This window comes from Octodon degus, unplaced genomic scaffold (genome assembly GCF_000260255.1).
Source record: "Octodon degus isolate 3935 unplaced genomic scaffold, OctDeg1.0 scaffold00115, whole genome shotgun sequence".
NCBI classification, from domain to species: domain Eukaryota; kingdom Metazoa; phylum Chordata; class Mammalia; order Rodentia; family Octodontidae; genus Octodon; species Octodon degus.
Window position 1 is genome coordinate 2,887,138 of NW_004524691.1, and position 59,363 is coordinate 2,946,500.

Below are 59,363 nucleotides of genomic sequence, written 5' to 3' on the forward strand. Positions count from 1 at the left end.
GAAAAGCCTCATACCTATAAAAAGAAACTCAATTCCTAATGTCTATTTTTAAAAACTGGAAGTCCTAATCCAACAGTGTTGGATCTTATCAAATGCATAAAGAAAAACTAATGTCAGTTCCACACAAATGTCTTCATAAAATAGAGGGGGCATATTTACTGTGACAGGTAATCTTGACTGTTACCTTGATTGATTTGACAGACTCTCAGACTAGTAGAACACTTTGGGTACGTCAAGTGGGGCGTGAAGGCGTGACCTCGGGACTGAATCTGGTGCCCAGTACCTTCCTCACTAAGTCTTCATCTGTAGAGCAGCTTTTTTCTTCTATATGCCTCATCAAGATGCTTCTGCCCAGCAGGCAACAAATCATGGATGGAAGCCTCTAAAACTGTGCTCCAGTGAACCTCACTCATGTAAGTTGCAAGTATTAGGTATGTTGTCCCAGCAGTGAGAAAGCTGACCAACACATGTCCTGAGGCATTTTGTGATGTTAGCACTATTCTGATATTAAATTTTAATGAAGACATTACAAGAAAAGAAAAATACTAATACACCTGATGAATACCTCATGATATAAATACATTTCATGATATACCTTATCATGCAAAGATCCTTAGCAAATACTACCAAATATGATTCAGTGGTACCTAAAAGTTTGCTATGTGAGGTTTATTTCAGGAAAATAAAATTTAGTTCAAATTCAAATATTGATCAATGCAATCCACCATACTAACACAAGAAAGGACAATGACATAGTCATCTTGGGAGATATAGAAAAAGCATTTGATAAATGCTTTAATCATGATAGTTTCAGAAAATCAGGAATAGAAGGGTACTACTTCAACATGATTTTAAAAACAGCTACAAATTTCTGCAGCTAACATACATAAGCATAAAAGACTGGATTAAAAAAACAGGAAATAAAACTAAATAAGGGATAATTTATTTGAACAGATATTCTATAAAAGAAGATATATAATTGCTCAATAAACATAAAAAGATACCTAATGTCATTATTCTTCAAAGAAGTATAAATTAAAACTTTAGGTCACCACTTTTATCAACATAAAAAATTGAAGCTTAAGCGAGAGACATCCATTACTGGGGAAGACATGGAGCAAGTTGAATACTCATACTTGGCCAGTGGAAACATCTAACGAGTATTTTTTCATTAGAAAGTTCATATGTTAAATTAATATGTATCAAGTACCCACCATCTATGTAATCCCATGCTAGAGACTAGAAATGAATAATCTAAAATGAGGAAGAGTGAACAGAGGAGGGAAGAATGGGATTAACAGTGAAGAGAGTGGCCCACTTTCAAGTACTTGTACCTAGTAGTAAAGTTTCTGTTTGGGATGATGGAAAGTTTTAGAAATAGCTGGGATGGCTGTATGATGTTGTGAATGCTATTAATGCCATTGAGTTGTATACTTACCATGGTTAAAATCACATGAATAAAAGTTTGTACATAAAGAATTGGGGGGAAGTCCTACAGCTTTCTGCACCAACTTCACAGATTATATGGCCTCAGAAAAGTCAGTTTAGTTGTTTCATCTTGTCTGCTGCTAAAACATGGAGAAAAATAATGTTCCTTTGTACAGTATTTAAGGTCTTAATATGGGGGTGTTGTGAACATCCTGACCGGAAAAAAAGTGAAATTTAGCTCCATCTTGAGTTGTATTACGTACAGAGCTTGATCCATCAAGCATTTGTCTAGTAAAGATAAAATTGCCACCAACTCCACTACAGCTTGCTGCCCACACAAAAGCTACAAAAATAGAAGATTCTGCACCTGTTAGGAAAATTATGAATTGAAATATCTTGAGTTTCCATGTTAAGTTGCTCAATAACTATAATATTAACATTCCCTTTCTTTAGAACTTATATAACATTATCTCCTTGCGTATCTTGTATAACTGAATAGAAACACTGACTGTTGATAATGTCTTGAGGAAATGATCTGAAAGTTACAGAGATAAAAATATTATTTGATTATTTCAGAAACTTTTAAAGCATATGGATGAGTGTTCATTCTATATACATAAAATATTTACAGATTCATCCTTCCCTTGACAGAAATTACTTCTTGAGAACATACGGCGTCTAAAGTGATTAAAATTATGCAACAAGCACAAGGAAAAAAGAGTAAGTTTTGACTAGTGTGTGGCATTAATGGCTATCTTTTTTTTTTCTTCTATATTTTAAAGAAGGGTCTACATGGTGTTCAGGGTCACACTACTAGATTGGACTCATAGTGATTCTCCTGTTTACAGCCTCCCAAGTGCTGGAATTACAGGTGCGCGCCACCACACCCAGTCTCAATCGCTCAGTTTCAGTGAGCCCTGGAGATGGTGCTGATACAGCATGCCCTGGGATCAAACCACTGCGCCTGCTTGCAGGTACTTTAATCTGCTGAGCTATTTGGCTGGCCATCATTAATGGTTAACATAAAGGAAGGAGAAAGGGATGCCCAATAGTTCTATTTAAAAAAAGTTTTGTTCATTTCTTGTTCTCTTTCTCTCTCTCTCTCTCTCATTTTTTTCGGAACTGGGGACTGAACTCTGGCCCTTGTGCTTGCCAGGCAAGCACTTATTCTACTGAGCTATCTCCACGGCCCCTTCTCTCTCTTTTTAACATATTTAGTACAGGATCTACAGGGTCTCAATACACAGCTTAGAATCATAGAGATCCTCCTGTTCTCAGCCTCCCAAGCGCTGGGATTATAGGTGAGCCACTACTCCCAGTCTCATTTGCCCTCTCAGCGCTCCCCAGGGGCGGGGCTGGCATGGCTTACAGAGGATCGAACCTGGTCCCTGTGTCCGCCTAAGCAGGCACTTTAATCTGCTGAGCTATCTTGCCGACCTTTCTATTCTCTTTCTATTGCTGCATGACAACCCCTCAAGGACGGAGGAATGTGTGAGATTCCGTAGCAGCACCTGTCATGACATAGAGCAGTCTGCTATGTCTTTTGGCTCTGGTAAGACTATCAAAACCCTGATTACCTTATTTTCAAAATATCACTGTGATAAAATAGTTCCTCCTCCAACCAAACCCACTTATTTGCCCTTACTAACATGCAAAAGCCATGGAAAGAATTTCAAGAAGAAAAAAGAGAAATAAACCCTGCATATTATTTTCTTTTCAAAATACATAGGATAGGGGCCGGGGAGATGACTCAGTAGAATAAGTGCTTGCCTGGCTAAGCACAAGGGCCTGAGTTCAATCCCTGGTTCTGAAAACAAAACAAAACAAAACAAAACAAAAAAAACATAGGGTAAATTTTGAAGAGGCTGCCCATTAGCTCAGCTGTTTAAGTGATTGCTTAAATAAAGCAGTCAGGCTCTGGATGCTGTGGTTTGATCCCCAGATCCTCAAGCCTTGCCAGACTTGCCCTGAAGGCATCCTGAGCCAACCCCCCTCCCCCCCAAAAAAAATCCTGAACGGACTATCGAGTAGGGGTTGACAAAATATTTTAAATATATCAAAGGGTCAGTGAAAATACTGTTGCTACTTAAATAAAATTGGCTCTACGTTTGGCTTTTTTTTTTTTTTTATAATATTTTAGTTAAATGCCCTGAGCAGTGGTTATATTTATCAAATTAAGGCTTATATATGATTTAAATGGTGAAAAAGTTAATTGCCCATCGTAAGCACAATTTGTTTGATAGACAAATGTTCTGGAAAAATATGAGGTCTTGGTGAGAAAATTATAATGAAACTAATACTTAGAGATAACAAAGTCGGGAATCATGAGTATATGTAATTTGACAAGTCATTATCTTTGGTACAGTTGTTATGTGTTTATTAATAATTTATATCTCTCTTTCTGAAATCTTTAAATTGTCTCATGCTACCTAAGTATTTTCTTTTGTTTTTGTGTTTATGTGCTCAATGAAGTGATAACATCTTTAAGGTAAAAAAAAAAAAAAAAGAAACACAAATCAGGTAATACACTTCATTCTTGTTTTTTTGGGTTTTTTAAATCTTTATCTTTTTTTTTCTTTTTTTGAAATAGGGTCTTGCTACACAGCCTAGGTTGGCCTCAAACTCACTATGTAACCCAGGCTGGCCTTGAATTCGTGGTGATCCTCCTGCCTCAGCATTCAGAGTGCTGGGATCTATTATAGGCTTGGGCCACACACCTGTGCTCATTTTGTATTTCTAACAGATTTCCTGCATGGTACAGTGACTGGTTCTCTTCTCAATGTCCAGTAGGTTAATGGTAGAATTCTTCAATCAGTTCTATTTATTTGCATGTACTTCACAAATATTTACTGAGAACCTACTATGTGTCAATCACTGTACCAAATGTCAAGTATAATCAGGAAAAAGAGACTGTACATAAAAGGGTGAGGCACAGAGTGTTCAAGGAAAAGGGAACTGTTTATGCAAAGCCCTGGGGTGGGAAGGAGCCGTGCTCCTCCCAGAAACTGAAAGGACAGTAGGTTTAAGCTTTGTGGGCAAAGAAGAGAACAGCATGAGATGAGCTTAGAGAGAGTAGCAAAAGCCAAATCATGCACAACTTCATGGGGCACAGGGAGTTCTTAAAAGGTTTATTCTTGTCTATTCTAGGTAGCAACATTGAGGCAGGGTTTGGGATAAGAGTAGCAAGAAGTGTATCAGAGATATCAGTTTATAGGGCACTGGCAGAATCTAAGGGTTGGCTTAAACCAAAGGGGTAGAAAGAAAATAAAAGAGAATCAGACCCAATTGAGATGTGCTATAGAAAACCATTGGGCTTACATGTGGTTCATATGTGAGAGATGAGGGAAAGGAAGAGATTTCTGACTTGAATAAACTGTACTATTTACTGAGTTAGAAAAACTCGAGAATCACAGTTTAAGATTTGAAGCTTTGAAGGGAATCAAGAATTTGAAGACATCTTATGTTTTGAGAGATGTCTGAAAGAGGTGTCTTACTTTTCTCATTTTTCAGACTAAATCCCTAACACCCTAAGTTAGAAGAGGCAAGGTTTATTTGGCTCACAGTTCTTAGAGGTTCCAGCCCACAGTCATCTGGCTGCAGGCCAGGTTGGCACTGAAGAGGAGAAACAGTGGGTGTGGGGGATGGCAAAGCAAGCAAGAGTGAAGACAAGCTTCTTTCTTCCCTTATGTTGTATCCAGGCTACTGGGATTAGGGTGCTGCCAAGACAAACAGTGGACTGACGTTGTCATCACTGACCCTTAATCCCAGCATCACACAGTCTAGATCCAGCCACATCTGATAAAGTCCCACTTATGACTACGTGAGACATTGGTGAGACATCTAGACTCAAAGCATAAGAGCAGGCAAGAGAGGTGAAGTTAATAATCCCATTTACAATTCTAGATTTTAGTAGAGATACAGTTTATGGGTATATATTGATAGCATTTAAAGAAATATCAGAGGGAGGCTGGTGAGATAGCTCAGTGGACAAAAGCACCTGCTTAGGCAAGCTAAGGCAAGCGCAGGGATCGGGGATCAGTCCCTGGCACCACACGCCATGTGGGCTGAGCCAGCTAGAGGTTGGGCATAGTGGCACACGCCTATAATCCCAGTGCTGGGGAGGCTGAAAGCAGGAGGATCACCATGAGTCTAAGCTGCATAGTGAGACCCTGCAACAACAAAATTCATTTTAAAAAGAAGAAAAGAAACATCAGAGAAAGAGAGGAGACTATAAAAAATTAAAAAACACAGGGTACAGATAAAGAAACAGAAGGTAAGATAGGATGTGTAATGGACCAGAGGTCAAAAGAAAACAGTTAGCTGAGAAGTATTAAGTTTGCATGAAAAAAAAAAAGTTTGCATGCTGTTGAGAAATAAGCATGAGGACAACCAAAGAGATTATTATATTAGATCTCCTGAGTTACTAGAGACCTTAAAACCAGGCACTTTCAGGAGAGCAAAGGATACTAGACACAAAATAAAAACATGGAAGAAGGGACCATTCTGAGGCAACACAAACAGACCATCTCTTTAGGAGTTCAATAGAGCACATAAAAATGAAATGCAACAAAAGGAGACAGACATAGAGGAAAAATGGGACCAAGGGAATGAGTTAAATTTTTAGGTGCGGTGTGCTTCAGGTAGCTGAAAAGCACCTGAGGGAAAATATTACTGAAGGTTGGACTATAACTAGAGACAGACTTTTAGAATTGTGTAAATGCAACCAAATCTAGGACAAGAATTCCCAGCTCAGATGCCCTTTCACCATACCATTTCCTGCCACAGTCCAAGCTCAGAACCCTGATATTTAACAGGAGGCTTAGTACTTATCCTTCTTCCAGACATGAGTCCTAGACTACGCAACTAAGATAGCACCCACTAATCTACCCTCTCTCCAGAATGGAATCCTTTATTTAGACCTTTGAGGGATTTCATCTGCAATCTAAATTTCTAGTAGTGGTAATTTTGGATGAAAAAGTATTTCTTGACTGGGCATGTCAGAGGCAGCCAGGAAGCATTTGAAAGAAGACTTTAGGTTGGAGAAGGTTAAGTGAGATACACTGTGTCTCTGTTCCTGCTCTAAATGGCACCTCACTTCTTCTCAGTTTCTGTAGACTTTTCCAAGGGTCAGTTAATACAGTCTCTGGGGCCATTCTGCAGCCTAACACTTTCCTTCAACATTGGGAAAAAAGAGAAAAGTCATGAAAGTCAGAGAAAGTTGGAGGACTTTAGGAGAGCAAAACTTATTATGTGTGACTATAGAGACATTTTATGAAAGACTTTTAATATTCTTCATGGGAAGTGCTTTCTTGTGAGAGTAGCATGCAAGTATATTTTACAGGCTTCTTTTTCTTTTTTCAAAATAACTAATATACAACTATTCCAATAAGCTACCTGTATCACATGAACCAACTCATTTATATGTAATAAGTGCAGACAGCAACATGGGGACTGAACACCCCATCAAGAAAGCATAGAGAGAATTGTTTCCCTCTTAAGCATGTTGGAAAGCAAAAAAACCTTCTTTTTCTGTTGTGCTAATGACATCCTTTGACTTTCACAAGGTTTCTCTGTCCTGAGAGAGACTGGCAACCCAGTATAAAGGGAACAAGGACACAACTCATAGCATATAGGACAGATGATTTATAGTATACTAAAAAAGAACTCTTTCAGCTTCATATTAATTTCCTAGACTGCTTCAGCAAAGTACCACAAGCATGGGTGACCTAAAGCAACACAAAGGCACAGTGTCACACTCAATAAGGCCATGAGTCTTCTGAAGCCTCCAGGGGAATCCTTCCCTTCTCCCTTCCTAGCTTCTGGTGGACCCTCTTCCAGACATTAGTCCCAGTTTGCCTTAGCTTGTGGTTGCGGGACACTAATCAAACACTAATCTACATGTAGCATTTTCTCTGAGTACATCTGAGTCTTTTAATAATGACACCAATTATATTGGATTAGGGGTCCACCTTTATTCCCATATGTACTCATTTTAACTAATTACATGTATTACCAAACTTATGTGACCCTATTTCCAAATAAATTCACATTTAGGGGTACTGGAGATTAGAGCTTTTAACGTATCTTTTGGAGGAGACACAGTCCTATTTACACCACCAATTTTCACAAAAGGAAAAGTAATAGTTATGAACAAGGGGTTGGAAATCTAGCTGACCCCTAACTGTACTGTTTCAACACTAGTACTTTCTTACCTGTTGAAAAAAAAAAATGCTTTCCTAGTGTTCTCACTATTTGGCTAAACTGTTCTCTCTTCTTTCATTATGGTAGATGCTGTTACACACTGACTGATTAGTTCTCTCCACTGGGAGAATGGTTCTCTAATATTTTATATTTCAGATCATTTTTGAATGTATTAAAAAATATGCAGAAGCCCAGGTCCTATCCTACGTTATAAACTCAGGCCTCTCTAACTTCTAGGGGCTCATTAGCTCTTTGACAAGTTGGAGAATCACTGAGCTTGGGTACATGGCTTACAGGTCATTCTAACCTCACTTTTGATACCACCATAGAAGATGACTCAACCATCAGTGAGTCCTCCTATGCCTTGACCTCTTTGACATTGATGGCCTTCTAATCCACTCCATCAGAGCTGGGCACTCCCATAGACACACTCCAAACTTGGGCAGCACTACTTCAGTAATTTCTCTCTCTCTCTCTCTCTCTCTCTCTCTCTCTCTCTCTCTCTCTCTCTCTTTGCGGTGCCTGGGATTGAACTCAGGACCCTGCGCTTGCCAGACAAGCACTCACTAATGTCATGTAACCAGTATTATAGTGAATGAGTTATATTCTATAGGGGAGGTTTTTTTGTTTTTTTGTTTTTTTTTTTTTAGATAGAGTCTCACTATGCAGTGTAGGCTGGCCTTGAACTCACTATGTAGCCAGCCAGGCTGGCCTCAAACTCATGTTCCTTTGTTTCAACTTTTCGAGTGCTGAGATTGTAGGTGTGCTCTACCACTCTTGCTTGGGGGAAAATTGTAACACAAGTTTGTTGGTTTGTTTCCTCCCAGTTGCCCTTCTCAACCTCTGTAGGCTACTTTTCTGTTGTTTGTTTTTTCCTTATCCCCAAGGAAGACCACTAACTTTTCTGGCTACTTTCAAGTCATAAATTTTTTCCTAGTAACTCTCACTCATAAGAATAGGCTTTGATCAGTAATAAAATGTTCAATAAAATTTGACCACACTCATCATAAAATTTGGAAACTCCCTCTCTCATCTTGTTACTGTAGCAGACCAGAAACCCAGTGTGGGGAAGCGAATACAGATGCTGCTTCTTTTTCCTCTCTGTCCTACTTATCCCACACCCATCTCTGACTATCTCTGCATCCTCCAGCACTGGATTACGAAGAAAAGGGTTGAGATGTCATCCGGGAAGGTCTCATTTGGCTGGCGCTCACACAGCCCTTTGTGTCTCTCTTTTATCGCAGAATCCTATCACTAATGCTTTCTTTCACTGAGCATTTTCTCCTTTGAATACTCAACTCCCCCCGATAGAGGTGATGCTTCTCTTTAATGCTGGCCAAGACCTCCTTCCTCAATCCCTAGCCATCTGATGCCACTCCTTTCCCTGTGGTCACATTCTCCCTTTAGCCACTTTTGGAATCTGAGATGACTCAGAACTGGCCTCTCTGCTGCTGGGTGTGCAGTTTGCTCTCCACACCCCTCTTCTCTGCTACCATGTACTCTAAAGTACTCCTACCACTCCTTAATGTTCTTCAAGATTTAGGGGGAAAGGAGAAAAAAGTCAAGGCATTCCAACAATTCCAAAAAATAAAAACCAAAAACAATACAAGCAGAAACCCTTGTTCTATCAAGTTTTCAACTCCAGCACTTGTATACATATTATTAAAGATCACAAAACCAGTTCAACCCCACGTTTTCCTCATTTTTTACCTGATCTTTTCTTCTTAGGCTGTAGAGAGCAACTCAACCAAAATTAAAATGGAAAGGGCTCCATCTGAACATCCTTTTTATACAGAATGTTGCTCTCCAATGGGCGCTTGCTTATTAAATTTCTCTCACAAGGGTCATCATGTTGACCTCAGAGAAACTTGCCTCCATTCATGGTCCCCTTTACTTTCTCTGTCATCCCTAGCCTTCTCCTGATTTTAAAAATTCCCTCCCAAGTACATACTGTAGTAATAACCTTTAACTCCCTCCCTTTCCATTTCAGTAATTAATTTCATAGTTCATATTTTCAGTAATATCCTTGCTAAAACTACAAATTTAATTGTCTCTATCTTTTCCATGGTCACATCATTTTGGAAAAAAATCGTAATCCTAGATGGACTCAATAGCCCATGTTCTCTACCCTTATACCAAGACAGCTGAGCACCACAAACAAGAAGATGCAAAAGGACTGGTTCTAAGACTATAATTTTAAAAAGTATTATCACTTATCACTAACTAGGCCCTCAATACTCCTAATAATCCTGTGATATTTCATTGGCCAACTGATTTTCTCACTTTCTGCAAGGGTCATTGCAATTCTTTTATGCTTTTCTCAGACTTGAATGTGCTACTGTGATACTCTTAGAAAACAACTTACTTCAAATGAGAAAATAACTTACCTCATTTATTATTTCCTGCAGAACATTGAAGGCACTCCCTTTCTCCATAGCCAACTTACTACCCAACACGCACTTGTACCCATCCTATTCTCTTCCTCTCCTGCTAAAATAGAGATGCTTTTTCTTTAGTGCAAAATCAACTCCTCTGTTTCTTCTTTGGATCCCATCCCCTCCAATTTTTATTATAAACCATTAATTATCCCTTCTCTGTTCAACTTCTTTCTTTCAGAGTCTTGTATCTAAAGATACTAAAATATCTATTATCTGAACAACCGTGCAGAAGCTTACATTTATAAATTACATACTACTATTGTTCAAAGTGATTCATATTTGCAACTTATTTAACGACCTATATTATCCTTCTAGGTAGGTAGTACTTTTCTGCTATTTTTTAAAAGGAAAGAGATTCAGACAGATTACATAAATTGCTCAAGATCATAGGGCTGGTGTTTACTCACCTTACTGTAATCTTCAAACCTAGACAGTCTGATTCCACATCCTTTCCTAGTTTCTGAATTCTCAGTCCATTTTTATTTCTTATTTCCTCTAAATTTTTCTGTTGCATTGTCTTATATCCTCACAATTTATTTTCTCCACAATTTTTGTTACAACTCTAAAATTTATAGATAATCTGCAAGAATAATACATTAGGTACCTATATGTCCTTTATCAAAATTCACACACACACATCTGGGTAATATACACACACACACATAGGCAGTTACTCAGCAGCAAGATTCCAGTCTCACTTATCATGCTATACTAACTGTAACTGTATAAAGTATAAAGTTCACTGCCAGAATTTCAGTCTGCAAATCAATATAGAATTAATGGATGCACATTATGATTAGTGACAGTGACCAGTAATTCCTTTTAAACTTGTCAGTGATTGGTCACTGCATATCTGTTGTTCAGTTCATGCACAGATGACAAAGCATACAGTTGTCTCAATAAAAAACACATGTCACATGACACTTTGTAAACAGGGATAGTTGAAAATTTGTCAGAAAGGACAGAAGTGCAGGAAAGAAACAAGAAGTGGTAAAATTGGAAGTGAAATTCAAATCAAACATAAATGAAATTATGGAGAATGTTGATGTTTCCATCATTAGAAAGACTCCAAATATGCAGCCACAGGAACTTAGTGAAAACGAATCTATCAACAGTAATGAAGGAAGTGGTTGCGACAAAAAGGATGAAGGTATCCTAGAGGAAGTGACGTCAACAGGAAATCTGATATAAATGTGGATAGATTGATAGAATTAGAAAATCTCTTTAAAGAGATTTCACAACATTGAGAGTGCAAAGGATAAAATAATACAAGTTAGTCCAAACTTAGAAGGGAATGTGACAACTTGTAAAGGCATAGAAAAGATACTTGTACCATATGCTAAGTTTTATGATCCAAAGAACCAGCACTCTTCAAACTACTCACTGGAAGTGTTTTGCAAAGAAATAGATAATGTATTTCTCTGTTTTTCCAATGTATGTTAGTATACTAAATAAAAATTTGTTTTACTATTGTTTTATTATTTCTATTCTTTTTGTATTTAGGGCAGAGTGTACAGGGTCTCGCTGCATAGATCGGACTCATAGTGATCCTTCTGTTTACAGCCTCCCAAGAGCTGGGGTTACAGGTGGGCACCACATGCCCAGTCTCAATCACCAGCTCAGTGTGCCCCGGGAGGGCGAGCCTGCTATGGCAGGCCAGGGGATCCAATTCCAGGCCTCTGAGTCTGCCTAAGCAGGCACTTTAATCTGCTGAGCTATTTGGCAGGCCTTTGTTTTATTATTTTTTAACTTTCCTATATTTATACTGACATAAGATAGTAAATGTTTAGGCAATTTTTTAAAGATCACAGAACAGGGCCAGCCAAATAGCTCAGTGGTTTAAAGCACCTGTGGTGGCACACACCTGTAATCCCAACACTTGGAAAAACAAGAGGATCACTATGGGTCGGATCTATGCCGTGAAACTCTGTGCACCCTGTCCTAAATACAAAAAAATAAAAATAAAGATCACAGAACAATCATAACTTGCTCACCAGATATTAAAATTACTTTGTATAGTTTCACTTTGCAATGATCATTTTTATGGTTCTACATTCAGGAACAGTTTTACAGTCATGCAAATTGAGGACTATCTCCAAACACATGTGTATGCATACATATATGCACATATATCTACGGTCTACAAAATATACATGAATCACTTGAACATACTTTACATATAAAATGATGTTTTATTTCTTAAATATTTCAACATGTACCTCTATTTTTAAGGACAAAGGCATTCTCCCACATATTCATAGTACCTCTCTTATCAAGCTCAAGAAATTTAGCATTCATATCATAATCTAACATTCATTACATTGCAAATTTATCCAATTGTCTGAATAATGTCCATTGTAGTATCTAAATATAAAGATCAGACATGGCCTTCAGTTTGTAATCTAGTTCAGTGCCACAACCTTTTTATTTTTCATACCCTATATGGATTTTTTAAAAAATGTAGTTGGTACAGGGTCTCACTACACGGTTCTGACTTGTAGTTGTTCTCCTGTTTTCAGCCACCCCAGCACTGGGATTACAGGTGTGTGCCACCACGCTGGGTCTCTGTGACCAGTTCAGTGAACCAGAGGGCTGAGCCAGAGCAGCTACTGGTTCTGGGGATCTAATCCCAGTCCCTACGTTTGCTTAAACAGGTGCTTAGTCCACTGAGTTATCTCACCTGCCTACCACATGGATATTTTTTAAAGAGCTTTGTAGAATATTTCACTATCTAGACTGCTTGATCTTTCATGCTTTGGCTTAAACAAAAACTTTTTGGCAACAATTCTATTTAGATGATGATTTGTCCTCTGTTCATCAATGTCAGAAGGTACATAATTTCTTTTAGTCACATTAGAAGTCATTTTAAGCTCAGTCACTTAGTTGGTGTGTGTCAGATTTCACCACTATTGGTTATTTTTTGTTGTTGTGAGCAAATGTATAAGAATATACTTGGATATTATATGAGTATTTTTTAATTTTTCACCATATGGCATTAGCATCCACTGATAATTCTTTCCTTATCAATTTTTATGTTGTTGCAAATGATTTTCTAATTTTGTCAATCTATATTTATTACTTGGCATTGTTTTATAAGGAGGATCTTTTCTCTTGTCACATTCCCCCTTCCTAAGTATTTTTGTAGATTCATGGATTTCCTTTTAATTCAATACTTTGTAATAAAATTGTCATTTTATCCTTCAAGTTGCCCTATTTGTCCCATCATAGGGCGTTCAATTTGGATTCTCTGCCCTCTGACTTATCCCATTAGTTTGTGAATGTTTACCTGGTTATTTTTCACTGAATGCCTGATATGCATTTGGATAATTATAGAAATAGCATTGCTAAAAAGCATAGCTATTCCTAGTTTAAAGACCTGTTTAGTGCTGGCCCTGCCCGTGGGTGCTCCAAGCCAGCCACCAAGACTTGGCATGGTGGCACATCCCTGTAATCCTAGTACTGGGGAGGCTGAAAACAGATGGATCACCATGAGTCTGAGTTGCATAGTGAGACCCTACAACAGCCAAAACATTAAAAAAAAAAGACCTGTTTAATAATTGTTCGGACTTGTGACTCACTGCTCAGGCTTTTGACCTATTTTTTTAACAGTTCTGTACATTTTGTTTATAGATCTTCCATGTCTTTTCTGTACAGTATACCTTGCTATATAATACTTTAATTTTTGTACTTATTGTACTGTACTATGGTTTTATACTTCACAGTACTGCATATAAGCGTTATGTAAATAAAAGCAAAGTCATCAAGCTGCAGTTTTCTTTGATGATTTCTTTGTTCTGAATATTGTAATTGTACATACTATATAGAGTTCCTCATTTAGTGATCAATTCAATTAATGACCTAGTTGCACTAACAGAGTTTTAGGATACATCTGTTGGTGGAAATAAATGGGCTAGTTTATAGATAAGTGACCCAGAAAAGGGAACTTTAAGTTCCCTTGTTGAGTAAGAGAACTTGTGTTCATTCCTCTCTTTTGTTGAATGCCTGCTATAAGTAGGTGCTGGGCATGCAATGTTTGAACAAAACAGACAGGATGTAACATGTGGAAGAGGACATATCTCTGGGTTGTTAAACGAGGAATATCTGTATTGACATTTGCTTTTGGAAGAGGTTAAATCGAGTGCCAATCCTAAAGCACCTTAATGCAACCCAACTGGAAGATATGAGAGGATTTAAACAGGGAGGACCCAGTTATTTGGGAGAGTTGGTCAATTTATGGTTCAGTTCTACTCTCAGTACAGCACAGCTTTTATTTCCAAACCTAAGCCCTGCCATCACTGTCTTTGACCAACTTCAAATTTCAGTGCTGTACCTTTATCCCTGCTAGTCTGTTCAAAGTTCTGAAAAACTTCCCAGCTACTTTTTTGGGGAAAGTGGCTTTCAGTTTTCCACTCACATCTATTGAATTTCCTTCTCCCAGATCTTGTTCCCTTGATTCATCATTGTCATATAACCTCTCTGAGTGGTTTTTTAAAAAAAAAAACCCTTTGTTCAATTTTTGTGTTTTTTCTTGGTAAGAATGCACTTGCCTTGAAGCTGAAGCAATCCTGCTACCCCCTGAATGGTCTACAGACATGCACCACCATGCCCTTCCCAAATCTATTATTAAAAGTAAAAAAATGCCTCTTTTACATAGATATGTAAAACTAAAAATATGATCACATCATTTTATTGAAACACTTTAATAACTTCCATTTCTGTTCAGAATTCATCTTGAATACCTATATGTCCAAATCATCATTAACCACTTTCTTTCTCACTTCCTGTTTTCGGTTGTATGCTACACCTTCACAATGCTGGCTTTGCATTTGGTGTTCTTGCCCCCCTGACTGCTATGAACTGTTTTTACCCATCTCCCTGGGATCTAGTTACTGCTTCCTTCATCATCAGAGTTCAGTCAAATATTTCTTCACTAAGAAAACCGTCTGTAGCCTCCCCCCAGTTTAGGTCAAGTCTTAAACTTGTACTTTTTCAAAGCAATCATTAAATTTATAATTACAGACTGACTTGAGTGATTATTTGAGTAATATGTCCTCTTTAACATTTTACATGAAGGCAGGAATCCTGTCTGTTTTGTTCAAACATTGCAAGCCCAGCAATGATTTATAGCAGGCATTCAACAAAAGAGGGGCAGGAGTACAAATTCTGTTAATCAACAAGTTCTCTTCTGGGTCCCTTATCTATGTACCTAGCCCATTTATTTCCACTCACAAGTCTGTGCTAGGACTCTGTTAATGTAAATAACATTTCCTGGCTTTTAACTTTAAGTTAAAAAAAATAGTTTCAGTTTCCATCTCTCTCTTGGTCACACTGATTGCATTTCAATATAGAGTTATTTTTAACCAAAGAAACATTATTTTTTGGTAACTACAAAACTTCCAAACAAAGATGTTACCTTAGTTGTTGTGTAAACACACTCACTTATCATAAGGAAGAGGCCATTTAGATCCTTAAGTTCCAATTTAACTAACTGCTCAGAAAATGAAAAAAACACAGTCTCAGGCAATGATGAGGTCAGAATAATGCATAGCATAAATAATGTGGCAAATGCTTTTTTTTTCCTTAATACAAACTTCCCTGATGCAGTAAATTTCCATCCACTTTACATTTGAAAGTGAGAGACAGCTGCTACTTTAAGTCCATAGTCAAGAAGCCAATAAATGAGAACTCTAATTAGTACTATGACTTTTTATTTTAAAGCCAGACTTAGCTTACATTGCTAGAAACTTGCATAAGTCTGTACCAATTTTTATTTTCATATTTTAATATGTTTACCTGGCTATTTTTCTTTCTTAAAGAGCATATGAATGGCAACGTTAGCCTCCAAGTCATTTCTTACTCATTTGGCTTCCCTGAACAGGAGTTCCAGGTCACAGCTGGGTAATGGGAATTTTAAATTAGCTCATGTTTATAAGGATTACCATTTGTCTCTAGTGGAGAAATATGAAATTCTCAGCTGCTAAGCAATTAGTTTTGGGGAGATACTGAGGATTGAACTGAGCTTTTTATTTTTAATTTTGAGACAGAGCCTTGCTAAGTCACTAAATTGCCTAGTCTGGACTCAAACTTGGGACCTTCCTATCTCAGCTGCCCAGAGTGCTAGAATTTAGGCATGGCCCACCATGCATGGCTCTGTGTTTCCTTTCCAGCATGATTACAATGATCTTTCTTACATGAATTTCCCTAACAAAAGCCCCCTTGTTTTGTTTACTCATAAAGACACTGCTGTGGGGATTATCCTCAGTGGGGATTATCTTGATGCAAGAAATTCATCTCTCTTCACTCTTTTGTATCCTGGTTATGTTACTGACTTTGTATTCACCAAGAAGCATTCAGTAGACACTCACCATTGCATTCAGTAACAAAATGAGAGGGTATACCATTAGCAACAACACCTAATTTACAGGCTTTATGAGAATAAATCTCTCTCTCCTACAAATATGGAAGACAACCCACTACTCCTTTTAAAATGCATACATTTAAGACCTTGTAACTGAACTACATGTCAAATGTAGGAACTGAAGTGCTTGCTGTGCAGGGTTAGAAATGGGGCTATGTTAAGCTGCAGTAGCAAGCTGTTTTAAGACTTTCCTAAATTCTGGACTTCATTATCTAATTCTTTTAAATTCTTCACTTGCTCCCAAAAGCCTGTTCTTCCTGTCTTTATCATCTCAATAAATGATAACTCCATTCTTCTGCTCAAGCTAAACCCTGAAGAGTGTTACCTGATTCTGCCGTTTCTCTCATACCCCATATTTAGTCAACAGCAAATGCCCTCAGGTTTTCAGTATGTGTCCACAATCTAACCACCTTATATCACTACCACAGTTACCACAGTGGTCCAAGCCACCTTAATCTCTTTTTATTTATTTTCTTTTTGTTACGGAAAATTAGAGTCATGATATTTAGCTTGTCACACAGCCCCGTGCTGCTGAGCTGTACCCTGGGCCTACACTGTAATCTCTCGCTAGACTATTAATCTCTCTGTTCTCACTCTTTTTATCCTTAAAGGCTCTTCTTCACATAGCAGACAAAGTAGTTCTTTCAAAATTTACATTACATCAGTTTTAACTTTTGTCTTAAAGTAATCTCCAAAGTTCCTAACATAGTTTAAGTTATCTTATGGGCTCTGTTCTCTGGCCACCTCTTTGACCCCATTAATAGCACTCTTTATTCATTCCACTCCAACCAAACTTGCTCTGTGAGTTCCCTCTGTCGAGCTCTCCCCTGCCTCAGAGCCTTGCATAAGCTGGTCCATCTACTTCCCCTAATGTTCTGTGGCTTTCTCATTCTTTTTCCTCAGTCTTCTGCTTATGTGTATTCTTTACAAGGAGGCATTCTCTGAATAGCACATCTTCATCTTTTAAGAAAGTACCTCATTCCCTCTCCCACATCACATTCTATCACCTTTTGCAGGCTTACCATGCATCTTAGTTTATCTAGGACAAGTCTAGTTTCATCTGTATTATGCTGACCTAATTATGAATAATTCTCAGTGTGTTCTTATTTGATAAAGTATGTGGTTGTTCCATCCTTACCATGTTTAGTTTAGACAACTTTCATTTCCATATAATAATCACCTATTTCCCCATACTAGAATGTTGGTAAGAGTTGCTCATTTGTTTTATTCTGTTCCATCTAGGATTTAGAAATGCCTACAATATAGGTTCAGTCCCCAGCACAAAGAGAGAGAGAGAGAGAGAGAGAGAGAGAGAGAGAGAGAGAGAGAGAGAGGCCTAGAACACAAGCCTTCAACAAATACTTGTTAAATAAGTATGTAAATGGGACTGTTGACTACTTGACGTGTGTCAAATGTCCTGCTAGGAGCTGGGGAAAACAAGATAAATAAGACAGTTCCTTATCCACATACAAGTCTCATCTAGAAATTCTGATTTAATTGGTCTTGTATAATGATTAGAAACAAATGTACAAGTACACACACACACACACACACACACACACACACTTTTGAAGTGGCTCAAGTGATTCTCATGTACAGGCCAGGTTGAAGCTTATGGGATAAGCCAGGCAAGTTCAATCTGTAGCTATGGCTCACACGCAGCCCTAAACTGCTAGAAATGCAGTACCACAAGATCACAACTTTTAACTTTATTATGTGATTTTTCGTGATATTTCTCATGACGCAATTGCATGGTGCTCAGATGCAAACTGTGTAGGTGACAACCTGTCTAGAGGAACATGGTACCGTGCTAACTCTGCTGCCTGTGCCCACCACACAGAATAAGTGGAATTAAAACCTTTGTGTATCAGACATTATGCTATTTTGTGTGTCTTAGCCAGCAAAAAGCAATGATTACCAATGTTAATGCTTCAACTTACTTGCAAATGTGTGTGTGCCTACGAAGACAGGTGTTTACTGCTAGTAAGCAGACATGTGAGATTCATTTAATTGGGCTTATTGTGTAATTTTGCAAAATAATTTAATGCATTAAAATGTAAAAATAAAGGAAATTTTGCTACTTACATATATTAAGTATATTATTGATTTATATGTGGCCCAAGACCATTCTTCTTCACTCAGTGCAGCTCAGGCAGGCCAAAGATTATACACTCTACGCACTATCTCCTGACTGGAAGAATCAGAGATGAAAGGCAGATGGCCATCAGAATGATCTCTCCAACCTGCCAGAATCACCATATTGAGGTTGGACATCTTCACGAAAAGTAAGCTATGTAAATGAGCTTGCATCATGCAACTGGCAGTGCTACCAACAAATTCAATTCCTAAATTCTGTTACTGTGCTGGAAAAAAGTCTTTATTGCAAAAAAGAGCATTGACTTTTTAGAGACAACTGTTTAGGGTCCAGAGTGTCTCATAGTAGTATAAGAAGCAAGGAAGGAAATGCTTTCCCACAGACAACTGGTTTTAGGACTGGATGAAAATGACTACAGACCCAATTTATTTGCTTTGTAACCATACCTATACACATATCTGTAATTATATCCTTAGCACAAACTCATACAAATAAAAGTGCTATTAACTCAGATGCTTTCCATGAACAATTATCAAAGTTGAGGGTGTCTTGGTTTTTTTGTTTCTATTAGATTTTAGATGTGTTCCAAGTAGAAAAACTAGATTTCTTACTTCTAGATACTTTAAGAAGTCTGTTACTGGTAATCTTTTCTGACAATAAACTTAGGCTTAATTTCCCATCTGTATGCTTAGCACCATCCTTATATATCTCTATGTTCTGTCTTTTTGAGGTAAGATCTTACTATGCAGATTAGGCTGGTCTTGATCTCACAGAATCTTCCTGTCTCAGCTTCGTCAGTTCCAGGATTATAGGTATGTGCCACCACTCCTGGCTTTATATCTCTACTATGTTATTTACTACAGTATACTTGTTTTCCTATTTAGCCACACCTCCTTCTACCCTCAAGTATTTTGAAAGACCAAGATATTCTAAGCAACAGCACCTAAGGAATTTCAAGTACAGAATCCCTTACCCTATCTGGAGGAGATTCTGATTTGGAGATCTAGAGTGGGGCTAGGTAGTCTGTAGCGCACTTTCCCTATGATTTGTGGTGGGAAATTTACAAACTTCACTGTAATAAATCAAGAGAGTGGAGACTGCCTTAGTCACCACTGCGTAATTAGTGTATTAGATCAATTAAATGAAGATCAGAAAAACATTTGAGGACTTCTCTAAGGGAATTATCTCATTTAGACCCAAAACCAGTTATATCAGACAGCACTTTCAGTATGTGTGGTAAGACTTACTCAACAGGTCTAAAACTGGAGGAAACTAAAGAGCATACTTGACTTTCTCAATACTATGAAAAGAAGCAGTTCAGCAGATAATTAGGCAATTTACAAATGTAAATTCAGATAACCAGACTATTTTGTGAACTTGCTGATGCATTTTATAACTTATTATATTCATATTTTATGGCTCATTTTCTTCTAGGCCTTTTTCAGGCAGAGGTAATTTGCAGTCTCACAAGAGACAGATAACAGATGAGTTTTAGGAGAGGAATATAAGAGGAATATAACTGAGAAGGAGTTTTAGAATTTGGAAGTGGTCTGCAAAGTGGATATCCCATAACCTTATGGAAAAAAATTTTAATTTACAGTTATCATGTTTAAGAGAGTCTATCAGCCAGCCTACCTCTGAGCATTTAAATTAATTCACCCTTAGTTCATGCTTTTTAAATTTCTTATCTTTAGTTATTCTGACATTCATAGGTAGCATTTTCCAATCTTTGTCTGCCAACATCTTGAGGTAAATGAATTTCAGCCAAAATCTTGTGTTACTCTAGGATCCCAGGAGTACAGAACTCCCTCTTGGGAAAATAAGAAATCTTCCTTCAGGTAAATTCTAGGAATTGGCCCATTATTAACAATTGCAAGAGAAAATTTTCAATACTGGAATTTTAAAACAACTATAATTTAGTTGCTGAGAGAATAACAATTTGATTTTTTTTTTACTTTGGATAAATTAGCTACCTGCATACATAAACTGTGTTGAAGTGTGTGCCCTTATACAAAGTCAAAGAAACCATTTTGTTCAAAGTAAGCACTTGTGGACAAGGAGTTGTTAGTCTACCATTTATGCAAGTTATTGCATTCTCTGTGTGATTTCGGTATAGCCATACTAAAAGACAAGCTTCTGTTTTCAAATCTCAGGTCTTTCATTGTGCTGTCTTAGTCATGACAGTCACTGTTTCCTTTTCGGTGTGGTAACCAAAAGTAATTATCTTTCCCAGCAGAACAATGTTGGGAAATTAACTATTACATACTAATAATCATGAAAACAGAAAGCAACATATACTGACATTCAGAATTGATAACAATATGAATAAAAATAAAAACAAGAGGCCTTGGGTCACTTGAAATTTTGGGAAAGAAGTCTTTGGTTTACATTAGTAAATCACTCGTTGGTAATATTTGAATGTACTGATCAGTTATACTAAGGTAGCAGGCAGCAGACAAGGATAACAGAAATTAGCAAAGAAAAGAGTACTTGAAAATTAAAACATTTTGATTCTAAAGCATATTTAAGGAAAATTAAATGACTTATAAAAAAGTATATATACACATATGTCATTTAGTTTCATGGTTATGTGTCTTGCAGTTTTATTAAATATGGGTATTTTTGGTACCGGGGATTGAACTCATGACCTTGTGCTTGCCAGGCAGGTGCTTATTTGACTGAGCTACATTCACAGCCCATGTCTTGCAGTTTTAAAGAACACTTAGGGAGTAGCCACATTTTATTTATCTTATTTTTTGTGTACTTAAAATATTTAATCCCGTGACTTGAATGTAGTAGATACATAGTGAATACTATTTAAAGGACAGAGAGAGAGAGAGAGAGAGAGAGAGAGAGAGAGAGTGAGAGTTGAACCTAGCATGATGATACATACTCTAATTCCAGGACTTTGGAAGGCTGAGGCAAGAGGACCTTAAATTCAAGCCCAGTCTGGGCAACTTGGCAAGGTTCCATCTCAAAATAAAAAATTGTGAAGGGCAGAGGATGTAGCATTATGTAAAGGCCCTGGGTTCAGTCATCAGCATCAGAAATAAACAATAGTGAACTGACAAGTTAAATGAAACATGAAACACGTTGTAGTTACTTGGACTATTAAACAGCTACTTGCTTAAAAGATTATATTAACATGGGAAGCTGTTTATGATACGGTAGGCAAAATAATATATACTGTTATGTTATAATAGAAGAAAAAAAAGACTGTGTCAGGCAAACCTAATTATCAACTTACCATATTATGAGACTCATGGAAAAGTGACTGGTCATGAAGGTACTCTACTCATTAGTGGATCAATCCACTCATGTTCATAGCTGAACTTACTGATTTGAAGTACGGCCCATTTGGAAGAGGCCACTCATTAGGGTAGTGTCATTGGTGCACATATTTCTCACTGTCATGCTTCCTCTGTGCTCTGCCTACTAGTGGCCATAAACTAAGCGGCTTTGCTCTGCTTCACCTTTCTACCATGTTTCTGCCTGGGACTCAGCCAATCATGGACCAAAACATCCGAAACTGCGAACTAAACCTCTCTTCCTTTAAGTTGTAGGTGTCAGGTATTTTGTCCAGCAATGGGAAAGCTGACTAATACAAAGATAGAGGTAATAATATCAAAAGATTAAAATGAGACCTTAAAAGATTTAACTGTGAGCTTTAAAAAATCTTTTACATGCTTTTAATTTTCTTTTTTATCATTCTATTAAATAAAATGGTTTAAAAACATTAAAATTATTTTAAAAATAGGAATTTGACAATAGCTGTTGTATTGCATAATGTTATGTTCAAATTAACTATGAGTTTTTGTTATTTCTTTTACTTCCTTTTTTTCTTAAGTGTTTCTTCATCTTATAATTTGTTTTTCTGTGTAATTAGCTGAAATTTTCCTATAAGAGTTGATGCATTGCTTTGTGACAGCTCTTGTATATCTGAAATATTAAATCATGCTACTATCTAACTTATAAAGCCTACAAGCAAGAAGCCTAGTTAGAAGATCACGTGATAGTTTCTGTATTAGCCAAGACTATGTTCAGGAACATAGTGAAAAACAGTATGTTCACGTAGGTATTTATTTTTGACATTTAAGTCTACATGTAGTCATTCTAGGACTTCTGCAGCAGCTTCAGGAAGTCATGAATGAACCAACTGTCTTCTGTCTTTCTGCCTCAGCTTATGACTTCCATCTTTATGTTTTCCATATCACATTCACCCTCTATTTTTGTCATGACATTCTATCTCCATCCCCATGTCAACATTTCAGAAGAGAGAAAGAAAAGAAGAAATGGTAGGGGTGGCTCTGTATGTTTTCTAGAATTTCTGAGCATATATCTAGAACTGTATCTCATGGTCGCTACTAACTGCATGGGATCTAGAGAAATGAAAGTTTCGGCTAGGTACATTGCCATTTCTCTTCCAAATTGGGGAAGAATGTTAGGATCTTTCTCATAAGAAAGAAAAGGGAAACAAGCAATATTCACCCTAGCCAATACTTCTTCTCAGTCAATGAATATACCTTTCTCTACCTTAGGGAATCCCAAAGTCTCATCCAGTTGCTACAGTGAACTCAGAGTCCAGGGCTCAGGACTCCTGACAGTGTTAGTAAGTAGTTCCCATCAAGAATGTAGACTGCCATGTACCAATATTTGAAGAAAAGTTACCTGACTCAGTACTATTAAATACTGTTTAGTGGACAAGGAATAGTATATTGGTAAAATGCCTGTAAAGAAAAAGTGGAAAACACACAAAGGTCACTGGCCCATAAAACATACTAAATTCTGTTGGCTATCATAGCAATGATTCTAACCCCTTGGTCAATGAACCCGTTAGTTTCTGGCTTTGTAAGATTATCCTCTTCCATTATCTTCAATGGATTGTACCTGAGGTAGACATTGCAGAGGTTATCTTGGCTGAGACACCCAAAATTCTAACAGTCTGGGGAGCCTACATCCAACAACAATGTTTGGTGCATAACTTGGTGAGACAACTGACTTTTAAAAAGTATAGTAGTAGTACAGAGATTGAGAAATGAACTAGAGTTTTCAGTTGCCTCAGGGGTTATGGGTAAGGGGTAAAAGTTTAAGTTCAGGGCCTGAGGGAGATGGAGTCTTGCATTGTTGATTAGGCCTTAGGCTGGTCTGCAAAACCTGAGCTCAAGCCTCTTGTCTCACCTCCCAAGCAGTTAGACTATATATAGTCAGTGCCACTGCACTTGACTCTGTAAATGACTTAATTATTATTAATCCCTAGTTGGATAAAGGCAACGCACCCCCTAATCTAAGTGATCCCCAATGAACCACAATTCGATTTCCACAGGCTTTTGCAGAGCCCTCCTAGATTGAGCTTGGCCATATGATTTGCTTTGGCCAATAACACATTAGTAAGCATGGTGGAAGTAAAGAAATATCCTCCTGGAATGCTGCCCTTGCAATCCTAAAATTAGCATTCCATGAGGAAAGTTGAATCAGCCACAAGGAGAAAACCAAGGAATGAAGCCAACAGCCTCCTTTCTGCTCCAGCAGCCCTAGTTTCTATCTTCATATTTTCCACACCATGATCATCTTAGTTTTGACATGCAACTCCAACTCCATCCTGATGTCTCATGACATATGGCCCTATTTAAGTCATCCTAGTCAGGACCCAAAGATCCTGGAACAGAGATGAGACACCTGTACTATGCCCTGACTGAATTCCTGGGCCAGAAAACCTGGAATCACGAGTAAATAATTATTGTTTTAGGTCATTTTATTCTAGAATGATTTGTATGTAACAGTAACTTAAACACTACTAAAAGTATAAAGAATGTATAACAAACCTGACAGAAGAAAATGGAAGTAGTCCAAAAGAAGTCATTAAAGAAACCAAAAGGAATACGTAACAGATGTGACAAAAGCTAAATCCAAATCCAATTATTTACTTCTACACAATTCTATGAGTAGACATGGTCCAAAATCTTGTCTCAGTATGTCTTATACCTACAAATCCTTGCTTTACAAATATTGGCCTGAATTTCACCTGTATCATTTCCACCTTAGTTTAACAGTTGTGCCTTGACGTGATTTGAAATGATAAACCTGCTGGAAAGATACCGCTTTTAATCAGGCCTAGAGGAATGTAGCAATGGCTCATAACAAAAAATCTATTGCTAGTTCTATTTTTCTATGCATCCATGTTAGGAATTACTAGGATCTTTTCATTCTTTCGTTTGTAGGGATTATATGAATTTCATGTGCTGTTTCCTCGCAACTGAAAATCTATTCTATTGAATAGATGCAAAACTCACAGCACTACACGTGCATGTATCTTAGAGGTTAATACAGGCACTCTGCAAACTCCATGCAGATAGGGATGGTTCTGCAGTGACCGTCTGTCCCTAGTAGAGAGCAAGCGCTATTTCTCACATCAACTAAATCACTGCGACTTTTGTGGACTTTAAAATACGCAATCGCAATTCTGTCGTCCAAGTCCTAACGCCAGGTATTCCCTCTGAGGACCGCGGGGTCAGGTCGCGGGGATCATCCACTGGCCCTTGGGGGCGCCCACCCTTCCCGCCTATCCGGCGCGGGTCAGGCGACCCCGTCTGGCGGCCTCGGTGGTGGCAGCCGTTTGCCTCCTCTCTCGGCCAGGCGGTGTCAGGGACTGGGAGGCGTTTAGTGAAGAGGCATATAAACAAAGCCAACCGCACCTAAACGGGTCGTTCCGTTTCACGGCCTCCTTCACACCGGGTGCCTGGTCTCGGTGGAACAAGGTGACCCTTCACCTGTCCGCAGCCACGAGGCGCCCACCCCACACAGCGCGCGCTTTCCGCCCCCACAGCCGCGCGCGCCACGCCGCAGAGGAGCAGACCCTCAGAGACCCCAGCAGCCCGGAACGGACACGCCCCCTCGCGGGCGCTCGGCCGCCGCGGGCACGCTTCGCGCGCCTGCAGGAGCGCGAGCGAGCGAGCGAACGCGCACGCGCGCGCGGGGGCCGGGCCTCTTTCCCGGCACCCACTGAGCGCCCGGCCCCCTCACCCCACCCCACCCCCCGTCTCCAAGGCTCCGCCTCCGCGACGGGGCCGCCGGGAGGAGGCGACCGGAAGCCACTTAAACCAGAGCTCGAGGTGACAGGCGAGCGAGCCGGATCGAGCGCGTCCGCGGCTTTCTGTGCTCTTGTCGGCGGAATGGCCAGCGCAAGGCTTGTCGCGGCGCCGGCTCGCGGCCCCTAGACGCCGGGCTGTCCCGAAGCCTGTGCCGAACGCTGCCACGGACGCTGCCTGCGACGTGGCTTCTGTCTCCGTTCTCTCAGCCTCCTGCTGAGGTAAAGGGCTCGGGGTGGTCACTGGGGGCTGAGGAACCCGAGTCCCGCCAGCAGAGTGCGGGCTCTCTGGAGTCGGGGCCCCTGACTCCTCAAGCCCTGTGCTGCGGAATTCAGCGGGGACCCTGTCAGCAGCGGCCGCGTCGCTCGCACCTCTCGGGCACTTCGGACTCTGGCAGGTGGAAGAGTGGGAGCGCGGCGGGGTCGCGGGCGTCCGCGCTCGGCGCGTCGGTGCCGGCGGAGCCGGGGCCGGAGGACGGCTGCGGGAGCCTCCGGGCACCCCGTGTTCCGGGCTGCAGCCGAGAAGTTTACGGGCTGCTTGCCCATTAACTTTGCGGGCGCGCGAGCTCTCGCCGTCCTGCCCGCCGCCCGCTGAGCGCCCGCCGCTTCTCCCCGATGCTGCGCTGCTGGTGTCTGCGAGCCCCGACCCCCGCGGGACGGTGCTCGGGAGGTGGGCGGAGAAGCTCAGTAGAAACCCAACGCTGACCGCGCCTCGGGCGGCCCCGGAGCACCGGGAAGCCGCGGAGGTGGATGGCGGCTCGGGGTATCCTGGGCCCCCGCGGAGGGCAGGGCGGGGGCGGGGATGCTCTGAACGCTCTGTCCAGCGGGCGGCGGGCGCTGCAGCCCGACTGCCTGTGTAGCTGTGGCTGCGCCGCCGCCAACCGCCGCGGCCGGCAGGAGGCGTCGCTCCGACCCGGGCTGGACGCCGGGAAGTCGCGAGGCGACGGCTGGCGAGTGGAGTTTGGGGCAGGCGGTTTCCATGGAAGGTGTGATCCGTGAGGAGTGCCAGACTAGCCGGGCGTCACGAGGTGTGAATGGTGGCGCGGTTGTGTCTCTTGCTGCAGACGACCGGAGGAAGTGCCCTTCCAATCTTTATTTTTCCGCTGTACGAAGTAATTGAGGAACTAGGTTTTAGTAGGCTCCCCGCTCCATTTCTCCGTGGCTTCTCCCTAGTTTTGTTTCCGAGTTTGACGAAGGGCACTGATAGGAAACGGTCTGTGCGCGCGTGCGTGCGTGTGTGTGCGTGTGTGTGCGTGTGTGCGTGTGTGTGTGTAGACACGTATAAGTTAAATTGGTTCAGTGTCTGTTTTGCCTTGATACAGGGTGTGATAGGAGTGGTTAATGTGTGTGCGTGGGGGAAGGCACAGGCCGGTTTGGTGTGGTGAGCAAGGGAATACCACAGTCTGTGCCAATTGTGCCTTGAGGCAAGAGCACAGAATGATGAATAATAGCGCCTGGCTTGGCTGCTTTCCAGTTGATTTATGTCTCATGTCAGATCTCTCCTTCGGGAAGCTTTCCCTAACAATGCCAGCTCACACTGAACTCTTCTTTTTCTACTTCTTTCTTTTGTACTTGGACTCTTTCTTATATGCCATGCTTATTTGTTTTCCTGAGTTTGATTATTATAAATTAATGAATCTCTACAACTAAATTTTCAACACATTTTTCTGAGACTGGATCTTTTTGTTTCTCTTTTACCCATAACCAACCAGAAGCTAGGCATTTAAAGTATGCTTTCTCTAGAGTAATTCAGCCAGCAAAATATTTATGGAATAGCCACTGTGTGCATTGTGCCAGGCACTGTACTGCTATACACTATATATACTTAATTCAATCATAGGCCCCTGCAGCAAAGATCCCTGTTAGTCTGTTGGACAAAAGATTAATTGCTCATCACCATCCTTTCTCACCTGACACACTTTTAGTAAATATTTTCAATTTTCATTTTTAAAAGGGTCTCCAAGGAGGCAACTTTTTTTGTTTCTTTTAGTAGCTCATTCAGAATTAGAAATCTTGATGTGTGATTTTTCAATTAAGATGGCTTCATTTGCTTTTTAAAATGAACATACGTGGCTTTTCTGTAGAGAAGAGCCAGGAGGGCCTTTCAGTGTTACAGAATTGTGTTTGATTTTAGCACAGTGTACAATGGTTTTTGCTAAAAAGTGGCAGTGATCTTGGCGATTACAGAATCGCCAAGTCCGTAACATTCTTGGGAGAACATACTGGAACTAACTGAATACACAAATATTTAACAGTCCTCTGGCTTGTCTCCCATTTATAACATTTCAGTTGAGAGCCCCTGATTACTATATCTACCTTTACACTCCAGATTTGTTCACTAACTTTGAAGTTTGTCCTTCATTTGATAAATATCTTTTCCCTATTAAGAAATTAAATTTTGGTCAACTCATTATACAAATAATAGGTAAACTACTGTGAAGAGAACCAGAAAGCTGAGTTGGCGATATTTTTTTTTCTTGCTGTTATCATCTGGACACAATTATTTGTACTACCCTGTTCCAGCCCTACACTGAGAATTCATGATCAGCTGAATTACAAATTGTTGTATATTGTCTACAAATAATGCCAAAGATATGTTGAAAGTTACACTGTCTCATCTTCCTTTATTTGGTACAAGCTTTTGATAGCTCTATAACTGCTTTGGAGCCTTCATTTCACAGTAGTTAAAATTGAACTGTAAAGACTATAGTTCAAGAAGAATGATTTCAGGGACTTCATAACACATGGGCACAAAACATTTGTTTTCTTTTTTTTTTAAATTTAAACAAAAACAATTTCAAAACAAGATTATAGGAGGGTAACAATGATTAATACATTGTGTATTATCTTTTAGTTAGCGAACAAGATACAGGCATTTAATTGTACAAACAATATTAGCACAAACCTTTCTTTTCAATGAACTAAGAGAAATTAGTATAACTATCTTAAGTATCTTGTATACAAATATATGTAAGTATGGAATATATGTGTGTGTGTATATATATACATATGTGTATATATATATATATATATATGCTTTTCCACTTTTCCTCGTCTTTTCTCCTTTACCTCATCCCACTTTCCTCTTTCTTTTTGAACAATTTCTTCCCATTTTACAATATCTGCTATACATTTTGAATCTTATTTACTCTTTCAGTTTCTTACAATAAGGAGACAATATAATGTTTGCAAATGTGTGTCTGGTTTATTTCACTTATGAGTATGGTCTCAAATTGCATCCAGTTACCTGTAAAATTCTCCAGTTTATCCCTTTTCTTAGCTGAGTAATATTCCATTGTATAAAAAGACCACATTTTAAAAAATCTATTCTTTGGTTGATGGGCATTTGGGTTGTTTCCAAGGTCTAGCTATTATAAATAGTACAAAGTATTTTAATGAATGAATGGGATTCAGGGATTCAATTTGTAAATGATTGTCTCTCTTCCTTTCCTGGTAGGATTTTTAGACTCTGAGGTACAATTGGAGCTAACCCACATCATGGAAATGGAAACCACTGAACCTGAGCCAGACTGTGTAGTGCAGCCTCCCTCTCCTGATGATTTTTCATGCCAAATGAGACTCTCAGAGAAGATCAGTCCATTGAAGAATTGTTTTAAGAAAAAGCAGGATCAAAAGAGATTGGGAACTGGAACCCTAAGATCTTTGAGGCCAATATTAAACACTTTGCTAGAGTCTGGCTCACTTGATGAGGTTTTTAGATCTAGAGACCAGAATGCAGACGAGAGCAGCTTACATGAACCTATGGTGAAAAAACCCCTGGAAATCAATCCATCATGCCCACCCACAGAAAACAGTATGTCTGTTCTGATTCCTGATGGGACAGATGTTGGGGGCCAAATACCAGAAGCCCATCCTTCCACTGATGCTCCAGAACAAGTGGTTCCAATCCAGGATCACAGCTTTCCACCAGAAACCATCAGTGGAACAGTGGCAGACTCTACAACAGGGCACTTCCAGACTGACCTTTTGCACCCAGTTTCAAGTGATGTTCCTACTAGTCCAGATTGCATAGACAAAGTCATGGATTATGTTCCAGGGGTTTTCCAAGACAACAGTTTTACAATCCAGTACATTTTGGACACCAGTGATAAACTGAATACTGAGCTCTTCCAGGATAAAAGTGAGGAGGCTTCCCTTGACCTCGTGTTTGAGCTGGTAAACCAGCTACAGTACCATACTCATCAAGAGAACGGAATTGAAATTTGCATGGACTTTCTCCAGGGCACTTGTATTTATGGCAGGGATTGTTTGAAGCATCACACGGTCTTGCCATATCATTGGCAGATAAAGAGGACAACTACTCAAAAGTGGCAGAGTGTCTCCAATGATTCTCAGGAGCACTTGGAAAGATTTTATTGTAACCCAGAAAATGATAGAATGAGAGTGAAGCATGGGTATGTATTAAAAGAGTTTATAAGACTGTTAAATGCTCTAGAGAAGGAAAAGAAGCTAAAAGCTTAGTACAGTGCTTTTTTTCAGTAGAAACAGGTTTTATTCTGTTTTGTCTGTCATTCTTTTGGCTTTATGCTATCCTGATTTTTCATGGTGGTTGAGTACAGGCTGTTAACCTAACCAAACAATGAAGGTTTTATGATTTGAACAATTCATTTATCATTCTATTCAATATACATGTGAGTGAGAAGTTGCACATATATTGACTGTTGTAAATCAATAATATTTTCATCACACAGGAGAACTTGCTTTTGAAGAAAAGCCCATGGTGAATCTTATAATGTAATGAATACGTGATTTAAGTTTATATTTTTGCATGTTGAATACCTGTTTTTTAAAGGAAAATAATATTTAGAGATTTTTGTGATATAAACATGATGAATGATTTAGAAATTCTTCCTTATCATACCAAAATGCATTAACTCTCTTGTTAGTTTCCTTAAAGTTTTTATCATTGATTTTATAAATTTTTCCACAATTCAGAGTAATTTTATTTTAAGTTCTGAAAGAATCTTAATGATGAGTGAAAGGAAGACAAGCTAGCAACTTTCTTTGAACTTTGGTTTGAAAGATATATAGAAATATAGATATATAGATATTCATATATGTACATACACACATAAAGTTCTCAGCATAAATGTCTAAGCAGGATGCATTGACAGACAACTAACATTTCTACATCTCAGGTTTTCTTCATTTGAACATTACGTAAAATGAAAATCATAGTTGCCACAAAATGAAAGTTGCTAGTAGAAAAATGGTTGTATAGAAAACTTTATAATTCTAAGTTGCTTCTCTGGTGAAAACGTGTCAATTTAAAAGTTATTTATGCATGGCTAAGAATACAGAATTGAAATTATAAAGGATTTCCATTTGACAACTGTGAGGGCAATCTGGTAGCATCAAATAATGAAAAAACTATGTAGGATAGACTGTAGTACTGAGAAGCATGACATGGGGAGTGGGCGAGGGGAGAGCATCCAAAATATCCTAACCCAAATACCAGGAGAAAAATTTCCTTAAGAGTCTTTTTTGTTTACAAATAAATACTCAAGTGTCTAGAGAGTCAGCAAATGGTGTCAGCTTTGTTGTTATTAAAAAAAATCTGATCCTTTTTTTTTTCTTATTCACATTTAATATTGGATGAGGGGCTTTTCTAAGTATTTCTGTATTTCACTCACATAATACCCAGGTCTGTGTGCCCTGGCAATTTATCATGAAACTAGAAGTTTTGTTCTGTTTTGTTTTGTTTTTTTAGCTTTTTAAAGTGTAAACAAGGAATAACAAAACAATGTGAGGCACAAGTTCAAAGGAATATAGAAAACCCCTTGAGAAAATAAGGTCAAATTAAGAATATAGTTTTTCAGAGTATAAGCATATTGTCATAACATGTATTATGATTTTGCTTTGTTAGGTTTGCAAAAATCTTAACGATAAGAGCTTAGTTCTTTTATCGTTTTGCCCAAAATTTCTGTTACCCTAAGCTGGCAATTCTAATTTTTAAGTTAAAAGGAATTAATATTATATACTCTTAAAGCCAGTTTGATCCTTCCATTTCCAGCTTGTAAAACTCTGCAGAACAGTAGTCTCCCATTTTATTCTCATTTTATTACTGGAAAGTATATTTCTAGTCTGCTGAGTATTGAGCATCTTAGTACATTAAGTTTCTGTTTGAATTGGTCAGGAAGCAACTAGCAGGATTATTGTCTAATACATTATATTCTGTTATCATGAGCAAGACAGAATAGTTATTTTGATCCTGAGAAGACCCAGGTATTCTTAGATCACCAACATATTGTGTATATTTATCTTTACATAGATAGGGGCCCATAACATACATTGTTGGATCAATTATAAGTGGGTGCTTAATTTCCAAATCAGTTTCAATGAAGTAAACTAGTATTTGTTTGACACTTAGGGAAAGTATGAGTGAGTTACTGTTACTGCAATTAATACTATTGCTACTGTATTGTAGTGGGTCTCTTCTGGTAAAATAGTGTGAACTGTTAATTAGTAGCAAGTGAAATTGTTAGTGAGCTGCAAGAAATGTAAGATTGTAAATAACAAAGTGTCAAAAATTAGGCTTTGGGGAAGTTGACCTGTGGTCATTGCAACCTGGTTTTCCTTGTATTCCCAAGCGATGTTGTGTTTCCTGGCAACAAGATGCAGATAACGGCATGTTGAGCCTTGCTGAGAGATTCACAAACAAGCTGGAGCAGCCCAGGTTCACATGGTTACCACATTATTTGGCTAAAGCTATTAATCTCTGTGGTCAGGCCTGTAAAGCTGGTCTATCTGTGCAGATTGCACATACCAGGAAGTGTGTGCTCAGCTGTGTGTATGTCCAAGTTGGCTCCAATATTCTTTAGATTCAAGATCAGTGAATAATGAATGGCATTTGGGTTTATTTTGCTTATTTTCAGTCATTTACATGACTTAATAAATCATTATATACTATATCCATCATATTTTTATTGTGTGGAACTTTGAGAAAGTTAACAGGTTCTGGGACTAGCAGAGGGAAAAGTTCATAGTTTCAAATTATGCAGATAAAATCCTTGATTTTTGATTTACAAATGTGAGGATTTAACATCTGAGTTTAAATTAGATAGGTAGTATTTATTTTGTTCTTAGGAATAAAGGAAATTTAATGGGATAAGTTTAGTTCCCTCCCAATGCTTTGGTCAGGATGCTTAGATACTGAAAGTACATTTTAAATGTATTTTAATAATATATGCTTATTATTATAGTATATAATACATACTATATGCATCAACTGGAGACTAGTAGTATGTATGAGCTGCCCAGACTTGATGTTGAGGCTTCTTTTGTAGAAGTGATGAATTTGAAGAAATTTCAAAATTCTATATGTACAGTTGAGAAAACAACACTGAATATTTGACTTTTTTTAAATTAAGAAAACACAGTTTTTAACAGATTATGCTTTTATCCATAGAAGATGATGATGTTGAATGGCAGAACTAACCAATAAAGAGCCTTGGCAACTGGAATGCTACATGGATAATTGAAATTGTGGAGACAGTGCAAATCTCTCTTTAGCAACTAAGATCATCATTAGATTCTTGTTACATTGATGTTGAAGAGTGTGCCAGGACTGACTTCTAGTTACTGCCATCTAACAAAAAAGAAGGGGTGGGGGCACACTGCAACATATTTTAGAGGTTACCTGCTAATGATACGACCAGTGATTATTTATGATTCTGAATTTGTTGTAGAAGATAGGAATGAAGAAAAAAAATTACCCCAAATACCTTTTTTTTCTGAGAGTACAGAATTTGTTTTGAAATAAGTGTTTATTTATTTAAAAAAAGAGAGAATTTTGCTTAAGACCTAAGCCTAGAGTACTGCCATAGCCTGAATTACTGAGTGATTTTAATTGCTAATTGCTTTAGAAGCTTTTTTAAAAAATCTGTCCAAGAAAAAATATCATTAGATGACTTCACAGAAACTGTATGAGGATGCAGAGAAATGCATATTAATGATAACAGAAAGCCTATATTGTTGTCTGTATGACTTACAGCGTAAATTATCTAAACTAGAGCAAGCTCTTGACTGCACTATACTAGAATAGTTAAATTAGCCAAGTGAGTGTGGGCCTGCACAGCTGTGATGTAGGAACTAATTCATTATGTGTTATTGATAACACTGGAGAGAGGACAGCAGCTGAAACTTACTATGCCTTGTGGCTTTTTGGTATTTCTTGAATATACACAGCTGTATGAGTTTGAGTTTATTTTAAAAATTCCTGCCTAAGACAGAGCTCCATAAGCAAGAACTGTGTTTGAAGTGACTTTCAAAATGTGTGCCTTGTGCTTTAGAGATAAAGCAGTCCAATGAATTATTTTTTGTACCTCTTTATACTGCTATTTACATATGAAATAAAACTAATTGCCTTCTATCTATACTAATCTAGGGAAGTTACTGGGTCTCTGTAGAGCTATCATGGGAATCAATAGCAATCATTCATTTATTTCGCTTCTGGCTTTTCATCAATAAGCAGAATGGACTTTTTGAAGCAGCTGTCACCTGGCTTCAGGTTGGGGTCAGTCATTTCCTGATGTATTTATGTTTGTGAAAATCAACTTTCTAAAAACCAAAGATTTACGACTTTCAAATCAGACATTTGGAAGAAATAGCCTGTAACATTATCTGGCGGTGCCTAAAAATAATTGCATAATACATTATTTATTTTATTATTGAGTCCAAATCTTGTAGTTTTTGTTGTAAACAAAAAGAGGATAGTATGACTGTGTTCGACATTTTAAAAACTTCATTATGAACATAGTGGATTTGCAAAAAGTGCTGATTTTGACTAACCGTGCTATGTGCCCTTGTAAATCTTATTTCTTGTTGCACTAGAATTTCTAGATTCTAGATTTATATTCTACCGTAAAGCAAAGGTAAATGCATAAAATCTGTAAGTTTCTCATCATGGTCTGTGATCTTTAATAATTTGTTGCAAGGTTGGAGGTTCTTTCTAAAATGTGAAGCAGTAAGTAGTACATAAAAGCCTCAACTACTCCAGGAATGCTACTCAAATCCAGCCATTTGAGACTGATTATTTTCCTGTGGCCTCTTTTATTTCTTAGCCTCTGATCTGAGCCCATTAGATTCTGCATTATTTGATGATTCTGGATTTCATTTAAATTAAGACATCAGGTCTTCTTAACCTAGATCAGCCTCCTTTAATAATTACCAGTCTCTTTTCTGAGTCATGGAAAGAAAACTAAGTACATGTAGTTTCGAGTTATGTGATGATTATGCAGCTTTCTGAAAGGGTGCTTCAACTTGGGCACTGATAAATTTTGAAAGAAAAGATTTGGGTTTTGTTTTTTGTGTATGTTTTGTTTCTTTTTGAGATGGGGTCTTGCTGTGTGCTTAGGTTGACTTAACTCATCATGTAGCCCAGGCTAGCCTTGAACCAAGTAGCAGTCCTCCTGCCTCAGTCTTCTGAACATTGGGATTACAGATGTGTACCAACACACCTAGTGAGAAACTTGGCTTAGCAAAAGTAGTTTCCTTCAAGCCTGGGAGTCCTAATATAAAGTGAATATAAGAGATTTTGTGTCTTTGAAAGATAACAAAATGTTGAAGATTGAGCTATTTTCTATTTCATTCTAGGTTTGAAATTGTTAGGTAATAGTGTAATCTTGAGTTAAATTGTACTTTGCAAAACTATAAACAGACTGCACAAAGGAATAAAATACATCTAAAACACACCACTTTTAGGAACAAACTGTGTTTTATTTATTTATTTAGGGTATTTTTTTCCAAGACAGGGTCTCACTATGTAGTTCAGGCTGGCTTTGAACTCCCTATATAGCCAGCCTGGCCTCTTAACTCATGATGATCTCCTGCTTCATTCACCCAAGTGCTGGGATTACAGGTATGCACCACCATGCCAGCACAAACTGAAGGAGTTTCTTAAACTAAATTCTGCTTTAATATATACCTATTTTTATATTTATTTATGGCTGTGCTTTCCAGGGACCAGGAATTACACTATATACAGACTCAACCTTAAAGTATTAAACCCAGTGCAACCCAACCTCTGAGACATTAAGACCTTATCTAATATTTTTAGTCTTAATTAATAATGGAATTTGAAATTATAAGTAGTAGGTTCTGAAATACATTATGTAATTTTTAAAAATTAAGACTTTTATAGAGAATAACTTACAAAACTTGGTATTTTGTAAAGTTTTATCAGTAAATTCATGCAGAAAATAGTGTTACAAATTTGATATAACCAATTCTATGACCAGGAACTCATATTGTAGAAGCTGATGATATTAATAAATAGATGTCGAACTTACAATTTTCCTTACTGATTCAGCTAGTTACTGTTGCTAAGACAAGCATAGTAGAGAGTATTCCTATTTGCTGTTTCCACACAACAAAATCTGTCTGGCTCTTCATTCTTTCTCTGCTCTGTATATTCACTTCCTGGTAACACCCACTTGACCAGTAAAGAACCTTTGCATGGTTATCACAATGAAAGGATAAAGTTTTACAAGTGGGTGAATACTAGAGTGACTGCTCTCTTTCAGAGTCTACAGAAACCAATGACTTTTCAGTGTGTATGCCGCAAAGTATATTTTCTCAAGAGTTAAGTTGTCTAAGAAGTAAATTTGTATTCTTTATGCAAATGAAAGTCCTTTGTTTTGGTGCCCTTGCTCCTGCATAAACATAAGGAAGAATGTGTTATGTTGGTTAAAACAACACCTCTCATAAAGGTTAGCTTATTCCTACAAGAATTCCTCTTTGTTACAATTAGCTGTTTTGTTTTGTTTCTTTTTCCATTAACTGTCCCTTCTTGTTAGACAAACAGACGTGGAGTTCTTTGGCACTTTACTAGCACTGAATAGTCAGTAAAGAATGTCAGGGAGGGGAACCGACGGGTGAACTTTGCTTACAGGAGAGTGTGTGCTGTCATGCTCCTGCCTGCACCCTGTGATCTTCACAGCTCTTGCAGCTGATCAGTGTGTAGAGAGGGCAAAATGTACAGAATACCCTAAATAATTTCCTGCTGCGGTTGGTCTGGTTTCTGACTGTCACCTGGCATAGCTCTTTCATTTCCAGGCATTGAGAAAATAAAAATAAGCACTGAAGAAATAATGTGGTTTGCTTTTCAGAGTTTAATTACTCATGCTAATAAAGACATTCTTGAATCTGAGTAAAGTATGTGAGACAGAAGGATCTTTGCTTATTTCTTTGTGATTCTCGGGTTATCCAAATGCTGCCAGACATCAGAAATGTCTTGTAAAGTGTTACTAAAAGTTTTAGATTAGCTAATCAATGAAATTGAATCCATCAGAAAAAGCTTTGTAGATTATAAAATATTTCACTTAAAGGAATATTTACTCATTTTCATCACTGCATAATTTAAGATAGTATAAGGCATAATACAGTTTTTAAGCACAGTTTTCAAAAAACTATCTTGTGCTTTTCTTTTTCTTTCTTTTTTTTTTTTTTTAGAACTGGGGATATCTTCGTGCTTTCTATCCCAGCTGGTTTTATAAAGAGTAGGTTTCACTTCCTAATTAGACTGTAGTTGAGAGGTGTGTCTCACTTATAGTTACGTACTACTGCTGGTCTCAGGACATGTGATTGAACTTGGATCAAAGTTTAGGCTGTATGACATTCCTGGTATCTTCAGGGCACAAAATTTAATCCCATGCCTCCATAAATAGATGGCAGTGAGATCTTCTGATCTCATAAGTGTAATTCTTATTTATGAAAGATATTAGATTTATCCACATCTTACTAGAAAGTTTGTGTGTGCTTTGTTCCATAATTTTGTAATAAAGATTAATAGTATTTTGTTAGTTTCTTTTCCTTAAATATTGTAATTTGCTTTTATTATTTGCATTGCTGGAGGTGGTGAGTAAAAGCTTCAACATATGGTCTTTCTTATTAGAAGTTTAGCAAAACTGACTAATTCAAACAACCATGTCTTAATATCAAGTTTTTTTGAGGAGAATAAGTTGTGTTATGTGTTTCTTGAGTTCCCCCACATTCTTTTGGAGACTATACAATTAACACAAAGTTAAAAACAGGGTATTCTTTAACTTAGGAAATTTACGTGTCTCCCTTTTCCTCTCTAGCCTTCTTTAATATTTTGTGCTGTTCTGTTTTAGAATGACCTTAAGGCCACAGATTAGATGCCTAAGATTTTGTAAATCAGACTCAATGTTTGGTAGACAGATAAATGTAAGGTGTTTAGAACCATTAGGTAAATCTCAAGTTTTGTGTTAAGTTTCATGGAGTTATCTAAACCTCAGTGATCTTGCCAGTTAGATTAGGATCTCCTTAGAAATAGGAAATTTAATTCAGAGTTAACCTTTGATTCTTAGTCTATCCCATAACTATGGAGGTTATGTGCATAATAGTGTAAACTTCCGATTTTGATTTATGAGTATTTGTCTACAAGTACTAAAGGGGAAGTTGAGTTTTTACCAAGACGCATTGTCATTCTATAGAAATTAAGTATAGTGTCTTAACCTGTGGTATTAAAAGATGTTGCATTGGATTTAAGCATTTATAGGTATGTTTTACTGCCTTCCTGAAAAGCCTTGTGCTATTTGAAGCAATGTTAGCAAAATCTTAATTAGTAACAGTAAGTGGTAGTTACTGTGCTTCCCAGACAGAAAGTTATGAGTACATAGTTCTCTAAAGCTTTCTATATTGCTTTTAGGAAATATATGGGTAGTGTGTGTGCCATGGCTTTGATTCTTATCACCCTGTAACATATTTGAAGGGATATATAAACTGCAAAATATTCCAGTATTACTAAGTTCTGGAAGTATCAAAAGCCAACTGTATTTTATATGCCTGTGAAGTTTATTTAGCAGCAGCAAACATGTCCTGTCTGTCAAGCCTGTCTCAATCCAGTAGCAGAACAGTCCAAATACTCACAAAAAGGAACTTAATCTTTATCTATCATTATGGTCCTTTGTTTGGGGAGATATTTGCACTTTATGGTACAGCAGTAAAATAAGGCTGACTAATTGTTACTGTTAGTCTTATTAGGGTAGGTGCTAATAGTTTGAGGTCACAGGTTTATCCTTGTACAAACCAGTTAATTTTTATAGACTAGAAACCAAGCTTCTGAAGTCTAACTGATTAGATTAAAACCAAAGTAGTATTCAGAAAAGTTGATACTTAATTTGAAGCTTTGGTTCTAAAATCTGAGTTTTATGTTTTATTTACATCATCTTCCAATTTAAATGTGTTCTACCTTATTTAATGGCACAATTATCCTGTCACCCAAATCAGAAATGTAGGGCACATTCTAGACTCTTTATGTTCTCTTTCCCACATGTAATTGGCCTTTATGCAGTTTGATCCTAATTTTCAGATACGTCTGTCATTTGTTTCATGTGCAATATAGTGGCTACAAATAGCTAAGCATAGAATAACAAATGTTCGTAAATATGCTAAGAAATGTCTAACAAATAAGTCTCAGTTTCTCTTTATCCTCCCCTACTAAAAATAAATCAGTCCTTTGTACTTCCACTATTGGCAAATTGTGCTTCCATAAATGTGGCACACTATGGTGTGATGTATGTAGCACTGTGGAATGATGTTTTGAACTCTTCTAAGAACAAATTACAATATAAACATTATGTACTTCAAGCATGTATTAATAAAAAAATTTTAGGAAAAAGGTTAGTCTGGACCTTGCTGAAAACCTACCAGTGATTCTTAACTGCCCTCAGGATCAAACTCTAACCTCTTAACCCAGCGTGCAAAGCTTTTCATTATCTGGCCCCAGCCAGCCTCTCCAGTCCAGTCTTATCTCTAATCGCCTCTCTCATGCACATACCCTGACCTCTCACATGAACTGCATGTGCTTCTTGCGCTTCTCTCATGCCTTGCTTGGTTAGCTCCTGCACATTATTCACTCAGCCTGTGGTGTGCTGCCTCCCATGGTCTGCCTGGTAGCTGACTGGATTTAGCATTTCATCCATTCTAAGTTGTTCCCAGACCACTTTTAGACCATATTTCACATTGTGACACAGGGTTTGCTGTACCTATTTGTTGAAAATACTTTTTTGTCCTGTTTTTTTTTTTTTTTTTTTTTTTTTGTGGAACCGGGGATTGAACTCAGACCCTTGTGCTTGCCAGGGAAGCGCTTATTCTACTGAGCCGTCTCACCAGCCCACTTTTTCGTCTTATTCCTAGTGCATAAGCTGGTCAACAACCTTAAGATTTATTTATTTTGATTTGTTGTGTGTTGTTGTTACCAGGGATTGAGCTCAGAACCTTGCGTTTGCCAGGCAGGTACTTAAACCACTGAGCTATATCCCTGGCCCTAAAATTATCACATTGTCTTCTTTGTTTCAAAAACTTCACAAATATAAAAATTTCCTGACATCCGAGGCTCTTGACTGGATTACTGAATGTATAACCTTAAGAACTATGTATCTGAGCAAAAGTGGTTTACTTACTAATTTGTTTCAATTATCTGTTCATTGGCTTTGATTCTGTTTTAAATATATTTGTAATTCACATAGTAGCTTCTTCATTTTCCTTTTAGCATCTGAAATACAGAAAAATGCTTGTGGGCTATAGTTTCTGACCTTGTGGGTATTGATTCTTGTGCATTGGTAATATGTATATGTTGTAAATTTTTCACTTAATTTGTATATAAAAATATTTGTTGAGTAAGATAACCATTGCTATAAAGTATCTAGATTTTTTTTCTTTTTCATATTGGAGTTATATACAAGGTATAGTAAGTGATTGATTTAGCCCCATCATATATTTAGCAAATGCTAAATCCCACTTCATAGTGTTTACCTCCCTTATTCTCTTCTGTTATTCTATAAGGATGATTTTTAGGCCAGGGTAATGTTCTCGTCCACCAGTATAGTACACCTAGTGTTTACAGAGACAACCCCCTCCATCTGTCAGCCTCTAACACTGATTCCCTTGATCTATTCTCACACATTTGTATTTACTACTTTGACCTTTTATCCCTACCTTTGTCAGCACTCTACAGTATATTCCCACCCTTGATTAGGCTCTGAGCCCTTGAACTGACTTTCTCAGCTTATGGTCTGACGGTTCTCACATTGCCTGTCACTTCCCGGTTCACATTTCTTCATCTCCTATGTATCCTCTTGAGAATGTCTCCTCAAATTATGTGAATTGCTCCCTTCCAAAGTGCTTGGAGAGCTGTTTTTTTGTTCTGTGAACACAACTCTTTGCTCACCACTGATGTTTCTTGATATTTAAACTACTCCTAAAATTCTTTTACACAAAGCTATCTTGCTTTGATAAAGCCTTTTATTTTTCCTGACCTTTATCCATTCTTGGATACCATTCACCACTTTCTCTCCCATAATGCTGTGTGTATTCTTTGTCCTCTCAGTCCCTGAATGTATTTGCCTTTGATGAATTTAATTAGGCAGATAAACTATTTGTATGGTTTGGTACTGTATTAGTTATTCTTTCTTGACGTCCTAGAAAACAAGGACTACATCTGTTTAATTCTTTGTTTATTGCCTAATTGAGCCCACCATTACCATTGCCACACATAGATTACCTATAACTGCTTTTTGATAATAGGAAACAATGGTTTGATAAAGAAGAGGGGTGGATGTTGAACATTTGGCAACTGTATTCCACACATTTATATTGATAGAGTTTGTGGAGGAAAAAACTCTTGGCTTTAAAGTTTTAAAGAATTCCTTGTTCAAAGGAGAACAATTGGTAAATATCTTGATAATGTTTTTCAAATTTGTTAATTTTTGTCTCTGTCAAGCCTAGAAAAGCATATCGAAGAATCAAATACAGCTAAGCAGTACTTGGATACATCAATCCAAAGAACAGTAGATTGTAATACATTACAATTTGCCATAGAGATTTCATAATGCCGAAAGGACTGAAATATAGCAAAAGAGAATTTAGCAAAAGCTGCACTTACAGATGTTTTTCTCATGCAAATCATTATCTGTGAAGTTTCAGTGATACACAGATACTGCTAGAGCAGAGTCCAAAATAATTTGACACTTACACAGCAAAAAAACATTGACTATCTTCAAGCATGTTAACATAATGTCTGTTTTTCTACAAATTCTATAAAGAAAATACTAAAGCATTGTTAACTCATTATTGGGGAGAGTTGCTGGGAAGTCACTTTAAAGGGGAAAATACATTTAGAAACTTCAAATGGCCTTAATCCAAAGAAAGATTTGTATTTGTCTTTGGGAAGTATAACATCAAACTCTCCTAAAGTTAAATGAAGGTTGTTTAAAGCAGTTAGATATGGAATTTAATTTAGGCAGAAGAGTTCCAGTTTCCATGGATTTTTTTTTCTCTTTTTAAGATTTCTCAGAACCAGCTTTTCCTTTTAAATTAAATGTTATTGTTTATCATAAATCTTTATAATCAAATAACCAAATGTGATCTTAAACTACATTTGATTTTATTTCCATTTAATGCCTAATTAAATTATATCATATTTTAAAGGCTACAACTTAATATGCTTTCTAAGCAAGAAATTTGGCATGTGGAGGAAAATCTTTAGGAATTTTTAAAGAACGTACTAAGTTTTACAAATTATGTACTTTTTGTCATATGTCCATCAGTTGAGTATATGCCTTGAGTTTTCTTTTCATAGAGTGGAACCTGATTCATTAATTATTAACATCAGGATAGAGGGTGAAAGGTGGATTTTCTTTGATGTTGAAAGATATGAATAGGCACTCTTGAGCAAAGCAAGAGCATTGCGATAGGTTTGGAAAGATATTTTCAAAATTTAACATAGTACTTCAGTATGTGCCTTAGCATGTAAAAGGACTAAGGGAAAGATGACATAAGTAATTTAATTTGTGTAATCACATATTTTTTAAACATTTGGCCACAGCTTTTTCTGCACAAAATATCTGTTGATAGTCCTTGAAACAAATTATCAAGAGCAGCATTTAAGGAAAATGTGCTAGCCAACAAAGATAAAAGTTAACACCCTTTTCAAAATACTAGTTTATGTCAAGGAAACAAGGTAGTTATTGGGAAAAATCTGTCTCAGCACTTGAATTTTAGAGTACTGGTTGTTCTGAACGTTATTGTATGTAGAGTAGCTCATGTCTTGTTGACCTCTATTTAGAAATGTGCACTGGAAATAGGAAGAAATATGAAAGAAGAAATTTAGGAGCTTGGTTTTCTGCTGATATGTCATGTTTTATTTTTAGATTTTCTTAGGGAAATTTTTAAACATAAAGAGAAATAAATGAGTAGGATGGACAGTTTCAGTCATTTAAAATAATGCTTCAAATGGTTCCAACATTAGGCAATGAAGTTTTAGTAAAAGAAATATATGTTTTAATTGGACCACAATTTTATCAATTAATTTTTAAATGAATTTGGTTCATATAACAGGAGCCCCACCCCCCAAAATACTATAGAGATGTTTACAAAGGGCTGATTCAGTAGCAGTAGCTAGACTTGATAGCAAAATGACAAAATATTCTCATAAGTGACACTCATAATTTAATACAAATGATTTTTCTTCTTTCTGTTTGCCAACATTTTTCCACTCACAGAGTAAGATATAATGTTGATGTTGGGTATATTAGCAGTGCTGCCTTCATCTGGGGAAAATTTTTTTTTTTTCCTTTTATCAGGCCATATTGTATTTGCCTCTACTGGCCCAGGTAACTTGATGCCTGTGAAGAAAGGGAGCAGCTGGGGGGTGGGGCGCAGGGAGATGGCTCAGTGGAATAAGTGCTTCCCTGTCAGGTGAAAGGACCTGAGTTCAATCCCCAGTTCTGCAAAAAAAAAAAAAAAAAAAGGAGTGTTTCTCATTCTTTCTCCCTCTCCCTTTCCCTCTCCCCTCCCCCTCCCCCTCCCCCTTCCCCTCCCCCTTTCTTCCCCCCACCTCTCTTTCTCTCTCTGGCTGATTTATTTATCAGTTTATTCAGTCTGATTTTCTGATTGGCTGAGCCAGGATTTGACTCATCCCAGTGGAGAGGGGAAGGTGATATTACACTTACTGATTTAGCCCAGGGATGCTGTGAATTTATGCCATTTCTACTATAATTCCGTGACCTAGGAATTTTAGCTTTTGTAAGGGAATGGATGCCAGGCAGTCAATCAATAAAGACCTTTTTTTTTTTTTTTTTTCAAGTAAAGCAAGTTTTGAAAATTCTGTAATAGGCAATACTAGATACTTTTAACATATATTTAGATATATTCATTTAGCAATTTTTTCCTTGGGTCTTTTTAGAGGACAAGAATTTTGGGCAGATTTGAATTCCATGAATGTGTATGAGACAACTGAATTTGATCAACTGCGAAGGCTATCCACACCACCCTCTAGCAATATCAACTCTATTTATCATACAGTTTGGAAATACTTCTGTAGAGAACACTTTGGATGGAGAGAATATCCTGAGGTATTTACACATTCCTTTTTTTCTTTTTTTTAGTAGTACACTTACGGTTTTTGTCTTTCTGTTTTCTATCATTCCTCCTTTTGACAATGACTAGCCAAAACTATGGATCATAACAAAGAGCTGATAAGATGTAAAACTGATACAGGTAAAACTTTCTTCCCATTTTTCTGAAAAAAAATTTTTTCCCATTAATATGGAATCCATAAATAAAATATCACTATTATTAAAGAATTAAAATGCTTTCCTGAGACTGTTATACTATAGAGGTGAAGTACTTAGGCTTTGCTACACCTTTGGAATCCTTTTCTGACTTAATTTTGTCTATGTGGTGTGAGGATCAAACCTATGACCTTGTACATATTAGGGAAAAACTCTGCCTCTAAGCCATAGGCCCAGTCCTCACCTTTGGAATAATTTTAAGGAGATGAGAACTGATTTAACTTCTGGCTATGTCAGGCTCTTTGGCCTTAAAGAGATTGGTTCTTGTTATGCTGCACTTATCCATTTCAGAAGCATTGTAGAATCACTCTCAGGTCTCTAGAAGAAGTACTTGAAAACATTTTGCTTATTAAGGTGTGGCCAGGCATATCATTTATTTAGAATTTTGTCATATGTATACATGTATACTTAGTCTAAGAATAGCTCATCAATTACAGAATAAGGTTTTGAAATTATGGTTTACTTTGCTTCCAAATGGCAATTCTAACTCAAATTAAACACCCTGAGTGAACTTCCAAGATTAATTTCACCTATCAAAACTTTTACTTCAATATGATTAAATTATTTCTAACATTACAAAAGAGAGAAATTGTCTACCAGGTTTTTTTTTAAAGCTATTAGCAAAAGCATATGACCAAGTATGTTAGCTGCTCTAAAATACAATATTAAATATAGCCACCTCCTTTCAGTGAGAGTGGTATTAGAGTTTGAACCTAAGACCTCAAGCATGTTAGGCAAGTGCTGTACCACTCAGTAACACCCCCACAACCCCCTTTTCTTTTTCTATACCCCTTTTCTTGAGATCGTGTCACTAAATTGCTCAGGCCAGCCTTCTAAGGATCTTTCTTCTCAGCCTCCCAAGTTGCTAGGATAACAAGCACACCTCACTACACTCAACTTTCTCTTTTAAGTAATCACTAGTGTCTATCTTTAAAAAAAAAAAAATCTATTTAAAATGTATTCTCAGAAAATTTTGACTACCACTTAGTTTATCCTCTCAGAGGTTTGTTAGGTTTAGAACTTGGTTTTCTATTATTGTTTAATTTTGAACTATCCCTTTCGGAAGGTTTCTTTAAGAAATGTAAACTGAAAAAATCTCCATGATATTGTTAAGGTTGAAAATAGAATATAGTAATTCTGAGCTTACATGTTTCATGAGGTAGATATCTATGATCTGAACAGGGAGCATTTTTTAGAGAAAAATGAAACACATAAAAGGTGATAATGTGTCTTGCTGCACTTCATTGAAATTCTTTTGATGTTAGTAGTGAACTTTATTATTTTTGCCTTTAGCTACATTGTTGTATTCTACAATGATTATTAATGTTTTTCTTCTTTGCCTTCTGTTTTTTATTCTGTAGTCTGTTATTCGATTGATTGAAGAAGCCAATTCTCGGGGTCTGACAGAGGTCCGCTTTATGATGTGGAATAATCACTACATTCTCCACAACTCATTCTTCAGCAGAGAAATAAAAAGGAGACCCCTCTTTCGCTCTTGTTTTATTCTACTCCCATATTTACAGTAAGTGTTCAGGGGACAGTTTTATCTTTACTCTCATTTTATGTGAGTGCACTACTGAATGCCAGAGAGAGAAAGATTTTAAATTAAGACACTATCTTGGCTATTACCTCTAGAATGTGAAATTTTGAATTATTCTTTGGATTTAATTCCTCAGTAAATTGAGTCAGTAAGCTACAGTTAACCCAGTACTGAGAGATTATTTATCCTATTGGGTTATTTGAACTGAAATGCAAAGTAAGAATTAACTTTTTTTTTTCCAAAATTGAAAGGAATTATGTTTAGAATATACAGAATTTGCATTTGTTTTCTTCATGGAAATTTTGAGTTTTCCTTTCCATTAAGGAAGATCTACTTCCAAGATGATACTCTTCCAGATTATCAATCTTCTCAGCCCAGATAAACTGCCCTGGTAGTTGGGTAGAGTACCACAAATTGACAGTCTCTATTCTTTCTCCCTTGAGTGAATTTGAATTGGAAGAATTCACCTTTCCAAATGTACATTCTTATTTACTCAGTAAGTCGTGTTTTCTTGGGATACTCACTGAAAAGTATGGTATTTCCTAAGAATATAGTTTCTTAATAAAAAACAGTACATCTGATGAATTTACCCCTTTGCATTATAGGTAAGATTTTGTTGTTGTTCTTTTATTTATTTATTTTTTTCAAGTGCCATTCTTCCTTCCTTCTCTAGACAGCCTTCTGGTACATCTTAGGTTTATAGATACTGAAGGGTGGAGCACATTTACCATTAGTATGGCTATCCTCCAGTTAGATATACTATTTATAGAGCTTCAGGTTTGCTTGATTTTATGAACTCAAGGTCCCAAATAATGTTGGTCTCTAGTTTTGATTTTTGATGTTACAGATATTTTTATATTCCTACTATTTTTATTTCAAGCTTAAATGTAGTTTTTCTGAGCCATTATGACAGAATCTTAAATCTTAGCTCTGGGATTATAAGAGGAATATTAAAAATAAAATATAAGACAGGCAAGATATAGTACCTGTCTTTCATCCCAGCCACTTGGGAGATTAAGGCAGAGTATCACAAGTTCCAATCTAGCCTGAGCAGCACAGCAAGACCTCATCTCAAAGTTAAAAAAGCTGGATATGTACCTCAGTATTAGATCACTTGGTTAGTATATACCCCTGCCCTGCCATTTCCTGAAATTATCAGTATTCACAAGAAATTTTTATAGTAAGGCTGATTTTAGAAATATATGTTGGCTCTTCTTCCAAGTCCAAATGTGGGCATTTTTACCTTCCAAGGTTTTGTTGTTTTTGTTTTTTTCTAAGAATAAAAATGCTACTTGTAGGGTTTCACTAGCACACAGCTGGAGCTAGTGTCAGCGTCCAGTAATTAGGAACATATTGTCCTCCTGGTGATATAGTAGAACTCATTAGTGAGACCAGCAGCTCAGCATGCTGAACCAGTCAAGCAAGATACAGCTTCTGTGTGAATGTAAGAATGTATGTTCAAGTGCTGTATATTTGGGTGGATTTAATAAGTGGTAAAAAAATCAATGTGTTTTAATCCTAAGGCAAGTAATTATGTAAAAATCTTCCTTATTTTAAAGTTAGATTTTATAAAAGGATAAGTACAAAAATAAGCAGCAATAAAATTAATGCCACAAAATGACTTTATTACGTTTATAGTATAGAGAAATAGATTACTTCCTCTTTCTTTTTTAAATTTCAGATTTTAATTTTTCAGTTTGAAATAGTAATAGATATATATATATATATATATATAGTAAGAGGTCAGCAAACCAAAGTGAATAAGCAGATACTTTGGTGCAAAAAGAGCAGAGGAACTAATTCATTTACTAGGGCAGAATGGGTAAATGCAGCAGTCCTATCTTCCTTGTAGTCTGGACCTATATTCAGACCAGTCTAGTGGGGAAGAGGATAAATGATCCCAAAAAGCAGATTTTAGAAGATCTCAGAGCCTGTTGTTTGGTGCACACTTGTAATTCCAGCACTTCAGAGACTGAGCCAGGAGGATTGTTCAAGGCAAGCCTGAGCTATACAGACAGTTAATGGCCAGCTTGAACTACAAAATGAGACCTTGTCTCAATAAAGAAAATGAATGACTGAATGAATGTGACCAGACACCATGACCTTAGTCGGGGAGAAAGTTTTGTTTTCTTAAGTGTTATCAAACGCAAAGTATCAAAGAAAAATGTAAGTGTGAAAGAAGCCACAGTTGTCAGCGAATCAGAGATGTCTAAAAATTGGGAATAGGGCTGGAGAGATGGCTCAGTGGTCTAAAGCACCTACTTAGAACAAGCTTAGCAAAGCATCAGGGACCACGGTTCAATCCCCCAGCACCACATGCCAACCAGCCCCGCCCCCTGGTGGGCTGAGCTGGCCACACACACACACCACACACACTCTCTCTCTCTCTCTCTCTCTCTCTCTCTCTCTCTCTCAAATAAATAAAAAAAAAATTAAAAATTGGGAATAGTGGTAGGGGGTGGGATGGGTGTTGGGGGCTGAACTAATGCATGAATTTTCTGCAAACCCAGGCATTTAAAATGCACCTCATAGTCATGACAAGACTTAACATTTCTTTGAGTCTTTCTCTAAAAAGTAAAGTGAACTACTTTTTATTCATTTAGTTTAGGAAAATTATCAAAGGAACAAAAGATAATGATAAAAAGTGACATGGGATTCTGAAAATGCATTCTTTGGAGCAGAGGTCCTTGAGTACAAAGTTGTTACCTTTCCATTTTGCCTTTCTAGAGAACACGGGGACAGCATTGGGAAATATGCTTATGAGCCTGTATCATTGAGATACCATGAGCTGAATAAAAACTCAGCATTCTCAGAAATTGTAACTTTATTTGGAATAAATATATACGTGTGATATATATTTTCAAATTGCTGGGCAACAAGAATGTAGAAGTCTCATCAGACATGCCTATATGCATCTATAAGTTAGCCCAGTTGGAATGGTGATAAAAGTAAGCATCTATGATTGGGAGTTTATGCTAGTCATATATAAACTATAATTTAATATCTTATGATTAATAGGATTTATTTTTACAGGCTCATCTTCAAGTATGTATGAGTAAATAACACACTTTGATCCCCCTCCCCCACCCTCAGGAAAGGATATATTTGTGGAATGGAAACAAGTATCAGGAAGAAAAGGAGCATCATTTCTGTTGTTAGTGTTAGATATTTAATATAGGCTAAGACAATCAAAAATATGTCTTGGGAATGTTTAGAGGAGAATCTTACCCAGATTCATTACCCTTCCTCAACCCAGAAACCTTTGTTGATAACAATTCCTGACAGTAATGGAAAGCTGGTAGACTGAGGGTTTGCAAATCAGGGATAGAAAGGACTAACATTGAAGGGCTTATATATTCTGTGCTTTCCTGCTATTCTTTGCAATTGTGATGACTTTTTAAAAAGTTAAAGACCTTTAGGACCCTGATGAAAGCAATGGGGCTTCTCTTCAAAAAATGTACTATCATACCAGAGAAATATACCTCTAATGAGCCTCCAAAGGAAATCTATGAGGACTCAGAAAATCCTTCAGAGGACAAGAACTCTATGCCTTCAGTCATGAAGGTTGGAGAAAATAGCTCGCTTTAAATCTGCTTGTGGACTTCAAACATGTGAGAGATTTAATAAGCCTTAGATGTGTTCACTCAGAACTGTCTCACATAGGACTTTGAGATACATTATATTGAGGGCATAACCACTTACTTGATGGAGGTAGAGGTCAGAGAAGGCAGTTGTGCCTCTGCAGCTTTTACCTTCTTACCAAGCTGTCTCTTGGAAGTATAAGACTATGTGTATAATAGTAATATTAGTAATAGGGGAGTAGTACTAGTAGTGGTAGTAATGAGAGTCAGTTGAGCTAAAATTGGGAGTTCTAGTTTCCTATCACTTGTTAATGTTTTGTTTTAGTTGTACAAAGTATGGAAAATGGAAAGAGTATGAGTTTAGAAAATGTCTACATGGATGTGGGTTGAAATTCTGTCTGTACTCTCCTAGCTGTGTTGGGGCAGGTTACTCAACCTCTGAACTTTGTTTTCTTTATTTGAAAAGTGAGGATAACAAATGTAATTGTGACAGCAGCTCTGTGTAAAATGCCTGGTTCATGGTATGTGTTTAGTATTAGATGACTATGATTATGAAGAGGGTGATAGTAGGATATGCATAGAGATTAGGTGGATGAACATGCAGTTATAACTTCTATATCAGCAAGCTCTTTTGAAGATTTCAGTTTCTTAACCCACTTTGGCAGATACCATTGCTTCACCATTAACCACTGTGTGCTAGTGAGTGGTACAGTATTCTGACAATGGTACTCTGTGTGAGGATCAGGGGACTTCTTACTTTCTGTTTCCCTTTTATTCTCATTTGAATAAAAATAGGAAAGAAAATTATTAAATCAGGCTGAAGTAATTTATCAAAGCTGTTGCTTATCTAGATATATCCTTCAAAAGTAACACTTCTGAATTTAAAAGCACAGCGATATGCATTCAGGTGTCCAAAGTTAATTGTAGTTAGTTTTATCTTAATCACACCCAAGGCCAGATATATAGCTCAGTGCCAGAAGTTCCTGCCTGGAACAAGGTCCTAAGTGATTCCCAGTACAAGAAAAAAAAAAAAAGCACCAAAATCTGTAAAATTTGAGTGATATTAATATTTTAGTTATAGTAAATAAAGGAAATATCAAATATTTGTCTGCTTTTAATGCCTGCTTCAGAGTTGTTTCTTTTTATACAGAAATAAAATAGTAATAGTAAGCTTTTTTTTATTTTGCTCTGTAAACTTCCTTTTTACCACCTGCCCTACTTTTCCATTCCACACAGCCTTTAGTGATAATATCTCTTCTGCTTAGGATCAGCAGAGTTTGAAGACAGACTGTAAATTAATATTGCTTCCATAAAACCAAGTTTTTTGAACTGTATAGGCAAAGAGGGCTCTAAGCAGATTCAAAAGTAAAGATATTTATAAATTGGCTCTTATTTGCCTTGCAGCAATGCATTCCAGAGTTTTCTCCATAGGGAGGCAGCTAAGAGGAAGCTAAGCATAGGTTTTTAATGGGCAGGCAGTGTTTGTGCTAAGATTTTTTTTTTCTTAATGAATTTTTAAACAGGCATTTAAACTATACAAATTATATTGGACATTTCAGTAGAGAATTGTAATATGAAATGTGCTTGCTTCTAAGTGTTTTACGTTGATGTTCCTTCTCCATTTTAAGGACACTTGGTGGAGTTCCAACTCAGGCTCCTCCACCTCTTGAAGCAACTTCATCATCACAAATCATCTGCCCAGATGGTGTCACCTCAGCAAACTTTTATCCAGAAACTTGGGTTTATATGCATCCATCTCAGGACTTTATTCAAGTGCCTGTTTCTGCAGAGGACAAAAGTTACCGAATCATTTACAATCTTTTTCATAAGACTGTGCCTGAGTTTAAATATAGAATTTTACAAATATTGAGAGTCCAAAACCAGTTTCTTTGGGAGAAATATAAAAGGTGAGTCACAGAGTGAAAAATTCATATGAGCTTTTCTTAATGTAGCTAATGTCAAATGCAAAACATGAAAAATGCTTGTGCAGAATGTAATATGTTCATATTAACTCACATATAATCCTCACAACAGATCTGTAAGTAGGATTATAACAGTTGACATTTTACAGAGTGAAAACTGAGCAATAGAACAGTTTGATAACTTGCTAGAAGCCATACTGCTAATAAGATGAGGTTCTGGAATTGAACTAAGGCAGTCTAAATGCACAAATTAATGTAGTACAAAGGGAAGAAGTTTGGATTTGAGGAATCTTGGAATTTAAAAACATTCAAGGGGCTGGGGAGATGGCTCAGTGGAATAAGCACTTCCCTGGCAGGTGCAAGGGCCTGAGTTCAATCCCTGGTTCTGCCAAAAAAAAAAAAAAAAAAAAGATAAAAACATTCAGATCACATAAGTGCCTGCCTGGCAAGTGCAAGGTTCCAAGTTTGATCCCTGGTACCACAAAAAAATAAGTAAATAAAAACATTCAGATCAGAGAAATTAGAGAAGGAGAAGGGATCCTGAGGAAGGTGAGTATATTTGTAATGAAAGATAAGACAAGTGAATAGTAGCGGAGAAGAGAGAAAAAGGGATTTGTAGAATAAAAAGGATGAATTTAAACTTTCATTGTGGTACTCTTGAATAGCATTTTCCTCTTGATACCTACCTTAATATTGTGCCCCCACCCATGAGGAGAGGTTATGACTAAATTGTGCTTATTAAATTGGCCCTATCTGCTTTTGCTTTAGGAAAAAGGAATATATGAACAGGAAAATGTTTGGCCGTGACAGAATAATAAACGAGAGACATTTATTTCATGGAACATCCCAGGATGTGGTAGATGGAATTTGCAAGCACAACTTTGATCCTCGAGTGTGTGGAAAGCATGCTACAATGTTCGGACAAGGCAGTTATTTTGCAAAGAAAGCAAGTTACTCTCATAACTTTTCTAAGAAGTCCTCCAAAGGAGTCCATTTCATGTTTTTGGCCAAAGTGCTGACTGGCAGATATACAATGGGCAGTCATGGCATGAGAAGGCCCCCTCCGGTCAATCCTGGCAGTGTCACCAGTGACCTGTATGACTCTTGTGTGGATAATTACTTTGAGCCTCAGATTTTTGTCATTTTTAATGATGACCAGAGTTATCCTTATTTTGTTATCCAGTATGAAGAAGTCAGTAACACTGTTTCCATTTGAAAAGTCTTGGTACTGCTAAATTATTTGATATAAACTCAAGCCAGCATTAGTAGCAGGTTTGGAATGGGTGGGCCCGGGTGGGGAACAGCATTGGACAGTGGTAGGTCACTTTTCAGACCCATTTTTTTAAGTGCTAGAAAGTGTATTTTTTTTTTAAGATAAACAAGTTTTAAAATGACCACTTTTTCTTTAATTATTTACTATTTGTTGTTAGTGTACTCAGTGTGGGAAAGACTCAAGTTTGCATACTCTTCATTCACACTTGTACATATAGGCAGCAGTGTTAGAAACATTTGAGAAAAAGGCAAGAGAAACTTAACAGCCTAACTGATCTAATGTTTTTTTGGGTCTGTTAGAAGTTTGGCCATATCAAATAGAGACTGTGAGCAAAATGAGGATTCCATTTCCTTACATTGATGAAACTGACTGGATCTGACACTACCGTGCTTACTTCCTACACAAAGCATCATTGCTTTGATGGAGGGTAGGTTCGTGAAACTTTGGTGGGTGCAAAGAAATTTTTTCTATCAGAACTGAAACACATCACCCAATCAGAGAATATCAGTGACTTTAACTGTTTCGCAGTTTGCTTTGGAATTTAGTGTTCTGTTTACAGAAAGTTAAAGGGTTTTTAAAAACAATTTTGAAAAATTTGTCAGCAGCAAAATCTTACACTTACCAGTCATATGAAACATGATTTTTACATTGTTAAGATTTGAATTTTGGAAATTTAATCTCTTCCATTATAATCTACCTTAGTTTGAAGGAATTAGATGGATAAGTTGATTAAAGCAAGTCTTGAGGATTAGAAGTACAGTGTTATTCTTTCAGGGTTCCAGACCTAGCCCCTGACAGTTTTAGAGAAAGGAAGTACATCTTCAACCAAGTTGATATGGTTTATTACATGTTTCACACAAAATATATTCTCAAAAGTAATTGTTGGATTGAAATTATTGTTGAATGTAGTAACCCCACCCTTTTGCCTGCTTGGCCAGGTGCAGTTGGGTTCCTTGGCTGACTCTGTACCTTACACTACTTACTTAATAGAGCACAAACTTAGAAATTGTGCCACCGGCTCAGCTGGAGCACTGTTAGGTGAATGTGCTATTGCTCCATTCAGAGAGGTAGCGCTGAAGATTCTTCACTTAAAGCAAGTGTCTGGATTTACTAAAGTGGAAGTGGTTGTTCAAGAAATAATTTGCCACAGAATTCCTTCAGATATTAAGCCCCCTAGTATGTTTGTGACTATGTCATTACCTAAAACCTTTCAGGAATTTCTGTGTTCAAAGCAAGGTAGAGCTATACTGGCAGTCAGTGAATCCATCTGTTTAAGCACTTACCAGGGCTTCCACAGATATTTATTTTTGTCCTAGTTTGTCCTGTTGTTTGCTGCCATTGGCATGAAACGGGCAACTGTGGCAGTTGTTCTTTTAGTTAAAACTTGTAAACCAGTGATTTTCAATCTTTTCAAGTTAAGACATCTTACCATTGCTTATTTGATTTTATGAAAGTGTTTCATTTTTCTCCCTAAAGGAAACAAAAGCTTTATGACATATTTATTTTTTTAATAAAACTAAACAAAAATAAAAGTTACAGTAATTCTTTAAAACTTTGTGGTGTTTTGTTTCCTGTTATGATAACTACTGGCCATATAGTTGATTTATAAATGTTGGCTGGTGGGCTGACAGTGGACAACTGAGTGGGTTGGATGGTGGGTGGGTAGATGTCTGAATAGAATGCATATGTGATTGAGTGAACAGTCCTATCAGAAACATACTGCTTAAATTTTTCTGCTCTGGGGATCTAGAAACAGTGTAACAGTGAACTGTAAGTTATGGGGGAGAATATTTTTATTTTGTGGATATATATTTAGGAGAAAGGGACAAGTTTTATATTGTCAAACAACTATAGAGAAAAGTATGGCCCAGTGTGTTCCCTTCATGTGAAGGAAATTTTAAAAAGGAATTACAAGTTGTAAGTCACCGTAGAGGTTAGCAAACAACAGTCCTTGAACTGGTACATGTGAACATCAAAAGATGTTAGTGTAATGACTTCTAAATTCCTGTAATAGTTCTGTACCTGTCTAAGTGTAACTATGAAGTTAGCCTAAATTTTATGTTTTTTATAATGGTTTTATGGATGTGAATCAAAAGGCATTTGGTACTTCCTACCAGCATAGATGTAATCCAGACCATTTCAGAAAGCTGGAATTTATTCTTCATTTAAGCTGGTTAAGATTTCTAGAAAAAGTCTGCAAACTCTTTGAGCTACTTCGGGGTTATAGAATCTCATAGTTGGCAGCTTTTTTTGTTTTAATGTGTACAGATGCTGCAGCAATCAGAAACACTGAAATGACACCCAGGATTTGAAGGCAGATTTACTTAACTAATGTAGAATGAGAACTAACTAGGAATCAGTTGTTCCTCAAAATGTCCAGCCCTGACTTCTGGTGGTCTGGGGTTTTATGGGACAAGCAGGAAGTACAGCAGCAGAATGGCTTGTCAGGTGGTGATTGGTTCTTGCAATATGCATCACAGTGACCAGCCATTTTTAAGCTACAGAATCAATTGGAGCTGAACAGGAACTGTATTTTCTGTACAGAGTTTACAAATACGGGATCCATTACAATTATGGATCAAAAATCCATCTCTTACCTGTTTATGATGTAGTTATAATAATCGCCAGGTACTGAGATGCTTTTAAAGAGTAATTTTTATTTTACATAATTTGAAAATAACAATACCCAATTTCATGCCATCAATACTGATTAAACACTTTAAGTCAAGGTGACAAGGATTCTAAGATGGCTATAAAATGTTTCTTCATGATTACTTACTGTACTTATAAAGTACCTAATAAGTAATAAAGTGCAGAATGCTACTACAAATTCAATGATTTTTAAAGAAAAATTGTATTATTCATCACGACCATATATATTTACATTTGAAATGCAGGATATAGGCATTTGGTGCTCAGATGGATTAAGGACTGGTAATTCCCATAAGCTGCTGAAGTTCAATTAGGCTGGAAACTACCAGGATAGACTTTAGGTGTTTGTTTAAAAATTTATAGCTAGGTATAGTTCTGTAATTATATTCAATTTTAAAATAGCTGTAAATTAGCTAACAGGCTCAACCAAGTGTTAAAGAGCTTCTAACCCATTTTCTAATGCTTAGCAAATTTTAGGTGCAAAATTATTTGGTGGGTCCTGTTAGATACAGGAGATACAGTTCGATACAGGAGAATTGAATTTCTAAATGTTTCACAGAACATTAAGGGCTGTCTTCTTTAAAAAAAAAGTGGCAAGAGTACAGAGGTGCCACCTAGACAGGCATGCTAATGTACTCTGACATAAATAAATTTGTCTGCAACCATCAGTTTATAAAATTATATTTTAAGCAGCAGTGGTGGATTTTGGTCATTAACCCAGACATTTCTGACAAAAAATATTCCACTTGAATGTTAGGCATTTTATAGAATCTTGTTCAAGGGTTTAAGTCATATACTCTAGGCTGGGGGCAATTAACTTCCATTTGTGGGTAAAGATCATAAATATAATTAGTATTGGTTGAAAGGAGTTCAGCTAATTGAACCCAGTTCTCTATAAATTTTAGTTCTAGCCATTTATAAGTACAGCCAAATTCCTCATAAATGCAGATTCCTAGCCATATGACTATAGGTATATGACTACATTTTTCTAAAATAAAATTTTTCAGTCTTAAAATTAACTTGTAGACATAATGTCAGTGCTAGACAAGGGCAGGAATGTAGATTTTTGTGAATTACTCAGTTTTGTGATAAATTAACTCTCATTTACTTATCAGGAAAGCAATGGCTAGTTATAAACCTGTTCAAGACACTTTTGTTCTACAGTACTGGGAATTGAACCCAGGGCACAGCCTAGGCACACGCTCTGCCAGAGAGCTACACCCCTCCCCCACTTTTAAAAAGTATTAAAAAAATATTTTAGATAGGATCTCACTAAGTTTTTATACAATTTTAATACTTGACATGGCGGCAAATTGAAATAATGTAAAACACATTAGCAGTGTCTAGCTCATGGTATACAATCACTGTACAGTGGTAGTAATAGCAACAGTAACAGCAAGACGAATGCATATTAAATTGACTGGCCCCTGAAATGTCTAAATCCCAACCCCCAAGAGCCTGTCAATATGATTTATATGATAGGACCTTACACTTGTGACTGACATTTATTTAAAGATCTTAAGATGGGAGGTGTCTTGGTCTATCTTGTTGTTGTTGTACACTACTTAAGGAAAGAAGTTTATTTAGCTCAAGCAAGGTCCTGGTGGCTGGCAAGTTCAATGCTGGAGAGCTTCATCTGGTGAGGGCTTCACGTTGTATCCTTAGTATATGGTGAGAAAAAGAGGAACAAGTGAACATGTGCAAATAGAGAAGGGGCCAAACTCCATGATAACCCATTCCTGTGAGAAAGGCAAACATTCATGAGCGCTCTGACCCCATGACCCAAACACCTCCTGTCAGGCCCCGCCACCTAACACTGCCGCAGTGAGGACCAAGTTTCAGAATGAGTTCTGGGAAGGACAAAACTGACTGGAATCATTGCAAAAGATTATCCTTTTGGCCCCAACTTGATCACAAGCATTGTTATAAAAAGACCAAAGTTGAGGCAGTAGAAGGTGCTACACTGCAGGATAAAAGACAAAGGTTGAAGCCATTTCCCAAGGAATACAGATGGCCTCTAGAAACTAGAAAATCAAAGGAAATAGACCCCCGCCCCCCACGCCAGCCTCCAGAAAGAATATAGGCCTGCCAACATGATTTTAGAATGGACATCCAGAACCATAAGATAATACGTTTCCATTAAGTTATAAAGTTTGAGGTAAGGTATAACAGCAGCAATAGGAAGCTAAACCAAGGAGTAAGAATAGTAATTAGAATTAGCAGGGAATAGTTATAATGTAAATTAGTAATTCGAAAAAGCACTACTAATGTGAAAATTTTTCAATGCTTGTTGAAAATGTGTCACCAGTCAGATAGCTCAGTAGATTAAAGCGCCTGCTTAAGCACATGCAGGGACCCGGGTTCCATCGCCAGTGTGCAGTGCTGGCCCTGCCTCCAGGGTGTGTCGAGACCAGGACTGAGACTGGGCATGGTGGCACGCGCCTGTAATGCCAGTGCTTGGGAGGCTGAAAACGAGGATCACTGCAAGTCCGATCTGTGTAGTGAGACCCTACACACCCCATACTAAAAAGAAAAAGAAAAAATGTAAAAGCTAAGCGCAATTCCACAAGAGAAGACTGCTGGTGGCTGTTTGGCTCTGGAATTTGCTCTGATCCTCACTATCCTCCGCCTGTACTATACACCACTTTCACTCAGTATAGAAAATTAAACCAGAAGTTTGTTTATTTGATTTGTTACTTGAGGTATCTAGTTATTATTTCAATTTGCGTCTCTAGTTCTATTGGACAGTATTATTTTTAAAATCAATCTCCTTTCCTTCTCTGCCCTTTGACCACTTTCAGAAAGAAAGCTGGATGCCGTTAGAAAGATTTTCAGTATTTGTAACCAGTGTTATCTGGGGAGTCATGCACCAGTGCTGTATTTTTCACTCTGAAGGCCGTGGTAGACTGAGAAAGCGTCGTGAGCAGATTCTTACCTCTACACTGCCACCACCTCCAGATGAAGGGCAGTCCTGTCCCTGCTGTGCTGGCTCACAGAAGCCTCCCATCAGGAGGCAGAATAGATGAGACCGGCACTCAGAGTTATGATGGTCAGTTTCTCCCTGGGGGTGCCAAGTGAGAGAAAATGGTGCAGACTTCTATCTGAACAGCCAGTGGCCATTGTAGCCTTTGTTGTTTCTCAGGAACCAGATGGCTCAATAGTATTTCTGGACTGGATGCCTGAAGAAGCCAAGTAAGGCGCAGGTGATCTGAAGCCCATTCTTAAGGAATAAGTTAAGGTTAATGTTTAATATAGACAACTAAAAATATAAGGCAATATATGTCCTTGAAGTGCCACTCAGCATTGCAGGTCCACCCCAAGTGAGGGACAGAGGAAATCTCTTGCTCACACAAATAGGACCTGCCACCTGCCATAGAAAATTTGCGTGTAAGGAAACACAGAGCACCAAATTTCTTAATTACATGTTTAGCTGGATAACCAGAGTGGCAATAATTTATTTGATTTGATCAAGGGAGACTGTTAAGCTGGACAATCCTGGTGATATACAGGGCACCAGATGCCAAGTTACATAGTTTTTAAAGACTTATTGAAGTGGAAAAGGGGCAAATTGCTTTTCACTTGGCGCCATGGAAGTGCTACCAAAAATGATTAAGTTCACAATCGTAAACCACATCAAGACAGCACCCAGCTACTGATGTATAGCTGTTAGCAGCCATAGCCTCCCCAAAGACAAAAGACTGACCCTGTCTCTTGTCACTTCTTAGACCTGAGGTCAATTTATATGTCACAAGTCATATTAAATCTGGACATTATCAATTAAGATTCCTTTACACTGGGGGGAGAGCCTGTCAGTCTAAGCACCCACCTTGTAAGTGCAAGCACCCAGGTTGGATTGATCCCCAGTACTGCGTGCCGGCACTGAAACCAGGAATGGGAGCACATGCCTGTAATCCCAGTGCTGGGAGGCTGAAACAGGAGGATCACTACAAATCCAAGCTTCATAGTGAGACCCTGTACCAAATAAAAAATAATTTTTAAAAATATTTTTTAAAAATACCTTTAATCACATTAGGCTTCACAGACCCTTATATATAGGAATGGGATCTCTCTCTCTCTCTCTCTCTCTCTCTCTCTCTCTCTCTCTCTCTCTCTC

At 37.5% G+C, this 59,363-nt stretch overlaps 1 protein-coding gene across 1 annotated transcript; it reads left to right on the top strand.

Annotated features, from left to right (window-relative positions):
- The first annotated feature begins 25,667 nt into the window (after window positions 1–25,667).
- On the top strand, window positions 25,668–54,149 carry Tiparp (TCDD inducible poly(ADP-ribose) polymerase). Its single transcript, XM_004639828.2, has 6 exons — window positions 25,668–25,886; window positions 29,122–30,079; window positions 43,894–44,062; window positions 45,643–45,803; window positions 51,031–51,309; window positions 52,093–54,149. The coding sequence occupies exons 2-6, from the start codon at window positions 29,163–29,165 to the stop codon at window positions 52,538–52,540; spliced, it is 1,974 nt and encodes a 657-aa protein (XP_004639885.1). The 5' UTR covers window positions 25,668–25,886; window positions 29,122–29,162; the 3' UTR covers window positions 52,541–54,149.
- The last annotated feature ends 5,214 nt before the right edge of the window (window positions 54,150–59,363 follow it).

Coding starts and splice junctions, on each gene's coding strand:
- Tiparp (XM_004639828.2), top strand. CDS start 29,163: ATGGAAATGGAAACCACTGAACCTGAGCCAGACTGTGTAGTGCAGCCT. Junction 44,063..45,642: donor GATGGAGAGAATATCCTGAG/GTATTTACACAT, acceptor TTTATTCTGTAG/TCTGTTATTCGATTGATTGA. Junction 45,804..51,030: donor ATTCTACTCCCATATTTACA/GTAAGTGTTCAG, acceptor CTCCATTTTAAG/GACACTTGGTGGAGTTCCAA.